This window comes from Battus philenor, unplaced genomic scaffold (assembly GCF_028537555.1).
Source record: "Battus philenor isolate CCGP_79_NKW_IND1 unplaced genomic scaffold, ilBatPhil1.0.hap1 SCAF_5, whole genome shotgun sequence".
Classification (NCBI taxonomy): domain Eukaryota; kingdom Metazoa; phylum Arthropoda; class Insecta; order Lepidoptera; family Papilionidae; genus Battus; species Battus philenor.
This window is the reverse complement of record NW_027181715.1, coordinates 14,387,044-14,459,132: the sequence shown is the minus strand read 5'-3', so window position 1 is coordinate 14,459,132 and position 72,089 is coordinate 14,387,044. Positions and strand designations below refer to the sequence as shown.

At 34.6% G+C, this 72,089-nt stretch overlaps 3 protein-coding genes across 3 annotated transcripts; 1 reads left to right on the top strand and 2 right to left on the bottom strand.

Moving 5' to 3' along the window:
• Window positions 1-10,634: 10,634 nt before the first annotated feature.
• LOC137929550 (cytochrome P450 6B5-like) lies at window positions 10,635-12,327 on the bottom strand. The gene has a single exon (XM_068772556.1). It carries the CDS (start codon window positions 12,288-12,290, stop codon window positions 10,791-10,793), a length of 1,500 nt encoding a protein of 499 aa, XP_068628657.1. The 5' UTR covers window positions 12,291-12,327; the 3' UTR covers window positions 10,635-10,790.
• An 8,590-nt stretch (window positions 12,328-20,917) lies between these two features.
• Window positions 20,918-45,084, bottom strand: LOC137929932 (cytochrome P450 6B2-like). Its single transcript, XM_068773072.1, has 3 exons — window positions 45,054-45,084; window positions 43,234-44,367; window positions 20,918-21,048 (listed from the first exon to the last, which is right to left on the bottom strand). The coding sequence occupies exons 1-3, from the start codon at window positions 45,082-45,084 to the stop codon at window positions 20,918-20,920; spliced, it is 1,296 nt and encodes a 431-aa protein (XP_068629173.1).
• Window positions 45,085-47,695: 2,611 nt separating this feature from the next.
• LOC137929931 (uncharacterized) lies at window positions 47,696-48,019 on the top strand. The gene has a single exon (XM_068773071.1). It carries the CDS (start codon window positions 47,696-47,698, stop codon window positions 48,017-48,019), a length of 324 nt encoding a protein of 107 aa, XP_068629172.1.
• Window positions 48,020-72,089: the final 24,070 nt, after the last annotated feature.

The following is a 72,089-nucleotide window of genomic DNA, read 5'->3' as shown; positions in this document are numbered from 1 at the left end:
TATATCCAGGCTACAACTAAACTGGAAAATAGTACGCATTTTGGTACGACTGTTCTAGGAATTTTTATTGAATCTTGAACATTGTTGGTGTATTTTTAGCCCCTACCACGAGCTGTCTCTCGCCTTATTATGAGATAAACATTAGAGGTGACCTGGATATCCAGGCTACAACTAAACTAGACAGCCTGTCCATACAAATTAATCAGCTCGACGCGCTTGCCACATCAGAGGCATTCTGGTGGGCTTTTTCTGGTGCCCCCCTTATTGGAAATTTCCCGTTCACCCTTATCTTTGTTTCTTTATTGTTTTAAATATTTTTTTTCAAATTCTTACTTTTATACTTCTTTTTTATCCTTATATTAACAATTTTATATGTTTGTCATCTATTTTTCGTGAAAATACCTTATATTTTCCTAGCTCACTTGTCTCCTTATACATCAGATGTGTTCAGAGTTGGATTATATGGAAAGGAATATAATTATATACTTAACAAAAAGCGTTATATCTTTTCATAGCTTCGTCACCTCTTTTATAGACAACAAGACATGGTACTACATTACTTTTATTTTTTTTATCGGTATAGGCAAAGCATTTGAATTCTGTCGATAGTCCTAAGGAGTGCGGTGCTTATGCGCGTTTATGTGCGTTACTCTTAGGGAAAGATAGAAAAAATTGTAGAATGAAAGAATACAGAGACATTTAATGGAATCAGGCGTTACCTTGCGGAAATCCATCCTAAGTAAGAAGAGGACCAATATTAAGCCACTTCCGCACATGCAGTGGTAGTGTGTGTTTGGCACTAATCGGTGTAACATAACTCCTGAAGATGCCCCGTGGAGGGGTGAAACACGTGTTGAGTGATTTAACTGTGGCAGTTGTGTAATTCTCATTGTTTGCCGCATACGCATTTATCAGCGGGCTGGTGGGCGGTGCACTTTGTTGCACGACTACCACTGCATGTGCAGAAGTAGCTAAATATTGGTTCTTTTCTTAAATAGAAAGACAGATCATGTGATGAATGTAACAAGATAATGGAAATAATAATAGGAAAGTGAAACATTTAATAAAGAAAAATAAAATTGCTGTTCTCAAATAAATAGGGGTTGAACGAGAGGTCCAATAAAAAAATACTTTAGGGACCCCACCATACACACTTAAGTTGACCTTTATCGACTATTAATTGTTTTTTTATATCGTTATCTATCTATCTTCGCGATCTTTGAGGAAGGCCTATTCCTTGCAGTGAGCGACCATCGGCTGAAAAATAAGGAAATGAAGATTCTGTACATCCTTTTTTCCTATATTATATTTCTTATTTTCATATTTATCGATCGCAGCATAATATAGCAAACTATTGATTTGTCTAATATAAACTTGCCAACTTTTAAATGAACTTAATATTTTTATATTTATATAGTAAGTTGTAAATAATAGCCTAGGCTATCATAGCTTGGGATAACTAAGCTAGAAATCTATGAAACTTAAACACGACGCAGTCAAATAAAATAAATTGCGCATTTTGAATGGAGCGTGGTGTTATAAATTCGCCTCCATGTTCTGGATAGCACCCATTAGCGCCTTACTTTGTAAGGAAAATATTGTTTTTAGTTGCTTGACGTATTGCCAGTTAACGAAGGATGGGAAATTGGCTGGGCGCCCCCAAGTGCGCGATCGGGAAACATAAAGAATTTACATCAAGGGCGGAGAGCTATAACGCCGGCAACAATCGTTATGGCCTTGTTTATGAGGTAACGGTATATTAACACCCAATTTGTAATACTTTTTATTAATAAATTTAAAATTTTCGTTAAAGGAAAACCTTTCAAACAGGCTGTTCGATTATGAATTGCGTTGTGTCTAAATATTAAACGTAATGTCACTACCTATTTTTGAAAAAGAAATATTTACTAGACAATTATTTATTTATCCTTTGATTCATTTTTATTTTGTCTGTTTCTTTATTCTTACTCAGGCAAGTGCGCAGAAAGTTAGTTTGATGTTTTATTTATAAGTACGTTTATACTGTATTTATTATAAGTATATATTAATAAATGTAAGACGTAATGTCACTATCTATTTTTGAAAAAGAAATATTTACTAGACAATTATTTATTTACCCTTTGAATCATTTTTATTTTATCTGTTTCTTTATTCTTTCTCAGGTAAGTGCGCAGGAAGTTAGTTTGATGTTTTATTTACAATTACGTATTATACCGTATTTATTATATGTATATATTAATAAATGTGTGCTAATAAATATGCATGTTATACACAGTTTCAATACTATGATTGTATGAAAGAAATTGCCTTGTGTAATAAGTTCGATTCCCGCGACACAATATTATATAATTCACAATTTATGTATTAAATATATATAACCTCCTTAATAAAGCGTCCTCTGCGCACATGATACAACACTGCGATTATATCAAAAATATCTTTTGGGGGAGACCTAAGCCTCGCAGTGCTAAAAGCACGTCAAATCTTCACAAGACTTCTATTAATGTTTCATACAGGACACCTGTTGAAAATGTTAAATTTTTGTTAATTGCTTACTTTACAAAAAATTATGTTAATTTCAAGTAAATACGATGTGAGGTTGGACGATGTCGTCTTTTATTTTTTTATTACTAATAATTGTGTAAAATTTAAGGTACAATTCCACTAAATAGTAAATAAGTAATAGGCAGTTTTGTGAATGCTTTAATAGAATACATGATGCGGCATTTCTCGTCGGAATACTTATTAAGCTCGCTGCCCGCTAATGCCACAAAGTTGCGGAGGCTGTTTAATGAGCCTGTCAATCTAGAAATCCAATTAATGGCATAATTCTCGCTGGCTCCTCGCTATTGATGACGTATCAGAATGTTATCTGAAATAACAACGTGAGGGTGTTTCGATAACAAATAAATGTTTAATATACTGGAATAATAACATAAATGAAGTAATAATAACATTTAATAAATTATTTATTTATTAAATGTGTAAATTATATATCTAAAAGGAAATGTAACCAAAATAAAATAAATATTATCTAAAAATTGTACTATTTATATAGAGATACAAACAGGCGGTCTTATCGCTCGAGGCGATATCTACCAGACAATTTTAACTTAATATTGAAGTGTTGCACGATAAAATATACAGGTTCAAATTTTTATTTGAAAAATATAAAGTTGACGAGATACTAGTAGATGCAAGAAGAAGATATCATCATTTAAGATAAAGAATTTCCACTGCTAGATATAAGACTTCGCCATAGATCTCCAATAGGACATGTTAGAATAGGTCGTGTGTTCACAGAACTAGTAAAAGATTTTGTAGTGGGATATCAGATCAGGATGCGTAACTTTGTGTAAGGTTTAAAAATATCATAAGATGATGGATGGAGATCGTGTTGTTTCTAAAATTAGTGTTCTCTGCCATTTTTATGATGATATATACGCAGTGGCGTAGCTATGGTATTTGGGGCCTGGGGCAGATTGAGGCTTGGTGCACCCCCCCCCCCTAAAGAGTCTAAATAATTTCAAAATTCAGAACAAAGTGTAGTTAATATATTTTTTTTGGTTCAAAATGATTATAAATGTATATAAAATAACATTAGATCTTAATAAAATTTAGTGGGAAAATTTAAAAACGAAAATTCCTCGCTTTTTGGCCTGCAAAGTCATTAATCACATTTTCAAAATCAATAGTGTCGACTAGTTTGAAACACAGATATGTGTTTTTGTGATTTAGGGCCCTTTTAAAAAACACTTTTTGAGTTTTGCGAATGAAAGGCTTAAACACTGTGTACATTATAATTTGTAACCGTTTACTTTTTTTAATAATCATATTATTTAACAACTTTTTTGGCAATTCAAAAATTTTTTTTTCAACTTTGGTGCCCCCCCTGCTTGTGGTGCCTGGTGCGGCCGCCCCGCTCGCCACCCCCTAGCTACGCCACTGTATATACGTATGTAAAAAAAATGTAAATACTTGAAAAAAATAAACACATAAAAATAAGGAACAATATTATTAAAAAAATTATGTTTTCATAGAAAACTTTTAATATAACGTAACATATACAGAGGGTTTATCTGAACGAGAAATTCATGTTGTTAGAGCTCGCAACGTAAGCCCCGAACTCCGGTGTCCACTGTTCTAACCAATCCATTTACAAAACTTTATAGGAATGAAATATATAGCTGGTCTTACATATTGTTTTAATACCAAATTTCATTTGTGTATCTATATACAGTTAGAAATAATAGAGTTCAAATTTCAATAAATTTAAGATTATGAGTAGTAAACTATCTATTCTGTTGAGAAAAACCGGCAAGAATATAAACAGTTGCTTTTATATTAAGAGTTACAATATCAAAAATGGATCAACGAACCAAGTTTCACACATTTCAGTCAACTGAAAACTCTTGTATGTGTAATAAGACTTTTTTCATAACATACTATTAATTTTAGATATAAAACTAAAGAACGGATGGTCTAAGATATGTTGTAGAACTTTATTATTTATGCATACACCCAGATCCATAAAGAATTTTCTTTTTGAAGACGAGATTAAGGCGTTACGTTTTTGAGTTTATTTCTTGTATTTATCATGTATCTGTCACTATTTTTAAATAGCGTGGACGGTGGTGGCTTCGATACTTTTAAATACATTATGGACGTAAAAGTTATTTATTAATTTCTTCATCCACTACTAATTATATTTTCTGCAAATTTACTTGTTTACAATATACATCTGATACTAAACAGTTTAGGACATTCTTCTATTAAATTCAACTAAAAACGTAACAACTTTTTTAAAGAACGCTCTTGTGGTGAAAGCGTTTACTGGTCCGATATATATATATATATATATATATATATATATATATGTATATATATATATATATATATATATATATATATACACTTACAAATATTTATCTACTGCGATCAAGTTGACTTTTACATATATTTATTTATACATATATTTCAGGCCCATAGATGCAAAACATAGGCCTCTCTAAATATCTAGGGTAGGTTGATATACTATAATCACATTGTGATATGGTGTGCAAACGACGCTGCTATCCAGATATGCAAATATGTTTGTAAGAAATATCAATACTGTGTAATTAATTATTTAATCCCGAGAATCAAACCCGGGATCTACGTTCGCAAATCTCAGTAGACTACCGCTGGAATACCAGAGCGTAACAAGGAATACTCAATAAAATCTCTTTGTCTATTCAGCATACAAAGAGGAACTACATGAGCTAAAAAAAACTATGCTACTAAAGCTATAAAAAACAAGTTTTAAGATAAAAGAACGAAAGAAAAACCGCTCTGGAACATGTACCCGTATAAGGCTCGGCGGCAAGTAGGGTAGAAATTAGGGGTCTATAGTCCATTACTATGCCACTGTATGGACTGACGACTTTAAGATCACGGGACTGACTTTAATGTCACTTTAAAGTCGCTGGATGCATGTAGCATGGGAACGGTCATCGTGGCCATTTTCGTGGGAGGCCTTTACCTTGCAGTAGGCTTCCATCATTTGAAAAGTGGAAAAGGGGGACATAGACCTCCAAAGTTTCGTCAAGAAGAAAGCAATGATGATGAGAAGGATAATTATACATAAATTTGTATTAATTATATATCTTCCATTTTTATATAATAACCATCAACCAGACTAATAGTGCATTAATCAAAAATATTAATCTTTAATGAACAAGAGAATTCAAAATTTAATGCATAGTAAACGCATTTAATCAAAATGCATTTCGATGCACTAAATCGTAAGCACGTATATTAATTTTAGATTATGCTTTTGAAAATTCCCTCAGGTATTAAGTAGATTTATACCTTTGCACAACTCCGTTCCATTGTTAGAAGCAAGCTTTTGTATTGCGTTGAATTAGACCGAGATATATACCGATGTTCCCTGTTATGTACTATATTAAGTATATCATATAATATATATGTATTCATTTAATTAATATAACATTCGGATCGTAATATAAAATTAATACTTTAGATCAGTGATTACCAAAGTGGTCTATATCGACCACTAGGGGTCTATGACAACCTGCAAGGGGTCTACGTCAGCGAAAAAAAATTTGGGGGTCCATGAAATGAAAATGGGGTTCCACGATAGTGGATCTCAACACATACACTGATAGTACCAATTTACTTACATCATACTATCTTATAATATCAAAACATTTACATTATTTATAAAAGTACCTATGAAGTAAAATATTATTATATATGTTTATAAAATTGTGTAAGTTGTTGGTGTAATAGATTGGTTGAGTTGGTATAGTAGATACAAAATTTTATTTTGAGTAGTTTTAATTTAAATTTAATTAATAAATGTGTAAATTAACATGTGTTTTTTACTTTAAGTTTTTAACACTAAACTTCACTAAAATTAGAAATTTACAGGAAATCAATATCAGGTAAGTAGGGGGTCTACCCAACACGGAAAAACATGGCAAGGAGTCGACGACACAAAAAAGTTTGGGGAACTCTGCTTTAGATAAATAAATTTTAATGAAACGAAAAGTCAATATAGAACGATTACCTATAGATGTAAAATCTTTAAACAGGTGAACGTATAACAACATTTGTTGTCGATTAAGTTTTGATGCACCGTATATAAAAATCAAGTATTGTAGAATTAATATACAGTAATACCCCGCTTTACGCGACCCTGTTATACGCGGTTTCACTATAACGCGAATTGCAAATTTCGCGCTCAAATGCCTCGAATTACGCGAAAGAATGCGTATAAATATAATGTAGTCATCAACTTCTCTATGGTGTCTTGACCATCTGTCAAACAATTAACTGTGTTGGGTATTATGAACGTATTTTACAAGAACGTAAACAAAACGTTACCCAAAAGACAATAGATGTATTTTTCCGTAAAAAACAAAGAGTATGTATTGCATAAAGTGTTCCTAGAATTAAAGTGATTGATTAAAATTATTTGTATTTTTTTGTAATAATTTTTTACTATGTTTAATCATAAACCTCGTTATTCGCGAATTTCAGTTAACGCGATTTTTTTTGGAACGTATCCCTCGCGTAACGCGGGGTATTACTGTACTACGTAATTATAATATAGTTAGAAAAAGCTAAAAATGCCAAGAGCTGATTGATACTGTATGGATCAGCCCCATAAGTGTGCCAAGAAGACAAGGCATGGTCAAAGGATGTTGCGGAACACGTGTAGTAGTACAACCAAAACCATCTGGTGGCCCTAGCTATCAGTTACATACTATAAAAAACCTGACAGTAAAATCGTTGACCACGCCACGCATTACCAGACTACGACATACTGATCCCGAAAGGAATTACACCCAAACAAATCACGAACTAAGTGATCTGACACATCCAAGCAAGAGAAAAAAAAAGATCATCGAAGACAACGGAAAGCGGCCGCGGGGACAATGGAAACAATAAGTAATTTAACGGTAGAGAATAAGTTCGTTAGGTGAAACTGTAAAAGCCTTGCAAGGTTAACAAAAGGTTTCAACGTTTCTTAATAACTAAATAATAAGGGTAGCGCAAGGCTGATCATCCTGGTGTTATTTGGTGGACACTTATACCTTGCAGTGAGAATCTATTAACAGATACTGACAATGAACTATTCTTGTACACGTTGTACTGTCAGAAGTTATTAGCAGAAATATATAAATCACATCCACTGCAAGGTACCTTGCATCCAGCGATATCGCGATAATTAATTAGGTAAGTAATAATTTGATGTAACTACGTTATGATTTTTTTAAGTTAAACATTTCGTCTTTTACGTAATTTTGAAGTAAACTTTCATTCATCTATTTATTCGTGTCGAGCGATAGACACCTACGCAAGGCGTTAGTCTCTCGTAAAGGTCGATACACTGTTCGATCTTACATTGTACGAAGCTAGAGATCATTTCAATTGCTGTAATTTTGGAGAAATTTCATTTGCTCGAACAGATAAATTACCTTTACATGACATATCTTGAATTTTCACCCCAGAATATTTAAGTTTCATTGCATTGTATATTTCACACACACACACACACTCGCACACGCGCACACACACGCACACGCACGCACGCACACATGCACACACAAAAGCACGCGCGCATACACACACGCACACGCACGCATACACGCACATATGCACACACACGGAGACACGCACACACGCACACACACATATATGTGTGTGTGTGGACACGACTATTTTCGTCATCATTTCAGCATAAACGCCAACTGCAATGCATGGGCCTCTCCCAAAGTGATCTATGGTGGGACATACCATAATCGTTATGTTTGTCACGCGAGTTGGCGATCGCAGTATGGTACGGCAAGCGGAAAACGCCGCTGACAATCGTCAGGAAATTTCTTTGTGATCAGTGGCAATCCTATGTAATTAATGCACAAAGAGTGAATTATAAAACTGTATCAAGGATATTGAACTCATAACCTATGATCGCAAGACTCTTTCTTTCACGGTTGTATCTGATTTTGTTTCTAAAAAATTCACGCTCAACTGAAAATTATTCTAATAACATACACAAGTATTCAAGATAAATGATCCAATGCAAATTCAAACGAAGTATTAAAACTAAAGAAAACAAAGTGAAATTTAGAAAAAGAAATTGTAGATAAAAAGAATTAATTACTTATTCAAAGATTAATACACGCTATGTCACGATGATATGTTTATACCAGTACGGTTATTTGAGACGCAAAAGTACCACAGTTACGTGCAAATAAGGACCACACACTATACCAGTGTTCCCCAACCTTTTTTATACCATGCCCCACCATAGCTTTTTTAAAATTCTTAAGCCCAGAATTCCAAATTTATTTTGTATAAATTTATATTTAATTAAGAATTTGCTTTTAACTTTAAACTTGACATCTGGCATTGCATTTAAATGGTCCGGAGCGGAAGGCTTAAACTTATATTGATTCCATTTTCGAATTGCCTCTAAAAAATCAAACTACCTCATTGTGAGGCGTGGTCCTCACGTTGGGAAACGCTGCTCTATACTAAAGCAATTATGTTAATAATTAAACATAATTTAAATATTATTTCAGAGGAAGTGGTTTTTTTTCGTGACGTCATAACTTGTCAGGGTAAGTCTTATGATACTGTTTTCTATTGTTCGATTATTAAAAATAATGTATAATTCTCGTATTTCTTTCTATCGATGCTAAAGTGAATGTGTGTGCCGATAGCACTCTCATAGAAATATGTTCTCAAGTGGCTACCACGATCGGTAGACGTGACGTGGGTTTCCCCCCGACTAGGTAGACCGAGGTTCGTTGGAGATCGCTGAATGCGGTCAGAGCAAGATCCTTCATCGTGGCGATTTTTGGGGGAGATGTATGCCTTGCAGTAATAGCCCATCGTCTCAAAAAAAGAAGAAGAGACAAACCTCCAAAACTCTTGCAACGATATCCAATCTTCAGTTACCCAACGATTTCCAGTGACTTTAAATATATCAATCGATCTAGTCATTATTTATATGGATTATCTATTATACATTTATATTTAAAGTACATAATATTGTATGTTTTAATTTTCTTAGCTGTAAATATATTAAACAGTTGAAGGAAACATTAAAGGTTGTAGGGGGTATATAAAGCCTGTCTTACAGGATGATATATGTTAAATAATATTTGATTAAAAATTATTTCTATAAGTGTACATATATACCGACGCAAATATAAAGCCTGCATTAAAATACATATATAATAAACCGCATATCTGTTATATTAAAATATTTATTTTGTTATCATAAACGATATAATTTTGATGTCCACTACTGGGCAAATGCTTCATGCAGTGTTTATTATGGGTCCAGTTGATCATTTAATTGAACGTACTATGAGTGCTTAGTATCTGATAAGTGGCCTTAGTGGCCATCTATTCTCCTATGCAGCCAGCCTAATGCCATTTGATCTAGCTAATCCGACTATCTAGTTTATTTCCATTCGTCTAAAGATCTCTTCATTTTTGAGTATTTATTGTATAAAATTTTTCCATTTACATAATTTTCGACGAAACTATCATACATTCATGTCTGCCGATAGAGTCCTATGCAAGGCATTGGTCTTACGTTGTCAGAATTCAGTAAACATTTCAATAGATAAAATTTAAAGAAACTATACTGGTACGAACAGATATAGTATCTTTACATTATAACTCTTTATTTTTTGACACAGAATATTTAAGTTTCATTCGTGTTTTTTTTAATATTTTATGTATACACATTTAAACATACACACATCTTTCTTCATAGACGATTCAGCTCAAAGAAGCTCTTTGTAAGGCATAAGTCAATCCCAAAGAATATGTACGGGGTGATATACCATAACCGTGGCAGTGTGGTATTATGGTACGCAGAGGACGCTGCTGCCTATCCTTTTGAAACATGTTTGTGAGCAGTGGCAATCCTATATAATTAATGCACAAAGTGTGAATTATTAAAGATTTTATCCCGAGAATCGAGCCCGATACCTACCACTACATATGCACATACTTAAATATACTAGAGAATGTTTTTTTTTCATTATATATATTAAAACAATGACAGTTTTTATTAAATACATTTTTCTTTATTTATTCCACACATTTACAGAATAAAATTCACATGTATACATACTCAAGTTTTAAAAATATAAAAATAAAAAATAAGTCGTAATTAATAAACAAATTTATTATAAAATTAAAATTCAAATTAACCTATTAAAAAGATCAATTTTGTTTTGATTGTTATAGATTAATGACAGTTACATGGTTATAGATCTAGGAGTAAATTCTATTTCTAAATTGCCGGGTCTAACTTGAACATTTTGTTTATTGAATTTAATGCCACCTTCTCGTACTATGGTTTTGACGGTGAAGTTACGGAGTAAATGAACCAAGCCCGTCTTTAGCTGCAAACCTGCATATCTTATTCCAAGACAGATCCTATTCCCATTGCCGAAAGGCAAGAATGTATAATGTGGTATGCTACTCCGATTTTCTCTTGAAAATCTCTCTGGGTTAAAAACCTCCGGATCCGGAAAATATTTCGGATCGTGATGTATTTCATAGATTGGAGCGAATATCTTCGTTCCTTTATCAACTTTTATATTACCAACAGGCAATACTGAATTTCGAACGCATTCTCTAACGAAAAATCCTATCGGTGGATACATTCGCAATGATTCATTGTAAACCATATCTAAGTACTCCATTTGCATAATAGTATCGTAAGACATCTTGTTATTATTATTCTCGAAAGATCTATCAATTTCATCGTGAACGCGTCTCAATATTTCAGGGTTCCTACCAAGTTCCAATAATGCTGAAAACATAGCGACACCTACAGGTTCTACTCCAGCTACGTAATAGAAAAATGCTTGAGCGGCTAATAATTCATCTGTAGGTTCTAATTGTAGTCCTGAATCATGATCCTTTAGTAATCCTTTTCTTTTTAAATCAATACAAATATCTCCGAAATCATGTCTCCTTACATTCTCCTGTTCCCTTTGGAGTATTAATTGTTTAATAGCAGGTATAAAAAATTCTTCATGCTCTTTGAAAATTTTCAAGCCTAGACATTTATATAATTTAGTATTAAGAGATGTGATCATAAATTTTATGTTACGTGATTTAGTTGGTTGTAAGGCTTTGAATGCCATTTTGAGAAATGGTGATTGAAAGATAGATGAGGTTCCGATACCAAAAACAGCAGCACCTAATGCAGCGCACGAGAAAGTGCACATTATTTTAAAAGCGTCATGTTTTAACTTATCTGGATTGTTATTTAGAAGGTCGACGAAATCACGGGCACTCCGATCCATGATATAGAACATATTTTTTAATTTTGCTGAAGTGAAAATAGGTGTCATATTTTGTCTCACAACCTTCCATCTGTTTCCGGACATGAAGAGCATATTATCAGCAAGTTTATCGTCTTCGTGTATTTCGATTCCTTTATGATTAAACGCTTTAAAGTCCATTTGTAAAATATGTTCTATGTTGACAGGATCTTTTATGTATAAACCTGGTGTTATAATTGTCCCAAGTCCTACTGCCGGTTCATTTGGATATTTCTTGTATATATCATTTAAAATAATAAAAAATGCTCGATCAGTTGTTAAAAACTCCCACATTGGTCCGAATACTCTGTTCTTCTTGTAGAATTTCACGCCTCGTCTCTTCCAGTATATTTCATTATACACTCCTAATAAATAATATATTAGGATAAAAGCACTGAACGCGATAAGGATTGTTAAAAACATTTTCTTTAGTTGTAAATCAACGAGCGACCGTTTCGATACTAAATTCCGTTGGTCTGTGCAACTCGTCATTTATACCCCGATGTAAACTAGTTAATGAGTGACGTCATATGTAAGCTTATTTACTTATCGACAAAGAAATTTTCGTTCAATTCGAATTTTAATTGATATTACTTACATTTAATTAACAATATTTTAGTGACATTGAGACCAGTGATCAATTTGTAAAGTTCTTGGTCTCATAGCCGTAGGTTCGGAGTTCGATTCCCGTAAGAAACATACTTTGTGTGTAAACATATATAAGCGTTTGTTTAAAATATTGGGACCATAGTAATGAAATAAGAACCTAAAGTTCTAAATTCAGAGATCTCCTAATTAAAAAAACAAACAATACTAATCAAAAATTTAGTTCGACTCGTACGGAATTTATTTGTTTATTTATTTGGGTCAAAATTAGAAATTGAAATTTAAGCACCATCCCGTTGTCAGATTGATCTGAAATTTGGTACACACATTTAATTTAGATGACAATACAATATAATAAAATCAATAACATTATAAATCTAAGATGGCCGCCGATACAAAATGGCGGATTACATATTTTTCCTTAACCCCCTCAATATGGGTATCAAATGAAAGGGCTACACTAGTAAAACACGATGATTATATCAAAATTTAAAATTCAAGATGGACGCCGTTCTAATATGGCGGACTAGGTACACATTTTTCCACAACCACCACAATATGGGTATCAAAAAACCGTTTAACTTAAAAGTTTTTATTATTTATTAAAATAATGTTTTTTTAATTAATTATAAAATAAGATTTTCTATGTCATACATAAAGATTTAAGTGAAAATATGTTTACATTTTCAATTTAGATTCAACGATTTATGATATACAATTTTTGCATTTTGGAAGACTAATTCTGTATATATATATTTATATATATATATATATATATATATATATATGTTTATATATATATATATATATATATATATAAACACAAGTTTTGATTTACTATCACCTGTAGAATTCATCCATACACAGTTGAAATCCTTTCAACACGCACTAAGTGTTTTGATATCACTTTTGTAATGTGAACAGCCATGTGAAACAATCTACAGGTGTCGTTGTCTCCGACTATAACTTGAGAGTCTTCAAAACAAAAGTAAAAAGGTTTCTTCTAGGCAAGCTTGTAGCATCGTAGCATCTTAGGTCTTAATAACTTAGCATTAGGACAGGCAAATGTCAAACCTTTCGCCTATAATCGATATGTAAATTCATCAAGCGTCATCCGATGGTTTAGCAACATAGTCTGACCCACTGCGATGTTCGCTCGTATAACATAAATCACTCGGTATATTTTATGATGAATTAAAAAGAAAACCTAATTCATAGTATGTTGCATCGCAAATTGAGGCTTTCTAGGGATCCGTCGAGCCTTGATACCATAATAATAGTGCTAGGCTATACGCCTTCACTTACCCGCGATCTTCAAAGCAAGATAGGTTGAAAAATGAAACTATTTTACATCTCTTTATTTTTTAATCATCCTATTACGTCGTAGTCTTAAATCTCCTTGTTCAACTATAGTATGTAATTAAGAAAACATACAAGCATTATTATGCATTATAACAACATAATAAATTAATGTAAGATGGTACGCTTAAGAAATGAAAATTAATTATATACGTGTATTATAATGGCTACTGTGTAAGATGTACGTAAAGGATAATTTTTCATTCATATGAATTTATCAAAACATTATGCAAGAAAATGATCAATATTTAGCCACTTCCGCACATGCAGCGGTAGTCGTGCAACAAAGTGCACCGCCCGCCAGCCCGCTGATAAATGCGAAACAAACAATGCGAATTACACAACTGCCGCCGTCAAATCACTCAACACGTGTTTCACCCCTCCACGAGGCATCTTCAGGAGTTATGTTACACCGATTAGTACATGTTCATGTACATGAAAAAATGTTAATAAAATACGTAGACGAACAAAACTAAACAAAATGTCCCAACGAGTTCGATTCTTGAAGTGGCAATAGGCGTGACACATCAACAGGGTTCTGTAGTGAAGAACACAGAACGGCAAACGCAACGTAAGACATCCATCCGCACGATCCAGGACGCTGGATACAAGCCCATTCCCAACCGATACTATTGGATCAATGCCGGAAACTTATGACCAGTGAATATCTTACGGCTGAAATAATAATGTTTTGTGATGTGGAAAAACGTTTATTTAATTATTAAAACAATTTGTGCAAGGAAAATGAATAATTCGCCTACGCGCGGTTGCGCATCGAACCATGGCTCAAATCCGACTCTCTAGAACTCCAACGGCCGCGGGCGCACGTGCTGCGTCTTGGCTACCTGCCAAGAGCAAGCAAGAGCGCGTATCGTGCACGCCGTGCGAGTGAACGAGACGAGTGGGCGAGACGAACAAAAGGTTAAGCGTTGTGACGACGTCCGCGGGAACTTTCACATATGGCGGCTTTTTATATAGCAATATTATTACAGTTTAAATTTAGAACAAGACCTTTTAATATCGAAGTTTTCTTTTCTTAATTTAAATCGAATGTTGTCTAAACCACAAATGACGATTGACAAATTTTAATTCAATCTTATGAATGGTTACCTCCTGGTATAACTATCTTGTATCATTTAAAAGACTTTGAGCAGATATGTGCAACATGCGGTTGGTTCAACACGTTTATGCATCTGTCTCTCATCAAAAAATTGTTAAAAAATTAATTATAAAATATTAGTTTATACTAAACCAAAACAATTAATCGAAAATAACCATCGGTCAATTCTGGCAGATATTCATCAGATAATATTGCAAAAAAGGGGCCAAAACTCTCATCAAAAATTTTAAAAAAGTAATTTTTTCTGCTATTTTCATGTTTTTTTTATTTTAGATTATCATTTTTTAAATATTTTGTAAATTAATAATAAGTGTAACTTTATGCGCGATCCGCCAAAAAAATTTTGAATTTAAATTAGCCTATTGATGAAAAGGTTGCTCACCTCTGCCTTAGAGGGGTCTTCTTGTATTCACTATTGTTTTACTATAGTATAGTTCCAAATTGAAATAATATTATTAGAATTAAGAGCTGTCTATAATTTGAAACTATTTTTGCACAGCTTTGAAAAATATAAAAATCCTTCCTGGGCTCTTCTTTGATACATTAAGGGTTTTTTCCCAATACTGGGAACCTCTAGTACTTCTTGTCCTGGGTACACAAGGAAAACATTTTCAATTATAATTTACTATTTAAATATTTTTATTTCCATACTCTTCTTCCTTCCATCTTAATGTCATCTATTCCTTTCTCTTTAGTTACCTCTAGTACTTCCCTTGTCCTGGGTACACAAGGATAACATTTTCAATTATAATTTACTATTTCAATTTTTTTATTTCCAAACTCTTCTTCCATCCATCTTAGTGTCATCTCTTCATTTATTTTTAGTTACCTCTAGTACTTCTCTTGCCCTGGGTATACACGGGTAGCATTTTCAATTATTATATACTATTTCAATTTTTTATTTCCAAACTCTTCTTCCTTCCATCTTAGTGTCATCTCTTCATTTCTCTTTAGTTACCTCTAGTACTTCTCTTGTCCGGTGTACACAAGGATAACATTTTCAATTATAATTTACTATTTTAATTTTTTATTTCCAAACTCTTCTTCCTTCTATCTTAGTGTCGTCTATTCATTTCTCTTTAGTTCGTCACAATTTCTTTCATTCCATTTCATTCTATTCCTTTCATACCTCGCCTTACTTACGTCGCCTCGCCTCAACTAATAAATGTAGACAGTATTTTTTTGGTTAATTTTTATTTCTCTTGCTTTATTTATAGAATTACACATTTTAAATTGTGTTTATTTGTTTATTCCTTTTTTTCTTAACGCTAAATCGTTCTTTTAACAAGATCTGTTAGAAGCAGTATATATCCAGCATGTTTCGAGGATCTTGACAAATTCGTCTATATATCTTTTGGGCTGATTTCTACAGATAAATGAAGTGAAAGCTCTTATGAAGTTACTCCTGAATCTTTACGTGTGCGAGAAAAATTTCTTTTATATAATACACATCTATGTAATGTTTCTAATATATCTTGCGATTAATTTAATAGGTTCATTGAACAAAACCTTGTAAAAAAATTTCATAATAAACTTTTAATTTGAATGTTATAATAGAGCTTAAAAATGAATTGTCATATGACAACATTTAGAATATATTTTTTAATGTCCCAATTGTAGGCCTCTCATACCTCTATCTTTGGGAAGGCTGTGTCATGTAATTTCATATAATAATTTATTTTTTATGTTACTTTTTTTGCGCTCTTATTTCATTATTCTTTCATACTTCATCTTTTTTTCCAAATTTCTTCTTCCTTTCTCTTTCATATCACGATATCATTCATTCCTCACCTCATTCCTCATTTTTATATTTCTTTATTTTATTATAATATTAAGGATATTGTAAAAATTATCTAAGAATCAATTAGAAAACTCGTCTGACTGTATTGTGGACTCTTTTTTGAAACTTCCATAGCTTAAAGGAGAATGCTATTGAAGTTCAAACTGTTATTTGTTCAATAAAGGCTTTTTGAAGTGACTATAGAACTTAGTAATGATTCACTCTACTAATGTATTACACCATATCCCTTAAATGCATGAACTTTATATATTTTAAAATACATATATCTTGCAGAAAAATGCAGGGAAAAACTGAAAAAAAAATATAAAATTTTTTGTACTTATTTATTAAAAAACCTTATTTTGTTAAGTATAGTACTCGTTTTATGTTTAAGTGGTATGTTGCAGTTTATCATCATTAATCATTTAAGGGATATAAAAGTGATCACTTAAAATCTATCCTATTTTATTGTAGGTTTGTCTCGGAATAAACTGTACTTAGAAACCTCGAACCTCCAAGTTGAATGATGCTATCATAAGGGCGTTTGAACTTATTATAGCTTCTATCGAATTAGGTGCTTCCGGTATTTCCGTAACGTACACGAGTGGTCACTGTAAACGATCCTATGTTGGTTATAAAATAAATATTGTAATGAACGTATAGAGTGCCCCATAACAGCTCTGCAGGCTGTTTTATCCTAAATACGCCCTCTAAAAGGCATAGGCCTACCCCAAATATATCTACGGGAGGATATATCATAATCGCCACGTAAGCGGAAAGGCGATCGCAGAGCGATACTATATACGCAAAAGAGAAAGTGAATTCAGTATTGTTTACATACATATGATTACATTTCTGAAGCGTAGTAACTTAATTAAACAAACCATAACCAAATTACTCAACACGTGTTTCACCCCTCCACGGGGCATCTTCAGGAGTTATGTTACACCGATTAGTGCCAAACACAGAGAACTCTGTGTTTGGCGGTGGCGGTTGTGTGATTCGCATTGTTTGCCGCATGCGCATTTATCAGCGGCCTGGCGGGCGGTGCATTTTATTGCACGACCACCACTGCATGTGCGGAAGTGGCTAAATATTGGTCCTTTTCTTACTTAATCAAACAAACACGCTTACCTGAATCAGAGTAAATATTGCAATATTTACTGTAATATTCATAAAAATATACGTCGCGGAGTTACTATGGACTAAGTATCGATTTGTTTTTAATTTATTATTGTTCTTATTGCTTAGATGTCAATCTCCACTAAGAGCGAAGGCTGTTAATGTTGAGTCCATAGTTTTTTTTAAAGGCCCCGCTATTGGGAGCCTCTCGTACCCCCTATCTAGTTTGAGACAGGGACTTTATTTACACATAATTTTTTCAGTTTTATCTTTATTCGACACTCACTTTCATACTTTTCAATTTCTTTTATCCTTCACAATATCTTGCAATTTTTGTTCTTTCATTCCTTCTTACTTTCATCGCCTTCCTTTCCTCATCTTTTACTCTTAGGTGACTAGGTACATTTTTATTTTCCAATCTTATCTTCTTCATCTTTATTTTTTGATATCACAGATTTGTTTGGATTTGAACTTTTTATTACATTGCTAGACTTGTTTTATATTCTATTATTATTTGATAAATTAATTTACATAGATGCCCACTGCCAGGCGTAGGCCTCTAAAGATATCTATCAATAGGGGATATACCATAATCGCCACTCGTAGCAGGCAGGTTAGCGATTGCAGTGCGGTATTATGGTATGCAAAGTACGGTGCTGTCCATCCTCTAGAAGTTTTTTGGGAGCAATGACAATCCCATATAATTAATTCGCAAAGCGTGAATTATGTAAGATCCTGGGAATCGAGCCCGCTATTTTCTATCGCAAATTTAACCCTTAATAGCCTAGAGTTTAAATTTTGATACCAATCTTTTAAACCGAATGTTCACATTACTATTAGTTTTTTTACTGTACTGTACGTATTTTACTGCTGTATAATATTCTTTCCGACAAAATTAAAAAAAAAAAAACTTTTTTTCCCTTCAATTAGACCCTCAAAGAAACACAGTAATATTAAAAAAAATCGCTTTCGTAAATCAGGCTATTAGGGGTTAAGTCCTCCAAGATCGAGAAGAATTTTCAAATAAAGACCTATATAGCCCCTTATACGTACATACGGCTTAACCTATAGTACAGGATGTGCAATGCACACGGGCGTCGCGGCGCCCCATGAGGCTACTAAGAGCATCGTCTTGGATCCTATCGCGGTTCGCCGCTTAGTTTCGCAACAGAGATGCGCTACAGGCATAAAAACAATGAGTGTTATTCTGCGGTCATAAGAAGAAAGGCCGTAACTAATACCATACTCAAGTAATAGTCTCTAGCTAAGTCGAAAGCTCGTCGCAGTGTGTCACGAGAGCGAAATTACATCGAAATTCATTTTGAGGGGGAAGAATTCAACCTAGATTATTGATTTAAATATAAAAAAAACTTGTAAGGATTACGTCACAGGTGCCCAGAACGATTAATTTGAATTTGGATCTTTGGTGGGCAGGAGAACAAATTGAGGGCGGAACATTGAAGAACTGATAAGTGCACACGATCCGGTTTTTATCGACTTGGCCTCATATATTCCTAGGCCTATTTTCAACTGATATCTTAAGTTCGTAAGGCCTACACGTGGAGGTATCACTCGGATTTTTTCGGCTTAAGAATAAAAAGATATAAAAGGAAAATTCTGCTGAAAATCAGTGCTGCTTCTTAATATTAAAAAGAGTTCAAGATAAAATTGTACGTAAAGTGACATATAACGGTATCGGCCGCCGGTGACCTGATGTCTTCGCGCCATCTGCACCACACCTGCGCTCAGCTTCGCGCCATCTGCGCCACACCTGTGCGATACAGCCAAGGCCAACGACCGCAAGCACATAAACATTATTAAACAGGCCAAATATTTTACGAAGAGTTTAATACAAACGCTAACTGCTATTCCAATAGGATACACTTATTGGATCCCAATTGGATTCCCATTGGGAAAACCTTAAAAAAAGTGAGTAAGGAAAGTTAAATTATAATGTCTTTTGTGACAAAGAGATGCAATTCGAGACGCTCTATCATCAGGACCATACCTGGTTCCGCTCAGGCTGATAACCTTCGAGCGAGAGCCAAAACATCATCACCACGAGGTCATAGATCCGGACTACCTGGAGCTGATCTAAAGCTTCAGGGCGCAAAAGGGGAAGCGGCTGGAAGCCAGGATACGCGCGAAGACCTATGATAATCAAGGTAGATGAAAAGATAGCCATCCGCAAACTTTAAGTGAGAGAGAATGGAAAGAATGCTAGTTTCTATAATGTTAACGGCACGACGAAGAGGAATGAGAGGGCAGACCAACTGGCCAAGAACGAGGCCCTGAAGATTAAAAGACGACCGGAATACGAGGAATGCCCCATGTCATTCGTCAAGCGACATCTTAGGCTGGGAACGCTTGACGAATGGAATAGAAGGTATATAGAAGTCACGACGACGTCGACAGCGCGGAAGTTTTTCCCGGTCGCCATCTCGGCTTACCGTTTGCTCCGAAGTGTCCAGGTGGATGCGGTCTTAGTCCAGCGTTTCACGGGGCACAGAGAGTTGTTCTCTGAGTACCTTCATAGATTCAAGTTCAAAGAGGACCCCTCTTGCTTCCGTGAACCGGGCGTGGACAAGACCGTGGTCCACCTTGTGGCCCACTGTCCCGCGTTCGTAGGACTCCGTGTGGACTCCGAATGCCGGCTAGGCATTAAGCTTAGCGAGGACTCAATGGCCTCGCTTATCAGGGAAGAAGAGACACGTCCTAAATATGTAAGGAATTAAAATATGTACATAAATTAAACAGAGTAAAACAAAATAAAAATCAAAATTGTAAAACCAAGGAACGAGCTGACGGATGAAAAGTATTGGAAAAGGGGGTTAATGGAACGGAAGAGTAAAACAGACGAAATGTAGAAAGCACGGAAAAGAATGAAAGAACTTGAGATGCATTGTATAAGAGCGCAGAAATAAAATAAATTGTGAAAAAATTAATAAAAAGAAAATGAAAGTTCCTAACCCATAAATCAATTAGGGGTACAAGAGGCCCCTGATACGGGAGGTATAAAAAACTAGTACCATACTGTAAGCTATACCTACTTATAAAATAGCTTTATGGAATATGAAAAAACTTTCTTGTCACGACGACAAAATTAATAGTTTTAGCCGCGGGGTGGGGGGGGTCAGGCCTAGGAGGTGCCAGGATTTCAATGCACACGGGCGCTACACAAGCTAGACTCGCTCCTGTATACGTATACAGTTTATAAAACAAATGAAAAAAACATATATGTAAAGTACTGAACTGTTGCAGACAATCGAATCAAAGTAATGACTCTATCGTCATGAAATTTCATTGCTCACATTTCAATTCACGTGAATAACAACGGTGAGGCATACCCATGTTAATTAATTTCGCTCCGAATAAGCAAAACACCTGAGTGAAGATGATAACGCGAATTATTTTCATAGTAAATTTGAAATGATTTACTTACACCATCTGTTCTGATAAAATACGTAATGATATTTCATATACTGAAACAGCAATGTATTTAAATATTAAATTATACTCTAGAATGGTAAATTTTTGGTAAATTAATATCTAACTTTTCGAAGTTTTTTTTTTTAAGTGGTACCTCTATTTGAAATTCTTGGCATCAATAGCATCGCTCGATTAGTCTATTTTCTGTATTTTCACAATATCACTCCTGGTTACTTATGCGCTCCTAGTATCGATTCAAAATTTACAGCAAAGATGGGTTCATAAAATCAATATGTAATATGAAATAGTTTGATATATATAGTGCTAGAGCAGTGGTAGCCAAGATCGTGGGTTCGATTCCTGATATACATTCTTATATAAATCACAATTTGTGCGTTAATTATACAAGATTGTCGTAGCATCCTTTTTGTATCATTATATCATACTTCGAACGCCAACTATCTTACCAAGTGTGGCGATTATTATATATCCTTTCATAGATATCTCGCGGCAAGCCTATTGCTTGCAGTGGGAGAATTAAAACATAAAGTTATACTTTTATGGGCAATGTAAATTCCCGTTATATATATACGTCACTTGTTTTTTTTTTCTATCGAAATTCTGCTTTAAATCTATGAGGAAACTAAGAGATATTTGTACGTTCATCTGTACATAACAGCTATAAATGATATGTTCATTAAGAAATCTTCGTTTACTTACTTTGTTTAGTAGCTAAAACTTCTGTTTTGTCTTGTAAGTTTAAGTTTAACATTGACAAAATCAAAAAGACTTTTTAGATAAGTCGCCTTTTAAGATATTCGTCGGTCAACATTCGACATATTTTACATTTTCTAACATTATTTAAAACTGTGTATCTGCATTTATTTTGACAATATATAGCAGAAAAATATGTGATCTGATAGGGCATCAGGTGATGTTGATGTTCTTGCTGTTAACCCGAAGGTTTTTACAACTTGATCAGAGCTAAGTTGACGGAGCGGAAAGGTCCGTGAACTTAAAAACTTACAAACTAAAAATAAAATTGGTAGAGCGCGTACTAGTTCCACGAAGACGCCCCCACGTAGCAAAGGGGTCTACTCGTGTAGAGATGTGTAATAATCTGTTAATGATGTGTGCATGCGGCTTGGGACGGCAGCGTGGACCACAGGCAAGCCGAAGAGGGATCCGGATCCAACCAGGGTTCGCCCATGCTGTTCGCAGTTAGGGGGCGGGCGGCCTCTCTCTAAAAAAGGTGTTGTGGCGTAATGAGTAACATTTGCTTCTGTTGTGTATAACTCGGTGACCTGTGTTTTTTTTTCGAAGAGGTTTCAAAATACGTTTACGTATCATAGGGCCTGATGGTGGTGCCCCGTATGTCGGACTCGATCTAGGCGTCAATACCGACTAAAAACAATCCTCTTTCTTCGGTATCCCTGGTCCCCACGGCATGGCCGCTAGGCATTACTTCGCGGGGGGGATTTAGCCGCAGCTTTCTCTGATAAACTGGCTGTTCAGGCCAGCTTCCTTCGCTCCTGCTCTATTTTTCGCAAGTCCTTCAGCACAGTCGTACAATACGCGCTCGTAAGTTCCCAAGCCAAAGGCGAGGATAGCATTATAGCTATCAGAGTTTCAGGATAGATTTTGCATCCTACACCTTCTTCCCAAGACTTTCTGGCTTCGTTAAATTCCTCGTTAAATTTGGTGACCTGTGTAGAGGGTCGCAGGTGCAGGTGTTACTGGTGAACAATAACTAGAGCACGCCAGAATATATCAAAAACTTCTGTCCTAACCCAACAACTCTATTGAATTACATTATTAATGTCCAATTCATGAAAGTAAAAAATTAAACGGTAAAGCAATTTTCCCTGAAGAGAATACATAATTAGAAGAAATGTTAAAAGAACTAGGAACTTGTGGTGTAGTTTAACAGATTAGGTTGGCAATGTTAGAGACAACACCTAACGAGCTGGAGCACAGAAATTAAAACGCTTGGATGAAAGATAGATAGACACAGTTTAATCTAAAAGTCATCCGCCTACAACTTCAGATATATCAACGCCACAATAAACAATTTGTCATACGAATGAAATAATTTTTTCATAAAACTTTCACCACTCATTTGTAAATATTAAACGCTGATTCAAAATTGATATAAGATAGTCTTTAATTCCATATCCCATCACAGCACTAAAAATTTAATACAAATTCACAAACAACAACACATATGTCACTGTCCGTTTGCTATTTTTTAATTTTGCATAATATTTTTCGGCGTGAGACGCGGTTTTGACAACCGCCTACAAATCATATGCCACGCGTCCTTAGTTTTTGCGCATGCGTAGACCGATGGATTGACAGATAAGCGAAAGCATTTTGACAACTGTGATTATTTCGCTACAAACTATTAAACACGACAGCTTTTTCCTTAACCTTACGAAAACAAAAGCCAAACAGTTACGGTAGGGGGACAAAACATTAGGGATGTCGCAGAAGGAAGCTGTGGAAAGAGAGAGAGAGAAACAACATCTAAGCTGTCCATCCGCAGTCGAGGACCTAGACGTCGGTGGTATACCGTGTCTTTCTCCAACCCCCTATCATGGCCTTGGCGACGGATCTGGGGTGATCTGCCGCAAGTAAGGAGTTGAGGCACTAGGCGTCCGCCGTTAAAACTGCGGTAGTATGCGAAAGCATTCCCGTAGTTTCAAGAGGACCTTGGGATTTTAGCTGGTAGGAGTCCAGTGGCGTCCGTCCTGGATTTCCCTACGAGAAAGAAACGGGGAACGAAACGTTGAGTCATCGCACTATATATTTAATAAACGTAATATGATCAAAAACATTCTTTATTTGAATTTCAAATATTCGAAAACATGTATGACGTTTGTTCCGATGTTAGTATGTTAAACATTCCATTTACTGCATAAACTACATACGATTGAATATTTGATGTTTGTATGCGTTATTGCATATTGAAAATGCCAGGGGCTGCAAAATATTGAATTATTATTCTAATAACTTAGACTATGGGATGGCTTTATAGAAACAAATATATATTTCTTATTTAAACACATTGTAATGAAAGATTGTGACACTTAAAGGTTCGTAATAATTACAATAAAACTTATTTCCAACTTTGAATTGCGTTAAGTTTTTTATGGCCTCCGTATTTAAAGATTTCTCGTTCCCGTTCGTTGGGTTAAATTATTTTTTCAGTTTTGTATGTTTATTTATATTTCTCCTGTCTATATTCGGATTTTTTTTGTGACTTTCCTTACACCATTCACATTTTTTTTCATTCATCTTATTCTAATTTTTTTCAAACATCACCTATTTTCGTCATCTAAAATCCTCGTAACATTTGACTTTTATTTAGGTATTTTTTTACTTTGGTATTCTTTATAAAAAAAGTTTATGCATTTAGTATTTACATCTAAGAAGTTGTTAATCTAGTTCAGTTTTTTATGTGTACTTTCTTAATTTATATTTAGTAGTTTATGTTTAAGAACACTTCAGTGATTGTAATAAAACGGGATATTGAAAGTAGAAGTAAGGCTACATGGAAGAAGTCCAGAGGAAGACGAGAGAGTTTCATATAAGAAGTAAGATAGCTAAGATTCAAGATAACGTAACGTGCAGAGAAAATCAAAACCCACAAGAAGTTGTAGTGTAATCAAATATATATAAAAATAATCCTTGGCATTGATATCGTATCATTATTTTGATTTCATTTAGGCTATATCTAATAAAGTATATATGTATAAATCTGTACTGTTAAACTTTATTAAAATATGCATTGTTGTGGAGTTTCTTCCTGCATTTTCTCTATAAAAATAACACCTTGCGAAGCAGAGTAGAGTCAAAATAAAATAGATTAAAAAAAATAAATAGATAATAAGTTACGGTCATCAATAAGTGTTCTGTTTTAAGTTCCAATGTTGAATAAAAAAAAATATCTTATTTTATCTTTAAGTGAAGAATTATCCACTGTTATTATGTAAATAATTTAAGTTGTGTTGATTTACGTAACCAATACATATAGTATACTTTATCACTATATCATCAGAGAGATGCCCACTGCAAGGCACTGGTCTTCCCGAAAGATCGCATCCATCAGCGTTCATCAACCTTAGCACGTTCACTGCGGCTTGAGGTCGATTCAGCCTCATGGTAGACTTTGCACTGGTGCGGCGCGTAAACCTCGTGTTTTCTCTCTAGCGCGGCGGCTGTTTACACTCAACCGTATGAGGTATGACAAAGACAAATATAGCTTTCTTTATGTCTGCGAAGCATTGACTCAATATTGTAGAAAAAATGATTGAAACATGAGGCAGAAAAGGCCTCATCCGCACTACTAGGAAGTTCAGCTTAAGACTGATTCGACCTCAGCCGCACCAGCTGAAAGTTCTTCAAAATTGGGCCCGCAGTGAACGTGTTAACTATGTCGACGGTACAACTAGTGGAGGATCTACCTGCGCCTCTTCTACTGGATCGTGGTCACCACTCATATACTACATATAAGCATAAAATAAATATTATCATAATTATCATTTGAGTTATAAGACGTTCATAGCTAGATATAGGTCTTTCCTGTATATTTCCAAAAGGAAGCAGCCTGCTTCTAGTCTCCTGACCTAAAGTATAGTACGATGAAAGAGTATGTATAAATAGATGTAAATAAAAGCAGCGAGATTGAAAGAAACTATGAAGGATAAAAGAAGAGAGATCGTAAGAGATTGAGATGGATATGTTGAATGCAAAATAAACGAAAGCCTGAAAAACGTAGTCTCTGTCATATTATAAGAGATAGGAGAATCAGAGACTCCTAAAAAGAATCTGAAATAAATATATTTACAAAACTGTTAAGTTAAACGGTTTTTTGATACCCATATTGTGGTGGTTGTGGAAAAATATGTACCTAGTCCGCCATATTGGAACGGTCCACCTTGAATTTTAAATTTTGACATAATCATCGTGTTTTACTAGTGTAGCCCTTTCATTTGATACCCATATTGAGGGGGTTAAGGAAAAATATGTAATCCGCCATTTTGTATCGGCGGCCATCTTAGATTTATAATGTTATTGATTTTATTATATTGTATTGTCATCTAAATTAAATGTGTGTACCAAATTTCAGATCAATCTGACAACGGGAAGGTGCTTAAGTTTCAATTTCTAATTTTGACCCAAACAAATAAATTCCGTACGGGTCGAACTAAATAAAACCGTTTAATATAATCTCATTGTTTGTAAGTAGAAACAAACTTGTTGAAATAAGACAAGACGAGTATAGTTCTGCAGAGATAATTGATTAAGGCTTGACATCGTTGATGCAAGTCATGCTTATAATGTAAATGTTATCAGGATGAAATTTGTTTTCGTCATCATTATCAGGGGAAAGTCCCTAAAAACTGGTAATTGATTGTCAAAGTAAAAGCAGTATATGTTAAAAGATAGTAAGTATTAAAGAAATACTCTAATACTATCTCTATTTGTATATTATTAACACCGTTTAAGAAATAAAAGGTCATCGATGTACCGGTTTTAATTTTACCGGTTTTGTGATAGTTAAAATATTACATTAAATACGCTCTTATTTTTTTGTTCCATTTTAATGTCGTTTAAATTTTTAATTAGTTTTATCTGTTCTATTTATACTTCTATACAAAATTACTTGTTTCGCTTTATCGTTATAAATAATGTTGCGTAAAGCACTGTCATAAACGTGTGTACTCTTATAATATTTTTTAAATATTTACTTAATCTTATACACTTATATTTACACAAATTTTCATATATATATATATATATATCAATTCCAAAGGCCATCAATATTATGACGATTGTCATCTTCTTTTCAGCCGATGGAGGCCCACCCTCAATTCCTTGCAGTGGGCCTCCATCCTTTGGGGGAGCCCTCCCCTCAAATGTCTCCACGACGACCGTACCCGCGCCACCTACATCCAGCGACTTCCCTACTCAGGCCGTGTCTACTGCCCCGTGGTCACCACCCATGAAGATTCAGATCCCAACACCCATCGGCTGCACGAGCAATGTGCCCCGTCCATTTCACACAAGCAATTCTTCGGTGATCTTGGTTAGTCTGCGGACCTCCTCATTTCTAATTCAATCTAAGCAAAGCCTTCTCTATTGCTCTCTGTTTGACCTTGAGTCGTCATGCGAGGTCAAGCATAAACGATCACAAGTCGAATCCGCATATCATCACTTCTAACATACCTTGGCCAAAGACCTCCGTCCTCTAAAAATGCGACATTTGTCCGAAAAGATGTTTCAGATCCTTTCGAACGCTGCCCATTCAAGTTACATTCGTCAAGTAATCTCTTTCTCGAAGTTTAACTTATTAGGCTGTACGGTATGTTCCAGGTAAATTTAGTCGTATATAACTTCAAACGTCGAACCTCCAACAACTGCCTAAGTATGCAGGACATGAATATTATACATCAAATGTCTTGCCCTTATTCATTTTAAGGTTTACTAGTCTTAAGGCTCTACTGAGATCGCGTATTATACCCAGGTCTTCAATAGTCATCAGCCATTATGACTGTCATCGACAAACCGAAGGCGATATAGTCATTTATGTTGATTGCTTGAAGACATCTTTCAGAGCAGCGGTGAACAGTCCGAGAGACGTGGTGAAGCATATGCCAGTTTTCTCGTAAGAATACACCACACTTTCATTGTTTGCGTTAGTATCAGTTTCCCGGAATCGAACTCGTTATATGTTAGTAAATGTCTTTAACCAATTAGTTTTAAGTCATCGTGGATTCTATTTTTTGAAAATATTTCACGAGAGTATAATTTTTCAGATGAATTTTCATTAAGAAAGCAGTGTTAAAAACATATCATAATTTGTAACAGACAGTGTTATAAATATGTCTTTGCTGCAAATTTTAATACATTAAATAATCCTAACAAAAAAATTAAAAGAAGAATTTTTCTGGAAAAGCTGTCGTATGAACTCATTGACGCGCAGTTGAGGAGACGGGCGGGAACTACTTCTTTACCGAGAATGATACGACAAAGGTGTGCTGATATCTGCAAACTAGACGGTCCAGAATCATCAGGTACCGCTAACAACTTAGGCCAAGGTCGTTGTAGCTTTTGTAGTACGAAAAAAAACTGTAAAACGCGTTACAACTGCCTTACTTGCAAAAAATATTTTTGTTTGGAACACGCGGTTATGGTTTGCTCTTATTGCTATAGTAATGAACCTCAAGAGGATTAGATTTTATTTTATTATTCCTTGTTCTGTTATCTAGAAGATTTACAAAGATCTTTATGTTATGTTGAAGAAGAATTTTAATTTTGGTTCCGTAGGTCCTGAGTTCGATTTCCGAGATACAATCATCTATAATTTACACTTGGTACATTAATTATATGGAATTGCCACTGCTCAACAAGTTTCCAGAGGATAGACAGCAGCGTCTTCTGCGTATCACAATACCACACTGCGATTGCTAACCTACCTGCCAATCGTGGCGATTATGGTATATCCCCACATAGATATCTATGGAGGCCTATACCTTGCAGTGGGCAGCTATGGGCTGCAACAACGAATGTCCAAGACATGATTCTTGTATTCTACCATTACAAGGACGCGAATGGTAAAAATAAATCTCTCGATAGATTATTAAATATACTTTAATAAATACATTTTAACTATTGTGTACAAATGTAATACAAAATATATCAGAGGTGGTCAACTCCGTGCCCGCTGACAAAATCGATCCGATTTTTTTTACGACTACCACAATTTTTAAAGCGTTTATGTAAAACTTGTTATGGAAATTTCAGTGAAGAAATACAGTATCGCCTTTCTCATTGATGAAAATTATTTTATGTTGAATGAAGCTTTTTATATGTTTATTTCTTATTAACAGATTTTCGTATGAATATTGAATTAAAAACAAATGCCGAAGAGAAACTGAATACGGGATTTGTACCGAATAGACTGCCAACTCATACGGGCAAACTCTATACAGGAATCCCCTAGAAAAGCTAAAGGTGATCGTCTTAAGACTTTAATTGAAGAGGCGTAATAAATGAGGTGAATAAGGCGAAAGATGAGGACCAAGCTAGAACTTGAGGATCAAGACCGACTGGGATATTGTGGATGCCCTCTGGCCGATCTGTACGACAAAGAAACTTAAGTCAATTATTACCATTCCATTATACATCCTTGCGTATATGTCTGGTAGCAGATTTATATTTTAAAATATAAATAAAAAATCTAATTCTTTATATACGAGTATATACTTTGTGAGAGCATTAAATAATAGAAAATAAATGCGGATTTAAGGTAAAGTATAAAATGAAAATTTCTTGTAATTTATTTTTATTTATTTATATGAACCCCGTTTCGGGGACCTCTCGTGCACTCCTCGTGTGTGTAAACAAATATGATTTACAGTAAGTTTATCACTTTTTTTTATTATTTCCACCTTCCTTTTTTATACCTCTTTTCCTGTTATCCTTCTCATTTTCTTCCATTCTTTTCCATATCTTGTTAGCTATCATACATCGCCTCCCTTTCTTCGCCTTCTCTCCATAATACTGTAATTATTGTGAATTTTATTTTACATTTTTTTATATTCATTTAAGTTACATTTCATATCAAATATTTTATAATCATTTACTTTTTTATTGTACATTTCTTTATCACGATTTTCATTTCTTTTTTTTTACAGTTTGTTTGCAATACCTTTCTTCTATTTACGTCTTATTTTAGTGACTATATTGAATCTATAACATTATTTTTGTCTCATTGGAGAGATCACAACTAGTCGAGTTGTAAGGGAAAGGCCCGGGATTTCTTCATGAAAAAGTACAAAATAACTAAGCCCAGAGGTCTGGCAAATTTAGGCTAAAGTAAGCAGGGCATACAGAGTGTTAACCCTTAATAGCCTGATTTACGAAAGTGATTTTTTTTTATATTACTGTGTTTGCTTGAGGGTCTAGATAAAGGGAAAAATATTTTTTTTTTTTAATTTCGTTGGAAAGAATATTATACAACAGTAAAATTCGTACAGCTAACCTATAAAAAACTAGTAGTAATGTGAACATTCGGTTTAAAAGATTGGTATCATAATTAAAACTCTAGGCTATTAAGGGTTAAACAGACGGCCACTGGGACCTTAATACTCTGGAGTGGATTCCACTGACAGAAGACTCACTTACGCCACAGGCTATTCTCAGCAGTAGATATCCTACTGCTGAAATAATGACGTCAATATTAGTTTGAAGGTAATATAAAAGTTAAAAAGAGCATCAACTAAAGCATGGATGCACAGACCGCGGCTTGCCGGTCGAATACTGGTGGCCCGCCGACAGCAAAAATAATACTCTCGTACATTCGAAAAACATTGAATACTATTCCAGAATAAAACCAAAAAAAAAAATTATCTATACTTCTGACGGCCGGCCCGCCTTCAGTTCATGATTTGCCCGAATGGCCTCTAGTCTTAATAAGTCTGTACAACCATGAACTAAAAGAAATATAAAAATTATTCATCGTGTACTTGATTTAAAAAAGGTTGACCACATCTGACATGAACCAACAGGTCTACGTACAATTATCAGAGGTCGCACAATATTTGTTTATCAAACAATGGTACAACGCATAACAATGAACACGCACTATTTATTGAATGTTATAATGACATATATGTTTTAAATAGATAACGTGAAATAATTAATTGTCATGATGATGAAGTAAATAAAACGCTGCGGTAGTCATGACTAAGTTTGTTAAGAACAAAGAGATTTTAGATTACTCATCTACTTTAAACTTACACAAGACTACGTTGACAAAAGTCTATATGTATCCTATACTTAGGTTTGGGTTTGGTAGAGATGGCTAGCAACATTTCCACTCCTCCCTTTAGAAACAGCAAAACGCGTCTACAACGTCTCGTTTTATTTAGACCCCTGTCATTACGGACCTCTAGCGCACTCAATCTCATTTTTGGGAAAAGGACTTTTCCTTTAATATTTTTTTCACTTTCCTCTTTACTGTCATTCTCTTCCATTGATCACCATATTACCATTCATTCATTTTCTAGCATACATCACAAAGTCTTACATTCTCATTAATTCTTAATTTACTTCTTTGCATCGTCTCTAATTCTCTCCTCAATTATAGCAGTACAGGTATTAAATTTATCACAAAACATTTTTTCATTTGATTTCTAGGATTAAACCATATGCAGGGATAGATAGTAAACAATATATTTTTTCATTTAATTTTCAAAAATTTGTTAAGTTATTTATTAATCCTGAAACCATTGATTTTTTGACAAGCTTTACTTAATTCACAACAAGTGGACTGTAAATAGAAACCTTTAAAGTTTTTGCACCTATAACAAATCACTGTGATATATGAGAGAATTCACATACCAATGTTTCAATACTATAAAATTCATTTAATATCTAAAAAAGTAGTAATTAACTTTTAGAAATCATGAAAAGGTAAGATAAGTCAAAAATATTTATGTTTAAGCCCCAAAAAAATAACTACTTACTATATATGTTTTTGTTACGTATATAATAAAATGTATTGAATAAAGTTGAATAGACAAGAAGAAATTTTACTTTCAAGTCTCTGTCGGATCGCTTATCATCTGGTAAGCCCTCAAAGGGGTATAATTATCGCTCGATCAAGAACTTTGTCATTCTCATCAACTATCCTTCACTTAAAAGGACTCTAAGAACTTTGTTCCTACAAACTTCATTCTAATCTAGTTTGCCTTTTATATTACGTTAATAATCATAAGCGGAGTTTCTTAGAAAGTTAACGTTTAAGTATGTATTATTTTTTTATTAAAATTATAATATTAATTATTAATTTAAATATCGAATAGCCGCACCAAAAAGTTTGCAGTCTATGCTACGACTACATTCCTACAGAAAATAATTCAGCTGACAATTAAAAAAATTAAAAAAAAATAACTAATATATTATCACAGATTCTACTACTATGTAAAGTGAACTTTGAAATATATCCTCCTCCGGAACTAGAAAGCCAACAAACCTTCATAAGTTTTAAAATATGGTATATCATCACCCTCATTTCAGCTTCGAAAAAGAGTTCACTGCATTCAGGCAGCACCGAAACCTCTTCTCGTCTAAAATACCGCAATATCTGGAGACGAAGATCCAATGACTAATGTGTGTTGCCGGTGATAACATACGGAACTGAGATGTATTAAAAGTAAGAAAAGGATCAATATTTAGCCACTTCCGCACATGCAATGGTCGTCGTGCGATAAAGTGCACCACCCGCAAGCTCTCTGATAAATGGCATATGCGGTAAACAATGCGAATCACACAACCGCCACCGCCAAATTACTCAACACGTGTTTCACCCCTCCACGGGGTATCTTCAGGAGTTACGTTACACCGATTAGTGCCAAACACAGAGTCTGTATTCGACTACGACCACTGCATGTGCGGAAGTGGCTAAATATTGGTCCTTTTCTTACTTAGGATGGATTTCCGCGACGTAACGCCTGATTCCATTAAATATTTGAGATGTATTCACTTTCGACGGGCCTCAAAAGAATGTTCAAGGTAACCAAGAGAGCGATGAGAGGAACTTTTTTTTATTAATTCTAATTTGTATCGCTAGTGTTTTTTTACAATATTTATTTTATCGCTTTTACTAAACGCAGACAGTTGGGAGAGGGTTGCCGCTATTTGATACGGATCTTTCTTCTCCCAGCTGCGAGGCACGACAGCGTTTTATAATTTTTCACAATTTTTCTTACACAATTTTCTCTTATGGGTAAATACAGCTAAAATTTATACATATTAACAATACAATTTGAAAGTTTTACTCAGTTATATATTAGTTTCTACAATATTTTATTTCAAGCCGCTGCCCAAGCGCTACAGACCGTTAAATGCCTTGAGATTTAGGACAATGTGCCGGGACAACTCATCAAAAGATTCTGCTGTAGATTTTTTCTTGAGAAGGTCCGGTGAGTTGAGCGGAGGAGTCGCTGAATGTGGACAGCGCAGAACCTGTCATCGTGGCGGTCTTGGGGGAATCCCATGCCTTGCAATGGTCATCCATTGGCTGAAGAGATCAGTTGCAAAACGTGTACACCAATTAGAGGCAGCCTAAACCCATCGACTCCAAAGATGTTCGATGACATAGACTTGCCCTGTAGATTTCAACAAGACAAGTTTACCGATGACCTGAAAAAGGTCACTTGTCCTTATAAATGGACCATCTTTGCTATGATTCCTTGTAAAGTTACCAACAGTCATCTGTTTAACTTCAATCCACTCATCAATCTCCTCGTTTGTGATTCGATCGCATAAAGCATGGATGCACAGACCGCGGCCCGCGCCGGTCGAATACTGGTGGCCCGCCGACAGCAAAAATAATACTCTCGTACATTCGAAAAATATTTAATTCTATTCCAGAATAAAACCAAAAAAAATTAATTACCTATACTTCTAGCGGCCGGCCCGCCATCAGTTCATGACTTGCCCGAGTGGCCCCCTAGTCTTAATAAGTCTGTGCAACCATGGCATAGAGAAATCACAATCATAGCTCTCCTCTTGGCTTGTCGAACGATAGTAAATTTGTCACCTTTGATAGACTTAGTCAATCTCGTGGGCGCTCCCCGATGAGGTCGACAGGCCTTAACAAAACTGCAACTAAAAACTCCTTGAGTAAATGATCTTACTTCGTCAAACACCGAGCAATATTGAGACGCGTAGCAAGGCCATCAGAATCGACTGAGACATGACCACGACCAAGAGTGCATGACTTAAAAGAAGAACAATGCCTAGTTTTTGTATTATGTATTTTATATTATACTACATCTGCTCTAGAGAAGATTAATATATGTTGGTGGCCAAACAAAGCCATTAAGAAAACGACCAATATTTAGCCACACGGGCTGGCGGGCGGTGCACTTTGTTGCAATACTACCACTGCATGTGCGGAAGTGGCTAAATATTGGTCCTTTTCTTACTTAGGATGGACTTCCGCAAGGTAACGCCTGACTCCATTAAATAAGCAAAGCAATGTTCGAAGCATATGCTCCTCTCTCCCGTGTTCAACCAGAGCGAGCTTTTGTCCCAGTGGATTTGACCCGATTTATTACGCGAGATATTACGCTACACTAGCAACGTACCCCGGTTTCACATGACTGGATATTTATAATAAAGTATCATCTATAAATAGTCGAAATATCCAATCGTAGATTTTTAATGATATACATATATTTAGTATTTAACTACAAAGGGCCATTGGTTATATGTGTAAGATGTGTAAAGGGTTGAATGTATATATAACCTATTTAAAAAAGGAATTGTTCCAAAAATAACTAAATACCGTTATGTTTAAAAATAGTTCTAAAAATTTTAATTACTACATAATAAAATTAAATTTATAATTTTTATAAGCAGCGTAGCGTTCACGGACCCTTCCGCTCCCTGAACTCAGTACCGGTGAAGATGTAAAAGCCCTAGGGCTAACAGTAATAACACCAACAGAGAAAAAGCAAGCAGAATCGACATTAATAAACAAGACACGACAACGACACGACACATATACACATGACTATTTATCAACGTTACTTAGGGTGATGAACGCATTGCAAAATTATATTAAAAATGCACGCACTGTCAGAATGACCGCTTGACATTTTTATTATAACTGATATGTTACAGGCTTTGCCCGCTATTTTGTCCGCGTGGAAAAAAAAAGGTTTAAAAAAAACCTATTTACTTTATATAATTTTTCTCGTTTCAAAATTACTTCGCTAAAGTTACTTCTTTATGCTTTAACTACCTGCCAGTATAAGTCCTATTAAAATCGGTCTACATAAACGGACAGAAAAAAATAAAAAATGTAGTACATAATAACAGAATTTTAGTACATTTATGTCCCATGTACAGGATGATAATATACGTGTATACAGATTCATATACCTTTAGTAAACAATGGTTATTGTAATATTAAAGACAGACAGTCCAATTATACATATTTGTATAGATATTATTTCTTTATATTAAAAAAGTGTTTAGTAAAATATTTTATAACACTTATTGACTGTCTTTCTGTCAACGAAACACAATGATAGGGATTACATATGAAGTGCTTGCTATAGCACTTGATATGAATGATAAGATATTTAATTAAAAATAAACATTAGCTTATAAATATGAAATTAAGAAAACAACCTGTTTTATTTTTTTTTATTATCTTAATTTATACTACTAAAAATACAGCTTACGAAAAATACAATAATAATATTTCTTACATTTATAACTTCTTATCTTAAAATAGATGCGTATCTGTCTTTGAATTTATATAAAAATATTTTTACATAGTTTTTCATTAGTTTGATGTTATCACATGTCTTTATTTATGCTAATTTCAGATACTCTCAATTGTCCTTGGTGTGAATTCAACATCAGCTTGGACGATTTCATTTGAAATTGTGATTTTAGGAAATTTATCTTATCGCCTTTAATGTGTGATTTTACAGAGAAATTTCTTAAAAGATGGGTCAAACCTGCCAAAATTTCGAACCGTCGAATATCTTTCTCCAATACAAACTCTATTCCCTTTACCGAACGCAAGAATAGTATTGTCGTTCGAATATTTTGATTCTTGTGAAAATCTTTCAGGTATGAATTTGTTTGGATCCGAATATAGTTTCGGATCACGTTGCAAACCGTATATACTCATAAAGATCTTTGTACCTTTTTCTACTTTAATATTTCCCACTGGTAGTACTGAATCTTTCACACATTGTCTTGTTTAAATACTGATAGGTGGATACAGCCGGAAACTCTCTTGTAAAACCAAACTCAAATATTTTAATTCGGATAGATGATCGTAAGTCAAATTGTTTGAGGAAATCATAGCCTCCCTGATAAGCGAAAAAGAGACCAAAGACGACTTCCTCCCATACTGCAAACAAATAATTATAAAAGTAATTAACAAAAATAAAAGTTAAAGAAAATTAATACAAATGTAAATAGAAAATATGAAATGTTAATGAGATATGTGATATAATGATATATATATATAATGTGATATTAATGTTAAGTGAAAAAACAATGTAAATAAACAGAAATAAAATTACAAAATGTTAATGTGTAACGAGAGAGGAATGAAACGTCACAGAGCGAAAGAGAATGAAAGAAGAAATGTAGAAGAAAACCGAATGAAATATCTTAAGATGTATAAATGAAGAGTAAGAAAATAAAAAAGATTGTGAAAAATTAAATAAATTAAAATAGTCCCTGTCCCACACCAGATAGGGGGTACGAGAGGCTCCCAATATCGGGGCCCAATAAAAAAAAAGTCAAATTGTTTTGGTATTTATCAAAAAGTGCATCGATTTCATTATGAACACGTTCCAAAACCTCCGAGTTGCGACCTAATTCCAGTAGAGTGAAAAATAGAGCCGTGGTACTGGGTTCCACGCCGGCAACGAAGAAAAAGAACGCTTGAGCCGCCATCACCTCGTCAGTTGGTTTGATTACCAAACCGTCTTCATCCCTAAGCTCTTCTTTATTTTGCAAGTTTACACACAAGTCAGCGAAATCTGTGTGTTTTCCACCTTCCTGCTTTCTTTGTTCTAAGTAAGAAAAGGACCAATATTTAGCCACTTCCGCACATGCATGGTAGTTACGCAATAAAATGCACCGCCCACGTTTTAGTATTCACCAATTAGTGCCAAACACAGACTCTGTACTTGGCACTAATCGGTGTAACATAACTCCTGAAAATACCCCATGGCGGGGTGAAACACGTGTTGAGTAATTTGGCGGTGGCGGTTGTGTGATTCGCATTGTTTGCCGCATACGCATTTATCAGCGGGCTGGCGGGTGGTGCATTTTATTACATGACTACCACTGCTTGTGCGGAAGTAGCTAAATATTGGTCCTTTTCTTACTTAGGGTGGACTTCCGCGAGGTAACGCCTGATTCCATTAAATATTTCTTTGTTCTATTATTTGTTTCACAGCTCTCACGAAAAACTGTTCATGCTCGGCAAACAGCTTCAGTCTCAACAGTCGAAACAATGAAGGGACAACAATCAATAAAAAGAACTTCATATTTGATCAAAATGTAGGTACGTTCACCTTCTGTGCCATTTCTAAGAAAGGCGATTCAAAAATTGATTCAGTTGTTATACCGAATACTGAAGCTCCGATTGCAGCGCTGCAAAATGTTGATAAAATGTTGAGTGCATTATCTTTCAGTTTTTCTGGATGGCTTTTCAAGTATACTACGAAATCTTGGGCGCCTTTATCGACGACCGCGTACATTTGCCTCAGTTTAACAACGGCGACATACTTCTTCTTATTAACTTACATTCTTTTCCGTTTAGGAACGGCACACTCTTTGCTAAGACGTCATCTGGCAATGAATCTATTCCTCTGTGATAAAATGACTCAAAATCTACTTGTGCGAAATGCTGAATATTTTTAATATTTCTGACAATGTCGGGCTTGATATACTGCCAACTCCGACACACGGTGCGTCGGGATAATTTATGTGTATGTCACCCAAAATTTCGAAAAACGGACGATTGCCGAAAACTATGTTCCACAATGGACTTACGACTTTGTTCGTCGAGTGAAAAGGCACGCGACGTTTTCGCCAATAAACGGTGTTCTTTCTTCCGAAATAATAAATAGATAACAGAAGTACAACGATACCCGCTAAAATAGCGTGTAGAAACATAATTGATATTATTGTTTTTAAATTACACTGAACATGTTATGACACAAACGTGTATATATATACTTCGAAAGCTGTTATTACCTACATTACATTATAAGAGATTAAAAATTGACAATCACCATTGACCTCTTGTGGTCTGAAGTTGCTATTTTTATCTCGCTAGATATTTTGTATACCTATGATTTATGTTTTTATAATTCTATATATTTTTTACAAACATCAATAGTATTATGATTTTGAAAGATAATTAAAAGGATGAAGTCTTAACATTTATTAAGCCCAGACATTTTTATATTTCTTCCAAAATTCATTAGAATAAATCCTCTACGGCAGTGATTCCCAAAGTGGTCTATATCGATCCCTTGGGGTCTATGACAACCTGCAAGGGGTCTACGTCAGCGAAAAAAATTTTGGGGGTCCTTGAAATGAAAATGGGGGTTCACGATAGTGGATCTCAACACATACACTGATAGTAACTATTTACTTACATCATACTATCTTATAATATCAAAACATTTACATTATTTATAAAAGTACCTATGAAGTAAAAAAAATATTTTATATGTTTATAAAATTGTTCAGCGTTGTTACCAATCTCCTAACGAAAAAAAGAAACAGACTGGACATCATTAGCCGAGAAGATTTAAGATTAACCCTTACAAAATTGACGCCAAATGTTGATAATTTAAGATTAAAGCATCAGGTTCATCCTTTTCACTAAAAATATTGACTTATTGCTTATGTTATTTTATTTATAGTTTATTTTATGTTTATTTAATGTTACGTATATTTTACATAACAGATACAAAATTTTATTTTGAGTAGTTTTAATTTAAATTTAATTAATAAATGTTTAAATTAACATGTGTTTTTATTTTAAGTTTTTAACACTTAACTTCACTACAGTTAGAAATTTACAGGAAATCAATATCAGGTAAGTAGGGGGTCTACCCAACTCGGAAAAACATGGCAAGGGGTCTACGAGACAAAAAAGTTTGAGGAACTCTGCTCTACGCCATCGCTTATAAAGATCTATAAAAAAATAAGCGAAATAACCGTAAAAAAATTGAATTTGGAAATACTATTTCGGTAAAATAAGATACGAATCGTAAAATTTATATAAAAATAATGAGATTTTTTATGGTCTTACATACATTAAAAATTAAAACAAGTTTATTTAAAATATGCAGTATATGTCCTAATTAAAAAATATTTCTATAATTATATTTTCAAGCAGCAGGTGATATTTGTCCATGTGTATGTATGAATTTAAAAAATTGAGGACACAGGCATAATAAGTATATAACGGCAGTGTGATTTTATAACCAATATTTCTTTTGCTACACTGCAAATTATGTATTTTTATACACCTAAAAATTTTAGAAAGGCCCAGAAAACTTTCTATGGAGTCGTTCTTGATATAACATGACGAAGGCAAAAATATATTCGTTTTTATGTAATGTATAATGAATATATTGTAATTTATCGATACGATTGCCTCCCACAATTTTTTTACACTGAAACGGTCTGTACTCGCAAATTGTGTTTATTTCTGTTCGAGACGATAGACGGGTATGTAAATTACCTAAGCATCCGACATCTCTACGAGAGCAAGTTAGCTATTAACAAAAAAATATAAACGCGAGAAATGTCATATAATTTGTAATACAGTAAAAAATATTTGAACACTTGGAGAGACATGGTACATCTCAAGTGGCGTGGGATTGTAGAAGTGTGCTATCAGCTCAGCGGACTTTTGTTTTTGTAACAAACATTCCAATGCGCCCGCGCACCAGCCACAGGAGCTCAGATCGATTGCCTGGCAGAAGGACCCTGGCCTCGGTCGCGTTCACTAGCTATGTGACATCTCACGCGCCGGGCCTAATTTGAATTTAGTTATCAATTCTCGTCTCGGTGCTTCAACATCATTCTCAGAACATCTTTAAAATACACACCATAATCCTTATATCACCTCCTTGGGGTGCAAGTTTTGGTATTAAACAAAACCTTCGGTCATTGATGTTGAATCTATTCGTCTTCAATGACCGAAGGTCTAATCTAACCGTTTCGACCTGCTGTCGCCTGACCAGTCCTGGGAAATCGTGCGACTGCTTACCACTACCATCAGAGGAGTACCGACCTGCGGTGTAAAATCAGGCCAGGCCTTCTGCCCACTATCCTTTTTAATAGAAATATATTTTTCTTCTGTTGCCGCGTTCGCTGTTTCTTTTCACCTTCCACACCTTGGGCAGGCAATAAATATATACACCGGTACACCGTAGATGAACGAAATTAACCAACACAGCCTAGTGGTTTGGCACGACAGGCAATATAGTGCGCAGACCGGGTCGCTGAGGCCTCGTGTTTTGGAGTAGCAAGCGTAGCGAAGATCGTTCACTAACAATGATATTGTATAGGTCGTCAGAAAATGCAATGACAGCCTTCCTAATGGTTACATTGAAAATCTATGAGGGAGACCTATATCAAATATATGATGTCCTTGTGTGGAGTTTCTTTCTGCTTTATCTTCGTAACTATAACATCTTGTGAAACAGAGTACAGTCAAAAATAAAATAAATTAATATAATATTTCTGCTAAAAACTCCAATCTTAAATAAAAAAATTTCATCTGTATCTTTATCTTTTATGACTGAAATAACGATTATGGCGTCGGTCTTAAAATTATTAAAACTCCGATAATAATGATTTAAAGATAAATAGTCTCAGAAAATTAAGACATTAAAATAAGATTCGTATTTAGTACGAAGTTTTTTTCTTTACTCGACTAAATTTATCTTGAACACCTAGCATTATTCATCTAAATCTCAACCGTTAATCATACGGGCCAATTTGGGTTAAACAGTTGAAATTAGAGATTTTCTTGTTATATCAACCTTATACTAAGTTGATAATAAAAACACTAAAATTAGTTAAATAAATTACGTAATATATTACAGTACCTGGCCATAAATATTGCACATCGACCTTTGGAAAAAGACAATCGGCTAAATTCCGCTTCGTAGAACTGTCCCGCACTACCTATGTAACGTTTTGACAGATGTATTTCGTGCGACAGAGATAACGCTCTACGAAGATTGTCTCTTTCCAAACGACGATGTGCAATATTTATTGCCGGGTACTGTATGCCCACTGCAAGGCATATACCTCCCCCAAAGACAAACATAACGATCAGTCTTGAGCTGCCCGCATTCACCGACTTCCCGCCAACTTGATCACATCTTCGGTTCACCTGGTGAAGTGACCATCGACCTCGCATCTATCGGCTGGTGGCCGCCACTCCTGAACCATTCGGCCCCGTCAGTAAAAACTTTAATATTTAATGGAATCAGGAGTTATCTTGCGGAAGTCCATCCTAAGTAAGAAAAGGACCAATATTTAGCCACTTCCGCACATGCAGTGGTAGTAGTGCAACAGACAGACACACAGACTCTGTGTTTGACACTAATCGGTGTAACATAACTCCTGAAGATGTCCCGTGGAGGGGTGAAACACGTGTTGAGTGAATTAACGGTGGCAATTGTGTAATTCGCATTGTTTACGCATTTGTCAGCAGGCTGGCGGGCGGTGCACTTTGTTGCACGACTACCACTGCATGTGCGGAAGTGGCTAAATATTGGTCCTTTTCTTACTTAGTAAAAACTTTAACTTCAAAATATGTACTATAATGGTTTTAAATATAATTCACTAAAACGAATATTACATACAAAAATCCCAAACAAAATTATTGTCCCATGGTCTATCTATCTTGATATACTAATATATACCATATTATAGAAATTATGAAGGAAGAAAACAGGATAAATAAATGAATTTGTAAAAATAAAGAAAAGTAATCAAAATAAAACAAATACTGAAAAAATAATTTTGGCAAATGAAATCCCCGGTTAAAAAAGTTACATGTCATTTTATTTTTTTAATTAATTTCTTATTAATAATGCATTAAGATATCACACCATATGATATTCTAAAAATTACCAATGCGATGACCTAATTATGAAAGAAAGTCGTACTTTAATAATAATAATAAAATATATTTATTACGCACAATAATTACAGTAATTTAACTTATGAAAACACAAAAAATCTAAAACAAAAAAACTTACTAATATTAGATATTAACACAAATGAAAACATCCATTGTTTGTTCTGTAAGAAATGTGTCCAAATATGTAAGTGCGAGTTTGTGTGTTTGTGTTTACACGTGTTACGTTATGTTTTGTGTATGTTCATATAACTTGAGCCAACCGTCATTTTAAAAAATAGAGGTCTATATTAAAAAATTTTTATTACTGATTTACCATTTGAATAAACAGGCCCTTATCACAGATCTGAGCGGTAACATTTGAGCATTTAGATCAGTGATTCTCAAAGTGGTCTGTATCGACCCCTAGGGGTCTATGACAACCTGCAAGGGGTCTACGTAAGCGAAAAAAAATTTGGGGGTCCATGAAATGAAAATGGGGGTCCCCAGACTGGACATCATTAGCCGAGGAGATTTAAGATTAACCCTTACAAAAATGACCCCAAATGTTGATAATTTATTATTAAGGCATCAGGTTCATCCTTCTAGCTAAAAATATTGACTTATTGCTTATGTTATTTTATTTGTAGTTTATTTTATGTTTATTTAATGTTACGTATATTTTACATAACAGATACAAAATTTTATTTTGAGTAGTTCTAATTTAAGTTCAATTAATAAATACATAAATTAACATGTGTTTTTACTTTAATTTTTTAACACTAAACTTCACTACAGTTAGAAACTTACAGGAAATCAATATCAGGTAAGTAGGGGTCTACCCAACACGGAAAAACATGGCAAGGGGTCTACGACACCAAAAAGCTTGGGGACCTCTGATATATATATATATATATATATATATATATATATATATATATATATATATATATATATATATATATATATATATATATATATATATTTTACATTTTTTTAGTTTTTAACTGACCTTATGCAGTTTTGAACTTTTAGTATGAAATTTTTATTTAATAACCTTTTAATTTTCTCGGTACGAACTCTACATCCGCATTAGAACATCTAATTTGAAATTGAGTTTTCATATAATTTAGTTTTTCACCCTTAACGTGTGACTTTACGATGAAATGACGTAGAAGATGTGTCAATCCGGTTAAGATTTGTATTATCGCATATCTTTCTCCGAAACAAATACGGTTCCCTTTTCCAAAAGCCAGAATCGTATCGTTCGCATGTTTTGTTTCCTGCGTAAACCTTTCCGGTATGAATTTCTCGGGATCTGGATACAATTTCCGGTCACGTTGGAATCCGTATACACTTATAAAGATCTTCGTTCCATTTTCAACTTTTATGTTGCCTACAGGCAGTACCGAGTCCCTCACACATTGTCTGGAGATGAAACCGATAGGTGGGTGAAGTCGTAAACTTTCTTGTAAAACTACATTAAGGTATTTCAACTCGGTTAGATTATCGTAAGTCAAATTGTTTTGATATTTTTCAAAATGTACATCAATTTCTTTATGAACACGTTCTAATGCCTCTGGATTGCGACCTAATTCCAAAAGTGTAAAAAATAGGGCCGAAGCATTAGGTTCAACACCGGCAACAAAGAAAAAGAACGCTTGAGCCGCCATCACTTCATCTGTTGGTTTTATTACAAAACCACTTTCCTCATCCTTGAGCTCTTCTTTGTTTTGCAAGTTTAAACACAAGTCAATAAAATCTGCGTGTTTTCCACCTTCCTTCTTTCTCTGTTCTATTATTTGTTTCACGGCCTTCACAAAGAACTCTTCATGTTCAGCAAACACTTTCATTCTACACAATCGGAACAAAGTAGGTGCGACAATCCATAGAAACAACTTCAAATCGAACCAAAATGAAGGTATGTTTACCTTTCTTGCCATTTCTAAGAATGGAGAATCAAAAATCGATTTTGTTGTTATACCGAACACTGATGCTCCAATTGCAGCGCAGGAAAATGTTGATAGTGTGTTGAGAGCATCGCCTTTCAATTTTTTCGGATTATCCTTTAGATATTCAACGAAATCAAGGGCACCTTTGTTCATAGTCGTGAACATTTGCCTGAGCTTCACGGCGGTAAATAGAGGCGTCATGTTTTTTCGTATTAATTTCCATTCTTTTCCATTCAAGAACGGGATACAATTCGCTAATATGTCATCGGGCAATGCGTTCATTCCTCTATGGTGAAAAGACTCAAAATCTACTTGAGTAATATGCTGGATATTTTTAATGTCCCTGACCAGTAATGTTGGATTGGAAATATTGCCAACACCAACACAAGGAGCGTCGGGATGTGTTTCGTGAATTTCTGCCAAAATTTCGAAGAACGGTCGATCACCAAAAACTAAGTTCCACAAAGGTCCGACAACTTTGTTATTGGGATGAAAAATAACGTGTCGCTTCCACCAATAAGCGGCACTTTTTCTACCAAAGTAATAAACTAAGATAAAGAGTAAAACTGTTCCTACCAAAAGAGCGCTAATAAACATTATGATATTTGTGCGTCCGATATCAAAATGAATATTTAAATAAAATTGTCGTCTTTATATATTACTTATAAGGTGATTCTGTTGATAATTTTAAGAATATTAAATTATCCGTTACGCTGGATCGCTGCAGTGAGTGAGACAGTCACATTTTTTTACGACTAACCGACCTTGTTGCAACAAGTTTTTTTTTTTGACAAGACTCCGCCAATTTTGCTTTTCAATACGATTAATACAATTTTTATTCTATTTATTATATAATTTTTAAGTAATATAACAATTTCCGTAAACAGAAGCTTTTGATCTTTTACCGTGACATGATAAACGTCTTGTAAAACGTTAATAATGTCGCAATAAAGTGTTTTAACTTTATAATACATAATGCTAAAACAAAACATGAAGTTTCTCTTTTTTTCACTAGATGGCGTTTGTTGCATTTCACATCGCGCTATCGTATAAAGGCAACCAGTAACGTATGTAACGAATTATCGCACGTATCGTGGGTCACGTTCTCCTACGGGATTAGACACAGGTGCCATTTTTCTTTGAGTAGCTAAAGCGTTCGATAAAGTCTAATTTATTAAACTGTTATACAAGTGGCGTGAAGCCGGTATATCATACCATTTCGTATGCGTAATAGGCAACTTTCTGAGCAATGGAACGTTTCTGGATCGCGTCTAGAATGTAGGCTTCCGACCATGTGACGTCCCGGCGTGCCCCAAGGATCGGACCTCTGGTCGGTACTATTAAAGGTCTACACAAATAAGACCACGTGTTAAGAACTTAATATTTACTCTATTCGCAGGTTTCTGTATATGTACTTTTTAATTTCTACTTATGCCGTTATTGAATGCCACTAGAGCGCTGTCGATGTCCTGAGTCTGTGATTTAGGGAATAAATGATATAAATCAACACTAATCCGGCAATGCTTAACCAAAACGCAACCGAACTTTTTCCAGACCTTTTTTTTCCGGTGGGGGAAATCTTCCGGTGTTTAAGATGCCCTGCCTCTAGGGGGGGAGAACAGGGGTATGTGGGATTCCTACCCACTAAACCTCCCCTCCCCGGTGGTCGCCCTCTGCGCTATACTGGGGGACTGCGGTATCTCCTGGTCAGGGATCTCCACGCGGTCTTCGCTCGCGCAGTGCAATTTTTTTTTTCGTTAGCCTGTCCCGGGGTAACTTTTTCCAGACCTATACCAAGTTCAGTCCTATGAGCTAGTTAAATTCTTTACTTAAGTTACTTACTAAACTTTCCTGCGCATGTTGCTAGTGGAAAAAGGCAACCTTCGTTCCGGATCACATTCATCCATTTCTAAATAGCGATAGTACAATATCACTGCTAAACTAGTAACACTATAGTCGTTCGTGCACGCAGATAAATCATGCTAAACTTTGTATAGGTTATCCTAAAATTCCTAACTCATATATAACAGTAACATAGATTTACATCTAAGATTTTATCTAGGAGTCTACGTTAGAGTTTTATTTATTTAAATAAAAAAGACATATTGTAAGCGGGAATATATTTATAACAGACAATAAGTCCCTGTTATCTAGATCAGTGATTCCCAAAGTGGTCTATATCGACCCCTAGTGGTCTATGACAACCTGCAAGGGGTCTACGTCATCGAAAAAAAAATTTGGGTGGCCATGAAATGAAAATCGGGGTCCACGATAGTGCTATTTATTTCTTAGTAATTTATTATTAAAGCATCAGGTTCATCTTTCTCACTAAAAATATTGACATATTGATTATGTTATTTTATTTATAGTTTATTTAATGTTACGTATATTTTACATAACAGATACAAAATTTTATTTTGAGTAGTTTTAATTTAAATTAACATGTGTTTTACTTTAAGTTTTTAACACTAAACTTCACCACGGTTAGAAATTTACAGGAAATCAATATCAGGTAAGTAGGGGGTCTACCCCACACAGAAAAACATGGCAAGGGGTCTACGACACAAAAAAGTTTGGGAAACTCTGATCTAGATTCATATAAACATATTCACTGATCCTCTCATATAGCGTCCACTGCTAAAGTTTTTCATCTACGACTTTAATAAGGTCATCCATTCACCTTTTTGGAAGCTTGTTCTTATATCGGATACTTTCGACTGTGGTCGAATCGATCATGTTAAATTTATGCATGAAGATCCGGTTATGCCTTGGTTGTGTCAAGTATAATTTATTTGTAATTACTATATTTCCATTTTTGTGATCAATTATCGATATCATCGTATCTGATGTAAATAATTATCGTTTTAATTGATGAAGTTGGTACATAAAATATTTTTTATGTTGTTAATTATCAAAAGTTGTAAGATTTTTGTTATTTAATTTTTTCTTCCACTTCATATCATAAAAAATCTTCTCGATGTCTCTTTATACTTTATATATGATTTTTAATGGAATCAGGCGTTACCTCGCAGAAGTTCATCCTAAGTAAAAAAAGGACCAATATTTAGCCACTTCCGCACATGCAGTGGTGGTCGTGCAACAAAGTGACTCTGTGTTTAGCACTAATCGGTGTAACATAACTCCTGAAGATGTCGTGGAGGGGGGAAACACGTGTTGAGTAATTTGGCGGTGGCGGTTGTGTGATTCGCATTGTTTGCCGCATACGCATTTATCAGCGAGCTGGCGGGCGGTGCACTTTATTGCACGACTACCACTGCATGTGCGGAAGTAGCTAAATATTGGTCCTTTTCTTACTTATATATGATTGCTACTGCTCACAAACGAGTTTTAAAATGAAGGAAAGCAGAGTAACGCACCGTACTCGCCCGCCAAACGTGGAGATTATGATATATCTCCTCACGAATATTTTCAGGGGAGGTCTAAACCCTGCTGTGGGCGTCTGTGGGCTGAAACAACAACGGCGATGAGATGATGAAAGACATTTGATTCGACATCACTTATACTATTATTGAAATCATCGTAAACCTCCTTATCAGACAAAGGTCAAATGTTCGCTTACAAAGGATAAAAAAATATAAGCGGCCAGCATACATCGTCTTTCGCTGAACTTAAAAAGATTGTTTATCCACCTTTTGGGTGTACATACTACTTTTTCCCTTACCAGTTCTTGGTTTCTACACGAAAAGTTAAGTTCTCATATAAAACTAAATTCCAATGTGATGAATGGTCACCAAAGATATCTCACGTCGACTCCAAGTCTTCGTTAACAACTGTTTTCGACGTATTCTCGGTATATCCTGGCCTGAGAAAGTCTCCAACGTAGATCTGTGGAAACGCTGCGGTGAGGTGTCGATCGACCAACAGATCAGATGCCGCAAGTGTAAATATGGCCACTCGCTTCGAAGAGACCCTGATCATATACCGAGGCAAGCCCTGGAGTGGAATACTCAAGGAAAGCGCAGATGTAGCCGCCTAAAGCAAACCTGGCGGATGATCACTGCAGAAGTGAAGGCAGTTGGAATGACGTGGAGCGAAGTAAAGGCTTAAAGACCGCTCGGGATAACGACGTACTGTGGACGCTCTCTGTCCCATCTTGGGGATATACGAATAAATGATGATGAAACGAATTACTTAATATACATTGGGACATATAGCCTTCGCATAAGTGTCACGTAACAGTACAAATATTCGTTCTTCAACAAAGTACCAAGCGAGGAGGTAAATTTATCTCTTAATAACTTAATAAATTTATTAAACAGAACCTTTACAAAAAGCTAATTATTTCACAGTATATCCTAGATAAAGATGTGTGGAAATAAAATGTTCTAATTTTTAAGTCGAGATTTTTATTATACAATCATTAAAAAAAATTACAAACCCCACTGAGTTTCTTTTTAGTTCTTTTCATATCGTGGTGCGTTACGAACTAACGTAAATTTAACTTTGACGATTATAAATTATTGTAATGATCTTATATAAAATATACCTATATAGAATATACTTTGACTTTGACTTTGGATTCTCCGTCATTTTGACTTTCACTTTAATTTTATCTTTGATTTTCACGTTCACTTTGACTTCAACTTAGACTTTTTAAAACAAAAACAGGGCTGAAAATCATTAATTAAAACGTCTGTACATATATTACAAGGAATGATTACGAAAGAGAACCCAAAAAGGACATTTTATTACGTCCTTAATTAACATGTTCAATAAACTTATATCTTTATGTTAATGATGGTAAAGGACGAATAATTAAAATTATTATAAAAATCAGTACAACAAAATAACTACATGTGCTTATTTATACAGGATGAATGAAAGAACGAAATAATTTTTAGATAAATCCCAGGCGGACGATGTCACTGGCGCAGCCAGTAACAAATATTATCTTTACAATAAATAAAACTGTTCGAATATAACAGTAATATGAGTGTAATGTGATCCATAAAATTTACCAAAAATTTTACATTCGTTATCTACCTAATTCTATCTCTTACTAGATTCATGAAATTTTTTAAAAATATGCTCTGTCAAAATGTATATTACTCTATTTTAGACTATATTTAGAGACGTTTGTAAATTATTTTTAATAATTTTAATGGAAAAAATTTTCTCGTTATTTCTTCCCAGTGGGTGACGCGTTACGGAATAACTTAAACTTAGTTTTAAGCTGACGATTAGAGATAAATATTTGATTTTTACTTTGACTTTGTGTGGACAAATTTAAACGATTTTTATTCAACACTTAACGACGTAAATACTTCTTATGTTAATAATGGAGCCCGAAGTAGGAGACCAACATACAAGAATTAGGTAAAGAAAATTAGTAAAATTTGCTACCTTGCGAGAAGCGTAAGAACCTTTCTTTTACTACATTGTTCGTGTGTGTTAATCCAAAAGAGCCTTTAACTTTGCTTATAACGTCGTCTGTTTCATCTAGATGACATCATTTCTACTTCCGATCACTTTAAAGGTGTGTTTATACTTACTTCAATAAAGATATTTTGAAATATGAATTTATAAACATAGTAGCAATTGTTGAAGGATAAAGTTTATACTTGCAAACTTCTCTTGGAATAAAATCCTAACGCATCGCATTTATGCAACACACACAAATATATTTACCCTCTCATACTATTAAGAAAATTATAATTTTATTAATTATTTTGATTTCTAATTAATAAATAAACTTATTTATTTTATCCGTGTGTTACCTTTGCTCATTTTTATAGCAAATAATTATTTCTTTAAATAACACGTATTTTTAAAACAGAACCGGTACACATTACAATTTTATGTTTAGTCAAGCGTCATATTTATTTGATCATACATTTTACGTTCACTGATGTCCACACGAATCGAAAAGGAATTATTTACCTTTTATATTGAATGATCAAAAGTATGGATAATTTCAAAATTAAACATAAAATATTTGTCTGTCAATTAAAAAAATATTACTTAATTTCAACCGCAAAGAAATCATCTCTACAGTTATACATATGAAAATAAGTATTTACTTTTCACTAAAAGTTGGCCTAACCGGAACATATCTATGGGGCGGATTGATGATCACAACGTGGTATTTTTGTACGCAAAGGACGAACTTGCCCATCCTCTGAAAACAGGTTTGTTTGCAATGGTAATCCTATATAATTAATGTACAAAATGTGAATTATATGTAAAATAATATATAATTCTATATATATATCCCGAAAATCGAACCCGCGACATTTATCGCAAGTCCTCTATCGCTAGGTTACCACTACTCTTTTTTGTCTAAATGAGATTTGACATCTGACATTTGAGATTTGACATGTTGTGGGATGTTTAAATAAATCTCGCAGCCTACATCGTAGAGTGATTTTTATTTATAACAACACTTTTACGGGCATGGAGTGTTAGACGTTGCTGAAAGTTTAGCAAAAGAAGTGAAAGAAAATTGAAAAATATATAATGGAATCAGGCGTTACCTTGCGGAAGGAAGTCCATCCTAAGTAAGGAAAGGACCAATATTTATTAGCCACTTCCGCACATGCAGTGGTATACTCGTGCAACAAAGTGCACCGCCCGCCAGCCCGCTGATAAATGCGTATGCAGCAAACGATGCGAATTAAACAATCGGCACCGTCAAATCACTCAACACGTGTTTCGCCCCTCCACGAGGCATCTTCAGGAATAATGTTACACCGATTAGTGCCAAACACAGAGTTTCTCACACACAGAGAACACCTCGGAAGTGGCTAAATATTGGTCCTTTTCTTACTTAAAATTGAAAAGGCTGCGATGTCATAGTCGTTTGAAGTATTTCATGAAATTTTCTGTATCTAAAACGGACATATTCAATAATTTTACAGTGATGGGTTTTCCAGCTAATAGTTAAGGTTGTAAATATTTTTTTAAACAGAGATATATATAGAAATTGGAACATCGAGTCAAAACTAATCAAACATAACATTGGTATAGTGAACATACGCTTTAACATATCCAAAAATGAAAGACAGTGTGTAAAGGTCTCTCCTACTTGCATAGTACGTAAACAGGCGACAACATTTTGAAAGAATTCACTATTGTACATTCTACCAATTTAATAAATAAAACATAATAACAGTTTACGAAATTGCTGAAAAAATGGCAAATATAAACATGCTGAAATAGATTCGAAATTGCTAATATTTAAATAAAAGTACAGGGTGGCCCATAAGTCCTTTGATATGAAAAAAAATTATTGAAATAAAACTAATTACATTATAAATTAAATTTTTATTTACAAAAAAAGCTTAAAAAACGGGAATTATTTTTTTGAAAATAACGTCTTCTAAATGTAATCCGTTGCGATCACGGCACTCTTGCAAACGACGTCTAAAATTGTCGATGACTGCGCGGCACGTCACTGCTGAAATGCTTGTCATTTCTCTGCGGATGTTTTCTTTTAGGGCCTCAATTGACCGCGGGATTGTGTCGTATACTTTAGCCTTAAGGTAGCCCCACAAAAAAAAATCCATCGGGGTCAGATCTGGACTACGTGGAGGCCAGGAAATGTCTCCTCTCTTAGAGATCACTTTGCCAGGAAAAAGTTGACGGAAAACGGGCATAGCAGTGTTAGAGGTGTGAGAAGTGGCCCCATCCTGTTGAAACCACGTCCTGGCATTAAAGCCTGAAAAGTTTTGCAATTCTGGTATGAAAAACTCTTCGATCATAGCCACTTATCGCTCCGACGTAACAGTAACTGCGCGCCCTCTGCCATCCTCAAAGAAGTAAGGCCCTAGGATACCATGGGCTGACATAGCGGCCCAAACAGTCACTTTCAGACTATGTAAGGGCTTCTGATGCTTAAGTTTTGGATTGATGGGGCTCCAATAGCGGCAATTTTGTTTACTAACATGCCCGTTAAGATGGAAATGAGCCTCGTCAGAGAACATTATGTTATTGAAGGAAGTAAACCGATTCAACATTTCATTCGCATAATTTTGTCTTTGAATACCGTCAGTTTCCTTTAATTCTTGAACCAACTGAATTTTGTAAGGGTGCATATGTAAATCTTTCTTCAAAATCCGTTGTAACGATGTCCTGGATACCTTTAATGCTCTGGCGCGCTTACGAGTTGACCGTGTCGGATTTTCGCGAATAGACTGTGTCACTGTGTCTATGTTTTGTTCCGTACGTGACGTCCTTGGGCGACCCAACCGCGGTTTATCTAACGTCGAACCGGTCTCCTCGAACTTAGCAACCCAGTTCTTAATCGTTTGAAGAGTTGGAGTGTCGTCAAAGTTGTGTAAACCTTTGTGTTCTCGAATTTACGCCGCGCAACGGTTGCCGAATTGTCGTTTTTATAAAACTCGCGCACACAAAACGCACGGTCTGCTCCGGTAAAATGCTCCATCGCGATTAAATTCCCAGAAACCGAAGTTACTCCCCCGCTTCCCCTGCACCGCTCACGCGCACCCTGTTCGTTTTATTCAAATTTTACTTTTCAAAGGACTTATGGGCCACCCTGTATATACATAATACTATTTTAAATGTGTGTATATGTTATTCAAATAACATATCACGCATTATTAACTGGGTCTACATTGCTTCATTACGTGTAGTTTAAAGCTAAAACAATATTAATTAGTTATTATATTACTCATTTGTTTTGGTTTCATTTTGTTCTGACACCGTCCTGTCACCACATTACGTATCAACGTCAATGAGAAAATGAATAATAAATAAAAATAATTCTGCTTTACTGATTCAAGTATTCAATAGATTTCACCATCAAATGTAGTGGACATTTTCGTGCGATATAGGTAAATTTTAATGTATTCGTCGTATCACTTTGAAAATAATATATTATTCACGCCCAATCGACCGGCTAACACTTCCTCTGCCATAATTCGAATAAAATAAATATTATATATTAGAGATATTTCAGTTTTCATATTAATTTTTCGGAATAACCTATCTTGTCATCAATATCGTCATTTTGCCATAAGCCTCCTCCATAGTTTTTAGCGACACCCGCTAAAAGCGATTTGAATCCAGCGTTTTCGACACAAGAAAAATCGTGACAAAAGTTACACGACAAATATTATTAACTAAAAAATAAGGTACAAAGTAACGTGTATCTAAAGAGATAAAGCATACTTTACGAGTACGTAAAAAAGTAATAATTCTTGTTTATTTTCTTAACAAAACATAGTCGCCCACTACAAGGCATAGATCTCACCGAAATATTGGGCGATATACAGTAATTAACTAGCTTTGCAGGCGGGTTAGCAATCGCTGTGTAGTATCATCCTCTGAATATTTAATGGAGTCAGGCGTTACCTTGCAGAAGTCCATCTTAAGTAAGAAAAGGACCAATATTTAGACACTTCCGCACATGCAGTGGCAGTCGTGCAACAAAGTGCGCCGCCCAAACAATACGAACAACACAACTGCCACCGTCAAATCACTCAACACGTGTTTCACCCCTCCACGGGGCATCTTCAGGAGTTATGTTACACCGATTAGTGCCAAACACAGCTGTGTTTGCCGCATGCGCATTTGTCAGCGGGCTGGCGGGCGGTGCACTTTGTTGCATGACTACCACTGCATCTGCGGAAGTGGCTAAATATTGGTCCTTTTCTTACTCATCCTTTGAAGACTTATTTGAAAGCAGTGGCAATCGTACACAATGAATGCACAGTGTCAATTATATAGGATTGTATCACAAGAATCCAACTCGCGACCTGCAAAAAGTCACAGTCCTCTACCTCTGGACTACCACTGCTCAAAAAATGTAATGTCGCCAAATAAAATATGATAAGGTAATATAAAATATGAACTATTAAATTATATAATTTAGTTAAGTCCTTGATTTTAAATTAAAAATGAGGTTCGTTTTTAAAAACGAATAGTTAATCTAGACCAGTGATTCCGAAAGTGGTCTATATCAACCCCTAGGGGTCTATGACAACCTTCAAGGGGTCTACGTAACCGAAAAATTATTTGGGGTCCATGAAATGAAAATGGGGATCCACGATAGTGCTGTTTATTTCTTAGTAATTTATTATTAAAGCATCAGGTTCATCCTTCTCACTAAAAATATTGACTTATTGCTTATGTTATTTTATTTATAGTTTTTTTTTTGTTTATTTAATGTTACGTATATTTTACATAACACATAAAAAAATCATTTTGAGTAGTTTTAATTTAAATTAACATGTGTTTTTACTTTAAGTTTTTAACACTAAACTTCACCACGGTTAGAAATTTACATGAAATCAATATCAGGTAAGTAGGGGGTCTACCCAACATGGAAAAACATGGCAAGGGGTCTACGACACAAAAAAGTTTGGGGAACTCTGATCTAGACACTACTGCATTTCGTAAGGTGTTTTTAAATAATAACAAGAAAGGTGAGATGGCTGTAAAACATCTGTCTAGTAAAAATTATTATTGACAAAATTACAACATCAGTTCAGCTATAGAAAGTCCACTACTGAAAATGGGTGTCTTCAGACATTTACTGCATTCCCCTGATTGATAATTATTCTGTTCTCTATATCGTCACTGAGACTTCAACTTGTCAATTCTATAAAAATTGCAGGAAAAGCTATCAGTAGAAATAAAAGTTAAAATTACAATAAGTGTAAACAATAAAATAGCAAACAAAGCAAAATATAAATGAAATGTATGTATAACAAAATGTATAAAATAAAAAATAAATAAATGTAAAACTGATTAATGAGGTGAGGAATGAATGATATCGAATGAAAGAGAAAAGCAGAAGAAATGTGGAAAGAAAGATGAAGTACGAAAGATTATAAGAAGAGCATGCAAATAAAAGTAATGTGAAAAAAAATAATTATAAAATGAATCGACCCTGTCCTTCCGAAAGATATGAAAAGCCTCCAATATCCCTCGCCATAAAAAAAAAACTTGTCAATCCTGTGGGTTTATGTTCTTTACTTTGCTTATTCTAAGGATCTCCTCATTATTGATTCAGTATAGATACACTCTCTTCAAAATCCATTAAATAACTTACAATGACTTATTAGACACGCAAGACTAAATTATGTTTATTTAATAATTTAAAAACAAATTGTTTGTTGCCAAAACTACTTGCAGTTATTGCGTTTATTTTCGTAATAAAATCAAAAGCAAGCATGTCTTTTAGATGTCACAATAGCTTGGGTATAAAGTTAAATTTAATCTTAAATATTTTTCTAAGTGTACCGACTTCTTCGAAACTATCTCGTATAGGTGACACACAGAAATATTAAACGAAGAATAAACAATTTTTCTATACTTCACTCGTTTTTGAAAGTGTCGCAAAACTTAAATTGAATTTATTTTTCTGTGTGTGTTATATACAATATTTGGAAAATATGAAATATATTTTATTACTAACCGTATTGGAACAGTCAAGTTATTGGACTGACATAGGCCAGAATATGAAATAAATGAAATGTATGATTATTGCCATTGGACTGGCACGTGGTAGCAGACGCGACTTGGATAGCTCCCCCTCTCCCCCTACTAGGTGGACGACGACATAGCTAAGGTCGCGATAAGTTTCTAGACATGGTCAGTATAAGACCGGTCTTTTCGGCGACCTTTAAGGGGGGGAGGGGGGGTTAGGTGTAAATTAAAGAAATGAGAGGCCGACAAATTATTAACATCTGGAGATATATTGTTCAACATACTATTTGCTATTGTTAAGAAACTAAATGCATTGTTTTCAATGTTTGCTATTATCTTATTTCTACTATTATAGCAAAATTATATGTTTTTCTTTCTAAAGCACCTTCCCTGTGCGTTGATGAAAATATGTTAAAAAAATCATATTGATTAATCTAGTCTGTAGTTCGACGTTTAATGGAATCAGGCGTTACCTCGCGGAAGTCCATCCTAAGTAAGAAAAGGACCAATATTTAGCCACAGAGTCTTGACTCTGTGTTTGGCACTAATCGGTGTAACATAACTCCTGAAGATGCCCCGTGGAGGGGTGAAACACGTGTTTAGTGATTTGGCGGTTGCGGATTCGCATTGTTTGCCGCATACGCATTTATCAACGAGCTGGCGGGCGGTGCATTTTATTGCACTACCACTGCATGTGCGGATGTGGCTAAATATTGGTCCTTTTCTTATGTAGTTAAACGCTTGATTATGGTTTGGGTGATTTACTTTTATATTTAAAAATATTTCATCATCTTCATCACCATAGATCTCCCTCTTTAAATTTCTAATGGATCTGTTCAAAAGCGGCCCGTTTCCAGCTTTTTCTATTCCAAATCTGAGTGAGACATCCCATGCTTCACTAGCTACAATATTTTTATTTCTATTAAATTATCATTACTATATACGTACCAAAGACTTACATACGCTTCGAGTTATTACTAAGTGTTCTCGATTTCAATTTGTGATGTATTTTATGTATCAAAGCTCCGGCAACAAAGGAATAACTTCGTGCTTAGTGAAACGTAACGTACGAACTGACGCGAACTATGAACGAGCATCGTTCACGTATCGATGAATGTGAACCAATGGTTGGGACAAAGTTTCTCACGTCTCTTTACAAATTGACCGACATATTAAATGACTAACACTGTGACTTCGAATGCAAGTATTTGGATAGAGATTTTTGAATTGATTGATGCATGTAGCATGTAGATACTCCGGTGCCTTTTTTTATTAGCAGCTCGTTAAAACCGTGTATAAAATAAAATAAATAAATATCTATATAGAAGTAAAAAATCAAATGTTAGTTGTGGGCAGCAAGATCGGTCTCCACGGCAATCTAGGAGGGTGCCATGCCTTCCACTTGCGCCGTTTCGTCTTATATGATGATTACGGCGAAGCCTTTATTCTTACTGTATTACATCACCTATTTCTATTTTTTTACGTCAGCGATTCATTTCACAGATGACTTCAGTATTCTATATATGATTGGACATGTACAACATACAGATTTAGAAGTTATTCTGGTGTAAAATTAATAAATTGAATAAAAAATAGATAAATAAATAAAAATATGTAACATATATAAACGCTATGTTAAGACTAAAATACAATTTTTTAAGTGTAAAAGCTCTAAAATTTACACGAAGTAACATTCGTATATATGAAAAATTTTCACTGTAAAAATACAATTTTTTCAGTGTAAAAGCTCTAAAATTTACACGAAGTAACATTCGTATATATGAACCATTTTCACTGTAAAAATACAATTTTTTTAGTGTAAAAGCTCTAAAATTTACACGAAGTAACATTCGTATATATGAACCATTTTCACTGTAAAAATACAATTTGTTTAGTGTAAAAGCTCTAAAATTTACACGAAGTAACATTCGTATATATGAAACATTTTCACTGTAAAAATACAATTTGTTTAGTGTAAAAGCTCTAAAATTTACACGAATTAACATTCGTATATATGAAAAATTTTCACTGTAAAAATACAATTTTTTCAGTGTAAAAGCTCTAAAATTTACACGAAGTAACATTCGTATATATGAACCATTTTCACTGTAAAAATACATTTTTTTTAGTGTAAAAGCTCTAAAATTTACACGAAGTAACATTCGTATATATGAACCATTTTCACTGTAAAAATACAATTTGTTTAGTGTAAAAGCTCTAAAATTTACACGAAGTAACATTCGTATATATGAACCATTTTCACTGTTAAAATACAATTTATTTAGTGTAAAAGCTCTAAAATTTACACGAAGTAACATTAGTATATATGAAACATTTTCACTGTTAAAAAACAATTTATTTAGTGTAAAAGCTCTAAAATTTACACGAAGTAACATTCGTATATATGAAACATTTTTTCTGTAAAAATACAATTTTTTTAGTGTAAAAGCTCTAAAATTTACACGTATCATTCGTAAATATTAAACATTTTCACTGTAAAAATATGTATTTTTATCTAAACGGTATGAAGTCAGATAATATTGGTACGTGACACTAACACTAATTTTTAGTGTAAAAGCTCTAAAATTTACACGAAGCAACCTTCGTATATATGAAACATTTTCACTGTAAAAATACAAATTTTTAGTGTATAAGCTCTAAAATTTACACGAAGTAACATTAGTATTTATGAAACATTTTCACTGTAAAAATAACTTCGCCTGAACCGCAATGTTACGATTTTCAATCGACCCTTTGAGCCTTCCTATGTGCCTCCTACAATATCAGTTACAGTCTCAAACGTACCGTAAATGAATTATTCATAGAATACAAATCAAAAGCGTTGATGTGAGGAGGAAGTGCGAGTTTAAAGGAAATCACATTCGTAAATATTCTCTCGTCTTTCCTTAGCGAACGACGTCCGGAAATAGATTTTTTAATATACGAACATCTATTACAATGAAATAAACTTTATGTATATATAAGTATAATAGATTGTGGTAAATATATATGCTCTCTCTCACTTGTGCTACATTATTAAACTTTAACTTAATGATATTTTAATAAATAAATAGTTATTATAAATACCGTTTTAAATTGGCTACTTTGTTTGTATTTAATGTAAAACGTAATAAATAATTATAATTGTGGTTAAATTGAGAATCTTTCCAGGCTTTGCCAGTGGACACACGAGAAATCGAGCCAATTCGAAACGAGCAATTCTTAGAGTTACGTCTGTAACTTTAGTTCTTCTACTAATCTTTAATTCCACTACTATATATAAATTATAATAAATTATATATATATATATATATATATATATATATATATATACGTCTTCGCCAAAATACGCTGTATGCAGATTTTTTTCTACCGTACTATGAGAAATCTATGGAAAAGGTCTAAGTCAAGCAGTACGTTTTTTATGAATTGTTCTAGAAAGATAGGACAAGGTTATCTTTAAAGAGGCAACCGGAACTTCTACGGAACTTGCAGCTGTACTGTGCCAAGATACATTCCGGGAGGACGCTGTGCCTCCTCCAGCATCCTCACTTTACCGCAACAACACGAGACCACTTCTCGTTACTGGCCTTCTCCGGTTCATATTGAGTGATCGTTGATCAATGACTTTTTAGCCTTACTCTAGAGAACCTGGGCTAGAGGGTTGATTTCAAAAAGCATCTGCGGCTGAAATTATGATTATAATAAGGCTTTAAATTTTTCTTCTATTTCTATATTAAATCACTATTTATGTTCGGTGGTTAAGATGGTCATAATGATATCATCAGGCCGAAGTAGACATCATGTTCAGCCGAAAACGTCCACCGCTGGACATAGTGCTTGATTTAAAGCAGCCTACATAAGCCTTCCTTCAATAAACCTTTACCATACACTCTACATAAATAATCAAACAGTATTAAAATGGATATTCTGATACATAGTACAAAAAAAATGTGTGATAAATGTTCAATTCGATTTGGTTGTTAAAACAATGTTCACACGAGACCTATATATCAACAAGTCGATAGTCAATGAACCGTGGCAAGCAACGAGCGGTAAACTAAGCCAAAAGCGACCCGCCGACCGCGGAGCTAAGTAAACTGTCACTCGACTACGAAACGCTTCGAGGAAACGAGATCGACCCATTGTCACGTCTTCAACTACGCCCACTCTTTTATAAGCCCGCTTGTTTTATAAGAAATTTCCTTATTCAATATCATGTACTTGTAGTTTTATGATATTTTAATAACTTGTTTAATAATACATAAAAGTCGAACATATTTTTTAAGTAAGAAAAGGACCAATATTTAGTCACTTCCGCACATGCAGCTATGTTACACCGATTAGTTTCACACTCTGTGTTTGGCACTAATCGGTGTAACATAGCTCTTGAAGATGCCCCGTGGAGGAGTGAAACACGTGTTGGGTGATTTGGTGGTGGCGGTTGTGTGATTCGCATTGTTTGCCGTATGCGCATTTATCAGCGGGCTGGCGGGCGGTGCACTTTATTGCACGACTACCACTGCATGTGCGGAAGTGGCTAAATATTGGTCCTTTTCTTACTTAGGATGGACTTCCGCCAAGTAACGCCTGATTCCATTAAATATTTTTTAATTCTAATTTGTATCGCTATTGTGTTTTATATTAACGGCTAGGACAAATACCGGTAAACGTGCACCCTTATACAGAATGTGTGACCTCCACAATTCATATGTTAGTGATATTGAAATATTCTCTAGTATCTTTTAAAAAACAATTTCGTTCGAAATTATTGAGTACGTACAATGCAATTTAAACCATAATATAAATATATAAACAAACATTATATAAATATATAAACTATAGTCTTTGATCCCTGTTCAGTAATATTTTTATTTGTTTTTTCATTGTTTGACTATAAATCAATATATGTTCTCAGTGAGATAGTTATAAGGTAACAACTGTAACTAATTTTATATTTCTAAGCTTCTAAGTTTGTACTTTCTTAGTGCCTTTTGTTACTGTCTATCTCCAATAAGGTAAATAAAGTATTTACAAATTTTTTTTTCGCGTTTACTGACTCAGATAGTTCGATGAAGGTTTGCAGCTATTTGATACGTAACTTTCTGCTCTCAGCATTTGACACCTTTTACGTGTACGCTATTTTTCTTACGAGTAAATACAGCTAAAATTTATACATGAAAATAATACAATTTAGAAATTTTACTCAATCATATATTAATTGGTACATTATTTTATTTCAAGTCGCTGCCCAAGCGCTACAGACCGTTAAATGTCTTGAGGTTTAGGACAATGTGCCAGGATAACTCATCAATCAACGGCAAATTCTTTATTTGCCGTAGATTTTATCCTGAGGAGGTCGAGTTACTTGAACAAAGGTACATCAAGGTTTTTACATAAGGTCACGTGGTTACGTCTTTTGGATTCGAATCGGAAGCAATATCACAAGGTATTATCACAAGGTATTGCTGGCAGTGCCCGTGCCCGCTTACTAGTTGTTTCAGATGTCTAAATGAGTTTTCGCAGTATGTTTTTGTCGGAGAGTTTCGAAAGGAGTCATATGGTGTGTCGACCCTGAGTCGAGCTCTCGTATCTCGTAGTGATAGATAATAGAAGACAACAAGGGAGTAAGAAATACTATCCAATGTTCATATAGTGGATGCCCAATCATGTAGCAAACCGATGTTCTCTTTTATTTTTTGCTGTATAGATTCGTATTAACTATAAATACTATTTTTGCTTATATATATATTTTTTTATTCTTGAAAAAAAAACTAATTAACTTTAACTAAACACGAAATTACTGGGGCACAAACCTTGGGAAAGATCCAAAATAATATAAACACCGAGAGCTTCTATCAAAGAGATTACCATCTGTTAAATTATTTCTTAATTTCCTTATCTATGTTTAACCGCTTCGTTGTTATTTTATCATTATGTCACGCGACACGTGTGTTTTATTAATTACTTTATGTTAATATAGAATATGTATATATATTAATCATATAAATGACTTCCTTAGTGTGTTTCCTTCCGTAGTGATGTTTGTAAATTATTACTCGTTTTAATCTATTACAGATGGTGATGATTTACATTTGATATACTGCCAATTTTTTACCGCATATTTTTATCTAAACGGTATAAAGTCAGGAAAAAATTATTATAATGGAATTCTTTTCTTATCATTTCAGTTCAGCTGTGGGACGTCCATAGGTGTTCTTTGCACTTCAAAAGAGCTTCACAGGATCATCTACACACTTTGTGGGCGAAGGTTTTTTCAGAACTATTCATGCTTGGTGCCTGGCCACTTCAACTTTTAAATCCGCTAGAATGAACACGTGATCACTTCACCAAAGATAAAGGCATCACATCAACTTATAAATAAACACCCAATGAAAATGTTAGTTCAAAATTTTACAAGACTTTAGAGACGGGTATATAACTACAGAAAGGGTGTTTAAATTTAGACAAGACATTGGTTGTGAACAAGATGTTTCACAGGTTAACAGCCGTACGCGCTATAAAGTCGGCAATAAACTGAATGTTGTTAAACTAGGAACTGGACGCTTTCGGTACGGTACGTAGTGACACTGTTTTTTATTATCTAAAAATACATTTAAAAAACTTTTAAGTTAAACGGTTTTTTGATACCCATATTGTGGTGGTTGTGGAAAAATATGTACCTAGTCCGCCATATTGGAACGGCGTCCATCTTGAATTTTAAATTTTGACATAATCATGTTCATCGTGTTTTACTAGTGTAGCCCTTTCATTTGATACAAATATTGAAGGGGTTAAGGAAAAATATGTAATTCGCCATTTTTTATCGGCGGCCATCTTAGATTTATAATGTTATTGATTTTATTATATTTTATTGTCATCTAAATTGTGTATGCCAATGTGTGTACCAAATTTCAGATCAATCTGATAACGGGAAGGTGCTTAAATTTCAATTTCTAATTTTGATCCAAATAAATTTCGTACGGGTCGAACTAAATAAAACCGTTTAAAAACATGCCTATTCCACATTTATAATATTAGAGTTTTAAAATTCTATTTAAATAAAGCATTATAAAATTAAAAGTAATAATTATACATAATACTGCATGGTTCTTGAGCAATAGTCCTACCCAAAAAAAAGATAGAGACAATTTTGCGCCACAAAAGAGAGCTTTTTGTCCAAATGTAGCCTTCCGGAAAGTAATGTCGTTTCTGTCGACATATTTTATAGAAAAACCGATTGATTTTTATCGCTCCGGCATTGACTTTCTATACTAGATGGCAATAGGTTGTTGGTAACTTAGGTGAAAATATTGTTGATTAGAAATAAAAACTTGTTAAGATATAAGTCGTGTGAATTCAACTTAAGAATGACATTACTTTCCGGTCTTCCTAATATAACATGGGATCTGTATAATATCTAATAGAAGAGCTACTAAAAGAAAAAAATGGGACGATACAAAATATATACTCTGTGAAAGAAAAAGAACATTGAAATTATCATTTAAAACTCCCGAGCGTTAGGAAGGCAAGTAATATTTTTTCCTAAATTGGTAGGACTGTTTGTAACATTTGCTAAGCGTCTGTTTACAAAAGGATCAATTGTATTCGAGTTACACTCAATTGGTACTAAAAACACTCATTTTTTTAAAAAAAAGCGTGAAAAACTCGTGCCGTTCCTAAATCACTGTATTCGATTTAACTCCGTACGACTCCTGGCTATTCAGCAAACTCAAAAGGCCAATGCGAGGACGTGGTTTTGACACGATTGAAGCGATAAAAACCGTACCAAAGAAGATCTTGAAGGCTGTACCGGAAAAAGGCTATTCCGACTGTTTCGAGGACTGGAAAAAGCGTTAGCTAAAGAGCGTTTTATCAGACGAGGATCACTTTGAAGAGGATTAAATTGATATAAATAAAGAATTTAAACTTTATGTAGAAACTTTAATGTGCAAATTAACTTTTATGTGTAAATTTAATAAAAAATGGCGATGTACAAATACACATATAATGGCTTGTAATTCTCGTCTTAACCAACACAACTGGTGATTTTATACCTTCCTCTCCTCCAACTGATTGCTTTCTCTTGCTACGCGTATTTTTTTTGTATTGTAAACTTCCCTGACTAAAATTGAGTGCATTTGATCTGTCCAGCCCATTTAGCTGCTATTACATCGTCTTTAACCTTCGATATTACTTGGACATAAGCGGATAACATGACTAAAATACTCAGGGCTTCTTTGTAAGCAAGTATATTAAAGCCTTATTGTCATTTTAAGCCCTTTGACGTCCAGAGAATGCATCCTCTTTTATCGCCTTCATTATTCATTCATGTAAATAGACAGATGTCTACAACTAAGATGGCGTCAATGATTGATCTCACTCTGCGGATATCCGGTAACTTTCCAAGGTCTACCTAGTGGTGCGGCTCAAGATTCTTTTGGCCCGTTCACTGTCACTGCAGACGAGCAATTCTTCGAGCTACTTCTGTTATTTTATTTGGATCTACTCATTTATTTAATCTAGCAGCAAAGCTTGTAACAACTCTTATCACTTACACAGTTATAACCCCTGAAGATGCCCCGTGGAGGGGTGAAACACGTGTTGAGTAATTTGGCGGTGGCGGTTGTGTGATTCGCATTGTTTGCCGCATACGCATTTATCAGCGGGCTGGCGGGCGGTGCATTTCATTGCACGACTACCACTGCATGTGCGGAAGTGGCTAAATATTGGTCCTTTTCTTACTTAAGATGGACTTCTGCGAAGTAACGCCTGATTTCATTAAATAATTAATTTAAAAACTAATGTCAAACGAAAAAAGAGATTTCCTTCGCGAGATTTTACTATTAACTTATGTGTCTCTGATACAGTCGAGTTTTTTTAAAACCACTTAACAAATAGTAATCCGTCAAATAACCCGTTCGAAAATTGATATCACATACGATAGATTATTGTTACTAAGATATTTTAATTTAATTACTATATTTTCTTTCAATGCTTGTAAGTATTCCTGAAAAACAATCTTGTATGCAAGATTAAAGTCATAGTTTTTACTCACTAAGCTATAACTTCGACGTGTTTCTTCCTCGTTGTTAATAAGATACATATGTGTTATAAACAGGATGCATTCGAATCATGTTGTCTTAAACGTTTCCGTTACTAACACAAACATTGCACATTTGATCTAAAACTTGGCTTCCTATACAGACGTTTTGTTTTATCTTCAATCGATTCCATACTTTCATACTTCGAGAAAAAAATGTTAAAAATTTATAATATCAATAACAGTTTAATATTTGTAAAATAAAATAGAAATTTTAATTTATATTTATTTACACTAACATATATAAAGTAGTATAGAGTGAAAAAATGTTTGTCCATATAAAACGTGCAAGTATAATTTTGCATCTTTTATTGAATATTCAAGGTAAGTGCTACTTATAAAAATAATTTTGTTTGTCAATTGCTAACATATGCACAGTGATCTAGGAATAAATATTATCAAGCTATGTATTTTAAATGTGCAGTGGTAGAGTACTAAAACTTGCGATCGTAGGTGAAGAGTTCGATTCTGGGGATACAGTCTTATATAATTCATACTCTGTGCGTTAGTTATATGGGATTGCAACAAACAAGTCTCCAGAGGATGAATCAGCGTCCCCTGTGTACTATAATATCACACTGTGATCGCCAACGCTCCTGCCAAGCGTGGCGATTATTGTATACCTCACCATAGATTTCTTCAGAGGACACCTTTGTATCTAGATAATAGATATAATAAGAACTATCATCTATTAGTACACAATCGAATGGCATTTTACAGGATAATCATTTGAAGTTGTATCTTTTCATTTTTTTTCTTATTGAAACACCTTCTCGTCTAATATCCCTAAGTGTCTAAACACGAATGTCCAATGTGTGCTATCAAAAAAAGAAACAGCCTTCAACCCATCGCTCAACGAGCCATTCACCTCTATGATCAGGATTGTTGGTAAATCAGTAATAAAAAGATTTGTAGACGAAATAAAACTAACGCACTTAGTCCAATGGATTGCAACATTGATGTGGCAGAAGGTAGTCCATGTAGCGTGAAGAACAGAAGGCCACTAGGTCCTGAAGGTGTAAAAGTGACCACAGACCCTCAATAGCGTCGTAGGAAGTCCACAGTTAAGGTGATGATGATCATGACGGTGATGAAAGCTGTCGCAAGACTCTGAATAAATTTATGATTATACCTATTCTATATTTATTGGGGAGATATATCCAGATGCGAATGTCTTAATACATAAATGATGATGGCGGTGATGAAGCATCAATCTCACAATATTTTGAGGCTAATTTTGTCGATTTATGCTTCATATATTATATATGATGTATATTGATGTTACGCTACCAACCATTTTGACTTTGTACGGCTTCGTCGAATTGCGCTCACGGAAGCAGGGATCTGGGAGTTAAAAATTTAACTCTGGAAGATAGTAGGTAGATCGTTTCCCAGTTACATCGACGAGGTTTACGCAAAGAGAGACTTTACACGTGTAGGTGTATAGTTATAACTGAAGTGTGGTTAGTGAGCGAGGATTAGCCCGTGTGTGATGAGTGTTTGGTACATCACACCCGAAGGGAGCTAGATAGACAGATTAAAAGAGCAGAATTTAACATTTATACAAAAACATAAGGGTAGGAAACAGCTTAAGACATTCACCCTGTAATGTGATGTTTTACAGAGTTAATATTTAACTTTAAGCCTATCAATTACCCATATAACAAGACAATCATCACGTTTTCCATACACATACTACTGTATAATTTATTTTTATTAAACATTCAAAATCAGTTTCAGATACATTCAGTCAGTACGTCTCTTTGAGTCGAAAACCAAAGGATCTTAGTTCCTGTGACTATAAAAATCATATTGCGCTAGTGGAACATTTTTTCAACATAATATTTGCCGAGTTCCACAATACGCCACCAGTGTGCGTTTGCGTTCAGATGTGTAGACATCAATCTACTTACTGCTATCCGACCAGCTGCATGAAAACAAGTGACAATCGAAAGAAATATGAAACCAATCAATTAGTCATACCCTTACCTAGAGCAGAATTAAATGATACAACGAAACCAGTGTTCGCTTTTGAAAACGGTGAAGAAAAAACTGGGAACTATATTACAGATTTCATTGACAATGTAGGAATGAAGAAAGGTGAGACAATATGCCATTAATAAAACGAACTACATTTGATTGTAATAGAAAATTTTAATGTTCATGTTTTGTTTATGAACTTCTTTAATATTTCATTTTCAGTAATAAGCGAACCTTCAGACGAAATTATTAAAAGTGAAGTACATAAATCTAATCCTCTAAAGGATAGATATAAAATGGTATTTAAATATAAAAGATTACCAAAAGTAGAAATGAGATATAATTTACGGGAACAAGTGAAGAATATGAAATCAGATAAAGTAAAGGTGGAGAACAACGATATGTCAAGTCAGAGATGGCCAAAAGGTAAACACTGGATACATAGCAGACAATTAATAGAACCTACACAGCAATTGAAAATCGATGAAGCTAAAGCGAAAAAATTTTACATGTTCACTGAAAATGACCCTTCGACTGATAACTCGCCGAAATATTTCAAAAGAGATGCTTCCAAAATTACACCCAATGACGATGAAATTAACGTTGAAACTTTATACATATATCAAACTGACTCAACTATGGAAAGTTCAAATAATTCTGTTGAATCTATGATTGATAATCTAATTGAAAGTAGTTTCGAAGGACTAACAAACTTAGTAGGTATGGAAGCAAATAATACTCTTAATCAATCAGCGGATGACAAACCATCGGTAGATTCGTTCGTATATCGAGCCAAAAATGCAATAGAAAACAACTCAACAAATACAGTCGCCTATAATGAATCAAGCAAAGATTTTAAATCAACAACCGTCGATGAAACGACGACTCAAAGCGACAGTGTGGAAGATCCAAACATCATTCTACAAAGCAAAGCCAACTTCTTAGACATTATAGCAAAGATGTCTAATAAAATAGAACAACAGAACAACGCTTCGATCGAAATAATAAACCGAATAGCAGGTCACAATAATTTAAAACATTTTGAATCAAAACCAACACATGTTCATGAAAGCAAAGATAATATTACGAATGAAGTTAACATGGAGATCAAAGAATCTACAGAGAGTTCAAAATCAAAGAGAGATATAACAATTATTAATATTTCATTTTATCCTTTAATTCATGATATAAAAACTGAAAATGATAGAAATAAGTAGGCTTAAATAAAATGCGATATAACAAATTAACATTTTAGAACCGGTACTTTTTATGTTAGCAGTTAAGTATGTTCTGACTTGTAGTAATTTAATAAAGAGGTTGTATGTAAAATTTATTTCGCTCGTAAAACGTACTAAGTATGAACTTCATCACCATATCACCGGATATACGTCCATATCCAGCGACTTCCTGCAACCTTACGATACTATGCCGCATGCTATGCTAGTGGTCGAACCTGAGAACCATCCGGCCTCAACAGCTGACGGTTACATGAACAATGTGCACCGCTCACGGCCACTTGGCAATCTTTCGATTTACCTCACGGTAATAAGGGTAATTTTTATGTACGTTTTCAATTACATTTTTACAAATGACGAATCTATTTCTTTAATCATATTGGCTTTAAATATGGTAACAGTAACTGATTGTCTCAGACGTGCAATAAATTTTGTATAGTATCTCTCTCTGTCTCTCTTTTCATCCGATGCACGTCCACTGTAAGGCAAAAGCCTCACCAAAAGAACGCTAAGATGACCGTTCCTGCGATGACATCCCGCGATCTTAATTATGTCTTCAATCTATCGAGTAGAAGGGCTACTCACGCCACATCGCATAGTCTACCAATAAATATAATTTTTTATTTAATGGAATCAGACATTACCTTGAGGAAGTCCATCCTAAGTAAGAAAAGGACCGCAAAGAGTCTGTGTTTGGCACTAATCGCTGTAACATAACTCCTGAAGATGCTCCGTGGAGAGGTGAAACACATGTTGAGTGAATTGACGGTGGCAGTTGTGTAATTCGTATTATTTTCCGCATACGCATTTATCAGCGGGCTGGCGGGCGGTGCTCTTTGTTGCATGACTACCTATATACTATAATATGTTCATAAGTAATTTTTGAGATTTAATAGAATCTATACAATTTATACATTTGACACAACGATTTAACGGTTAAGTTTAACAAAACATAGTTCTAAAGTATATTTCGTAATAAAACTTGAGATCTTGCTCTCATATAAATTACCTTATACATTTATTACTTGCCGATGCTTGCAAACTCACCGGTCTCCCAGAGGATTTAGCTTGAAGAATTATTTACAACTTTTTTTGAGATGCTCATATTAAGATGATGTACACATTCTCATTTTTTACCATTAAATTTTTAATTTACATAAATGTTTATAAGGCTCGGTATTAATAATCAAAAACGCAAGCAAATTGTTGTATTGTGATTTTTGTTAATGCTGATACCCGACTACCACGATCGCATGTCTGATCGCATGGCCGCGTGTCTCGTCGCATATTTACATATCTGATCTCACGGTAGCATGATTTATCGCATGATCATACGCAAGTATTACATGCACATGCCTAGAATCGAACTCGGGACTTAATATCACGTTTGATAGTCCAAAACCATTAGGCTCATTGCCAACACTATCACTTAATGATATATACATGACATACGAAACTGAGAAGTGGATGCTTATGACGGGCCTTATAAGAAAGTTCATGGTCACCCAGAAAGCAACGAAGAGAGATATAAAAGAGGATATCCTTAGAAGATCCAAGATCACAAAAGCAGTTCGGAGGATTGTTCGTTTGAAATGGCAGTGGGCGGGGTACATCGTGCAACCGAAGGCTGTTGGGGCCGAAAGGTTCTTGAACGCGACCTTCAGCCGATACGCGACGTGGGTAGGCCTTTCATTGGGAGAACCGACAGGCAGCGTAAGACCGACAATCGTTTCGATCTTTGAAGGCCTATGCCTTACAGTGGGCATCCATCAGATGTACATGGTAAATATGGATGTAATTTGTAAAATAACAACGTGGAAAACAAATTGTAAAAGTGTAACACTTTTTCTTGATAAAGTTAAATAAACAAAAAAAAAAAAACAAATTAATTCCGTTAGTTTTTCATTTCATTCTGGCCTCGGGATGTGTTTGGTTCCACTTGGTAGACCGATGACATAGTTATCGTCGTGGAAGGTCTCTAGATGTGCGTGACGGAGAACAGAACATCCTAAGAGCCTATGCTTATCAGTGGGCGTCCATCGCCTGAAAAGAAGAATAATACATACATAAATAACGCTAATGCTATTTTTGAGCCAAATTATCACAAAGAAAAAAATACCTTTATATCAAACAATATAAAAAAGCGCTCACTTGTTTATATACAATCCTTTAATTTAAAAGTTGTCCTAAACATTTAACTCGATTCACTCGTAGAAAATCATTTCACAATACGCCATTTACAGAGCAATGAAAAAATTAAATAACTAAATCTACGTAGCTTAACTAAAAGCTGCTCTAAACAGAAGTGTTTAAGGTCGAAAATGCAGATCCTGAGCGTGACGCCGGATTTAGAAATTCTGTTATAATTTTTTTTATACAATTATCTTACGTGCTGGTTTTCGCACGATTAATGGTGTCATACACAGCTTACTAAAAGCTCCTGCAATGCGGATTGTACTGTAATAACATAACTAGTGTTATTACTGCTCTATGATGACCATAAAAGTGGTTTTGTGCTTGATTAGTTCTTTTTAATCTCTGTCTGGTCTGATGCTAAGCGATGATGGAGTCTACGATGGTATGTTTACCTAGAAGAAATCTATTTTTGTTTTGAGGACTCCTAAGTTATAATTATCTGGAAACAATGACATCGATAGATTATTCCACTGGCTGGTACTGTAAAAGCATTAGCAAGACGCTTAGTGCGGATGGAAGGAATTGCAACCATGTATGGCGTCAATCCATGCATCTTGTTGTTCCATAAAAGAAAGAAGATGGGGGGGAATTATTTGGAGTAATTCCGCTGCAAATTCTCCAAAATGGACTCTGTAGAATACTGATGAACTGGCAACTTTTCGCTGATGCTCCAAGTTTTGTAGCTTTGCCTTACCATCATCGCTTATGTACTCTTTGCTTAAGTGGATCAGTCAGGTAAAAATCTTGGTCATCCAATATTCCAAATTTAATTGTATCATCATGACCACCACTTCAGCCATCAGACGTCCGCTTCTAAACAAAAGTCTACCCTAGAAATTATAATATGACCAGTTGGAAGCGGCATACATATGTCATCTGTTTACTTTTGATTTGACGTCATAAGCTGCGTTTGTCGTTCTTTGCTCTCCTAGGTCCACCTATCTCTTTAATTATAAAATGTAAAGATTACGATGAAAGCAATATTTGAAATATCTTCTTAAAAATAGCTATCATAACTCGCAAAGTTCTGCTTGGAAGTTTTCCAGCCACATGAAAACTAATAGCGGTAGATGATAAAAAGAAATTTAATGAACTAGACTCCGAATATCAATCAGAGAGATGTAGGGCTCCCCCTTTCTATATAAACCATCTCTATGAAAGCAGACGATGTTGTGGAAATTAGTGGCGTTGAGTTGCCTCAGTTAGAAAAAGACCAATATATAGATACTTCCGCTATGCAGCAGTAGTCGTGCAATAAAGTGCACCGCCCGCTAGCCCACTGATAAATGCGCATACGGCAAACAATGCGGATTACACAACTACTGTTAAATCACTCTTCAAGAGTAATGTTACATCGATTACTGCTAAACACAGAGTGTTTGGCGGAAGTAGCTATATATTGGTCCTTTTCTAACTTAGGATGGACTTCTGCAAAATAACGCCTGAATTCATTAGATATTGAGTTCTCTCCTTCTAGATAAACCACCGCTATTAAAGTATACACCTCGTATGGAGCAAACAAATGTATGAGTCCTCTACGTCCTAATGGACCACCGCTATCAAAGAAGAAGCCGCCTATGCAATTAGAGGCCAAGGGCTTCCTCCTTCTAGAGAGGCTACCGCTAGTAGAGAAAGGAGTTGGAGGGTACTTCCAGAAAATGCAATGAAAATTAAGTCTACTCGTGCAGGAAAAAGGTTGTAAGGTGTTCGGTTTCTCGATGGACGCCGTTATCAAAGTACGTAATAAAGAACTCAGGAGAAGATCCAGTTCCTCTGAGTTCTTTTATAAGAACAGATGACAGCTTTTGATGGAAGAAAAAGATAATGACTTTAAAATGTATATTTTATATCTTTATATATATTATATACTTATACACACTTTTGTTCTCTTTTTTCGCTTTTTATTTAATTTTTCGCTTCTTCGCTCGCTTCGCTCGATTCGTTCTTTATTTAATTGATAATGAAATCAAAATAGACGAGACGACGTTCCGCTAACTTAAGTGTATAGCACCATTACAATATTTATTTTATTGGCGTAAAACACTTACTACCCAATTTATTTGTAACGGCGAACTTAATACCTAAATTAATGAAGATAGAAGTAATAATTTTATGTCATAAAAGACCAAAAAAACTTATATCAAAATGGAAAAGAAAAATAATCACTAAGAACACCTTTTATAAATATACTGACAGCTACTATTTACTAATA

Coding starts and splice junctions, on each gene's coding strand:
- LOC137929550 (XM_068772556.1), bottom strand. CDS start 12,290: ATGTTTTTAACAATCCTTATCGCGTTCAGTGCTTTTATCCTAATATAT.
- LOC137929932 (XM_068773072.1), bottom strand. CDS start 45,084: ATGGCACCTGTGTCTAATCCCGTAGGAGAAC. Junction 44,368..45,053: donor GTCTAATCCCGTAGGAGAAC/GTGACCCACGAT, acceptor AAATTTTGGCAG/AAATTCACGAAACACATCCC. Junction 21,049..43,233: donor GGCTTTTGGAAAAGGGAACC/GTATTTGTTTCG, acceptor ATACGTATACAG/GAGCGAGTCTAGCTTGTGTA.
- LOC137929931 (XM_068773071.1), top strand. CDS start 47,696: ATGGTCACCAAAGATATCTCACGTCGACTCCAAGTCTTCGTTAACAAC.